The sequence below is a fragment of the Salvia hispanica genome, chromosome 4 (genome assembly GCF_023119035.1).
Source record: "Salvia hispanica cultivar TCC Black 2014 chromosome 4, UniMelb_Shisp_WGS_1.0, whole genome shotgun sequence".
Taxonomy (NCBI): Eukaryota; Viridiplantae; Streptophyta; class Magnoliopsida; order Lamiales; family Lamiaceae; genus Salvia; species Salvia hispanica.
This window is the reverse complement of record NC_062968.1, coordinates 6,341,546-6,412,738: the sequence shown is the minus strand read 5'-3', so window position 1 is coordinate 6,412,738 and position 71,193 is coordinate 6,341,546. Positions and strand designations below refer to the sequence as shown.

Sequence of the window (71,193 nt, the reverse complement as noted above, 5' to 3'; positions counted from 1 at the left end):
AGCGACAGACACCGAGTAGTAGGGGCTGTTCGGTGGCGATGGCAGGGTCGAGAGCGCAGCGGCGCTGTGACAGTGGCGGCGGTGGCGTGCTTAATGGGACGGCGATGGCGAAAGCCGAGCTAGAGCAACGGAGATGGATGAGAGACCGAGAGGCCGAGGGAATTGTCGGCGCTGGTAGAGCTGAGCGATGGAGATGGCTGGAGTCACGAGCTGCACCGCGGGTGGCGAACTGCAGCGTGAGTTGACGGAGAATGAACGAGAGGGTCGTGTAGTACTGCGCTGGAGACAGCGGTAGAGCTGATCGGATTTTAGGCCAGTGGAGAAGGAGGCGCGGTCAAACTGGTAGCGGCGAGTGACAGTGAGAATGTCCAATTCTTGTGAGAAGAGAGGAAGGAGAGTTCTGCTGATTTTCCAATCGTGTGTATTACTATTTCAGGGAGAACCGGGGAGGCGGTGTGGGGAGCTCGTCACTGTGAACGTGATGGTTGTGACAGAAATTGAAACGGGAGAGATGGAGAGAGACAGCGGGACTTGGCCTTGCTATTTGTCGTGGCAGTGAGGAGCTGAGACATCGAGCTCACTGTCTCTGACGGCAGATTGGAGAGAGAGAGAAAGAGAGAACACAACTTCTGAATTTGAGAGTTTACAATTTGGGATTTTCAAATGGGAAGGAATTTAAGAAGAGAGATGGGGTTGAAGTGTGTTTTTGCAGAAGAAAGAATCGAGAGTGTTAGCTCCTTTAATTTCATGTTAGGGTCCCCATTTTTTTTTAAGTAATTGGAGTTGTGTTGTTCGACTGAACTACATTAGTTGGGCTGGCAGAGACAGAGAATGGATAGTTTGGAATTTAATGAGATGAAGTGGCTTGGGAGTCGCGGCCATTTGAGGAAAGAAAAGTACTTATTCTGTGATAAGAGTTCAGAATTTCTAAGTAAGATCTTAGGGTAAGATTTTTACATGCATTGTCATAATTAAATTATTTTCTTGAGAGTCTAATTTTTAGCATACTATATTCTTTTAAAAGGGACTGATTTTTGCATGCTATTTGAGAACGGAATGGAAAGACAAGTCGAGGATTTTAAGCAAATGAGGTGGGCTTTCTTTTTAAATAAGGACTGTGTCCTAAGTATGTTTACTTTTAAATGGTGCAAAATATGTTTGTCATGCCATATTTTTGTGTTGATGTGGGATCTATCTGAAGTGGCTTTTGTCATGTATGGTTAATCGAATTCGGGTCTGACTAAGGAGTGAGTTCCTACTCAGGCTGGTGTACACCCAGTAGACCGTGCGCTATCTCTTTGAGTTGGCCGGTCTAGTGATTTGGAATGTGGCCACATTCCTTGTCATGTAGTTCAGATATGGTATGGTGATGTTGAGGATGTTGAGGTTGATGGTGGTGATGATGTTGGTGAAATGTTTTAGTGACTCGGGCCCTTTCAAAGTTAAAACTCCGAGGTCACTCGTTAATGGCATGATAAGAAAATTTTTTTATAAAAATGTTTTCGGCATGAGTCCACTGAGTGCATCAAGTACTCAGCCTTGCATGTGTTTTCCATATGTGCAGGTTGAGATGTGACGAGCGCGGTGGGTGTTGAGCATAAAAGTGAAGAAGATAACAAATAAAGATTTCGAATATATTATGTCTTCATACATAGTATAATTCTTCTCTCGAATGCTTCCGCTGAACGTGTTTCTTTTGAGTTAATTTATTGATGAGATATTGTATTCCTTTGAGTTGTTAGTTGTTGAGATAATACTCTGATTTTATTTGAGATATTCCATTTATTTTGAGCTATGGTCGAGTTTTGTTATTTCCCCCTTTCTTCCCCGCTTCTTTAATCCTCCCCTAGTCGCGATCACCCGTGTTTTCTATCCTTAGAAAATGCGGGCGTGACACTCTGTTTCTCACCTTCGCCTACCCATCAAATTGAGGGTGGTAAGCGGTTGAGAAGTGTAGAGTCATTCCACTAAGTTTCAATAATTCTTTCCAGAAATCCCTAAGAAAAATAGGATTGCGGTCTGACAACAATGTTTCTGGAAATTTGTAGTGCTTCACAACCATGTGCATAAACAGAGAAGCCACGCGTCTTGCATCAAATGAGGTCAAAAGGGCGGTGAAATGAGCATACATGGATAATCGGTCCACCACCACCATAACTTCCGTAAACCCATGTAAAGATGAAAATCCTGTGATGAAGTCCATGGACAACACGGTCCGGAATGGGTAGCGGCTGCAGTATGCCATACAGCTTATGGGTAGAATACTTTCTTAACTGGAAAGACCCCATGAAACGAGTAATATCCCGTCTCAAATGTGGCCATTGAAAAGAGACCGCCAACCATTGAAACGTCCGCTCCACCCCTGGGTAGCACGCGATAGGGAACTGTGGTGCTGGCGGATCAACTCATCCATCAGGCACGAGGATTCGCTGATGTATTTTAGCGCTTGATGTAGATTATTCCATCAGCCGCGGAAAGATGAGGTTTCACCGAGCCAGAACCCGCTGAACCGCGACCAAATCAAGGCAAGACGCAGCTTTGGCTCGAATCCAGTCGATCATGCGGGGATGCGGTCTTGCAAAAGCCACGAACAGGCAACCTGTCTCCTCGTCATCCGGATCCCAGTGTGAGAGGGAGTCAGCGGTCTGATTCGAGGTGCCCGTCTTGTACTCAATCCGAAACTTGCACCCTATTAATTTGTGGATGTTGAACTGCTGGTCCGACGTTTGAATAAATTGTAACAACAGATCTTTCTGGCTCTTCTGATTGCTATGGATAACTCAAGAGATACTGCCGTCATTTTTGAACTGTCTCCACAATAGCATACAAGTTTTGTGATGTGTCGACGCTACACGCCTGCGAGGACCCAGTTTCTTGCTAAGATAGGCCAATGGATGACCCTCCTAAATTAAAACTGTACCAACTCCAAAGTCTGAAGCGTCAGTCTCCATGTAAAACTCCATGTAAAACGTAGATCGAAATTCGGTAACTTCAATACCGAAGCTGAAGTCTTTGGGTCCTCACAGCTCTCTCCAGATAACTCTGTTCACACAAAGGCCTTCTTCTTGAGCAAATCATTTAATGGTGCTGCAATCATAGCGTAGCGCGTGATAAATTGCCTATAATAGCATGTCAAGCCCAGAAAATCACGCAACTTTTTCTGATCGTGGATCGTCGGCCATGCCACCGTCGTGCTAATTTTATCAAGGTCGGTGCTCAACTTGCCATTCGAGATAAAATGGCCCATGTAATCCATGGTTGAGCTATAGAAAATACACTTTTCCAATTTCACAAAGAAGTTATTCACGGCGAGGATATGCAAGACCGTCGCGGTATGGGATGCTTGTTCCTCCTATGACCGCTGTAGATAATTATATCGTCAAGGGATGCTTGTTCCTCCTATGACAGTTGTAGATAATTATATCGTCAAATAACACAATCACGAGATAGAAGGGTCTAAAATATGTTATTCATCGCTGCCTGGAAAGTCGATGGGGCATTTATTAACCCAAACGGCATGACAAGGAACTCAAAATGCCCGTCGTGTGTCCTAAAAGTTGTCTTTAAAATATCCGCCCGATGTATGTTGATTTCATGGTACCCAAACCGAAGATCAAGATTTGATAAAGTATCGAGCCGCACCCAGCTCATCAAACAGCTCGTCAGTTGCTGAGATGGGGAAATGGTCCGGAACCGGGCAAGGCTAATCATTTATCGGCTTTGGCCCAGACATCAAGTAGATATGGTGGTCAAATGGGACATCACCTCAAGATAATTCTCATAAAATCCGGGATCAAACCTGTGATGAACCGATGTCATGAATTCCCCTGATGACACCCTCGGGTTATTCGCGCAATAGTAGCGCAACCAAGATGCTGTTGCAGGATCAAAAACCAAGACCGAGTAGTGGAGTCTCTCTGCCTCCGTAGTGCCATAATTGTTGAATTAAAACTCCACCCTAAAGATCCAATCAACGAGATCAGTGCTATCAAATCGCAGTTGATCCATCGATAAACAAGAGCCCGTATCCCTCGCGCCCCGCGTTGGTTTCCTTGTCGGTTGAGCACGCTAGCAAGATTCTGGTGGCAACTTGTTGTGGGTCCCAACCTTCGGGATGTGAACCCCACAACTTTTGGGCGCACACTCTTCTTTCGTCCACACCTCTTCAAACTATCGATTTATATGTTCCTGCTCCAATTGGTTATGGACCACAACCTTCCCGATGTTGTTAATCGCTGCCAGCAGCGTACCCATGTGCTAGTCCAGCGCCTGGATGGCTGAATCCAGCGGCAGACCCTCGGTTGTAGGGTTGGTGACTTCGGTTACACGGTGAGTTCGGGTTGAAACCAACGAATGATACAAGGTGTCTTGTATCAGTTGAATAACTCGGAAGAGAACCTACAACAATTGAGTTTACTAATAGTTTGAAGATCGCGAGAGGCGATCAAAATTGATGAAAGTCGCTAGGGTTTAGGTTGAACAATCCCAAGCCGCCAAGTCTAAGAAAAATAATAATTCGTTGATTAGATTTCTTGAGTATTGAAGTAATAAACGAACTATATTTATAATTCTCCTAAACGGTTCGACCTCCTATGTCATCCAATAAATAACCATTAAAGAAAAGCCGAACTGGGCTTTATTAAAGCCTGACTCAAACAAACAAAAATAATATAATTAATAATGTTCCAAAAACAACATAAAATAAATACTCCCTCCATCCCATGATGCCAGTTTTCTATTTTGGTCTGTCCCTTATTAATTATTCAACTTCATTTTTACTATTTTGGAAAAATGGACACCATATTCCATTAACACATTTCCCCTCACATTATATTATAATAATACTAATTTGCAAATGTCTGGTCTTTGCGTCCTACGCCGTGTTCGAAGTGGGATCGGTTCGTCAGCCTCCGGCTGCAAGTCATCGCCCTCGTTATCCCCCCTCGGCTCTTCTCCACTACCACATCTCCCACTGGTGGTGCCTCGCCCATACTGTATCAGCTTGTGACTAGGTACAAACTCGCATGTAGTAGAACATTTCGCTCTCAATCCATTAATCGGTCATAACTACTCTCATGGAACTATTCAACGACCTAAGAATTTGACATAAGAGGGACTGGGAATGGAAATGGAACAATGAAACCAAAATGGTAGTTGAAAATTCATGGCAGCCAAAACCAAACCAAGAACATAAAATCAATATTTACGTAGTAGGAATAACTCGATCATTCACCCTAAAAGTGGTTACTGAATCATTACAAATAAAATAAGCACCAAAAACTCCATATGCATATAGAGCCTGATGACAATAGGTGGTGGATAATTTGCAATTGAAATTTTCTAACAATCAAAAGAAGTTCATAACAGAAATGAATGAATAACAATCGTAGGATGACAATTAAGTGGGCGTTCGGTTGGTGCAACTGAATCTATGAATAAAATTAATCTTTTAACATAATGGAATGACTATTTAATCCATGATATTATCTGGGATGGATAATCTCCCGATTATATATCGGGGCTTTACCCCTGCGACTAAATCAGTCGGGGAAGGATTAATATTTGGTTCCATTTTTGCCCCCATCCTCTCCTTCACTATCAACCACACGCAGATCCAGATCTCACCCACAACAAACAAATCGACGCGGAGGTTTGGCAGCAACATCGGTGCTACACCAGCAAATTCGCGATTTTCGTCGACGGAGACACTGAGGTGGTGGAATGGCTGAGGTCGTTGTTTAATCTTCAACCAAATCGGGGAGGGGGGAAACGTGATTGGGCTGAGTGAGGTTCTCCAATCAAATCAGGCAGTACGAAGACATGATGGAGTTGTATATGGTGAAGGATTTGGGGATGGGATAGGAGGTGCCAGGGTGGTGGTGCTTCCCAAATTGGAAGATGCCACCGTCATAATCCCCACAAAGGAAAACCAAATAGCTGTAAATTTGTTGAGAGAGGGAGAGAGCGCGCCTAAAATAGGGGATTTTACGGTGGTGGAGGCGGCGGTGCTTAGCCTCCTGCTTCAAGATCAGTAAGACTAAGATATTGCGTTTTCAATCTCCAAAATATTCTTTGCAACTATGAAGGGTATATTGGTAAATGTGTATTTAAGAATATTATGAATTAATTATATTTTTAATTATATAAAGATTGTCAGGCCAACCAAACACCTTTTCTTAATCTCATATTCAATCTGGACTTATCTCATACTCAATCTCAATACTATTTTATCTTGCCAACCGAACATGGCCTAAATGTCAACTGATCGACAAAAATCAGCTACATATTTGCCCACATACGTTTGGCTAACTCGACTCTTTTCTGGTACCAAGCGCAACTGAACCTCAGTTATGTCGTCGCCCACCCCATTCTGTTCACCTGTAGCACCGTTGACAGAACCATCAAGCTCGAGTTCCATGGGGTCGACTAGCATTTTACCTTTGATGATATTGTGCAACATGAAACATGTCATTATTAGTTGGCTTTGTGTTCCGATTGGGTAGAAACGCGCACTCCTCAAAATCCCCCCACCTCATCTTCAGAACAACAAAGGCACGTTCAACAACGTTCGGAGCCATGGTATGCCTCATACTCGTCCCATAAAAATAGGGACTTTGGGGACGGTACATGTTTTAATGTGAAATCGGTTAAGTATGAGAGAGATAGAAAGAAAATATGATTGGAGTATTGTTAATGAAAAATGGGACTCACCTTATAAGAGAGAAAAAGACTTGCCAAAAGTAAAAGGTGACTAATTTTGTGGAACACCCAAAAATGAAAAAGAAAGACTATTTTATAGGAATGGTGGAGTATTAAAAAAACTCTTTAGGATTCTTTGGTCTCTGGCTAGCGGGCCCCTTTCTTGAGATGGTAGCAAACCTTTAAGGTCATGTTTGGTTGGCAAGAAAGTAGAGCTAGCAAGGAAAATGATGTGTGGAATAATGAATCCTTGAAATATGCCCAACAACTTTACTTTCCTATATTTGGAAAAATATCAAGATTTTAAATTTTATATTTGCTTTAAATACTAAATTAAAAATATACTTTTTATTAATAAAATAATAATAATATTTTTTAAGATTTTCCTAATAAATTTTAATTAAAAATATAAATATAATTATTATACTCCATTTGTCTCGTAAATATAAAAACCTCTAAAATGACACGGGTTTTAATGCAAAATTGATAAAGTAAGAGAGATAGAAAGAAAATTGTGTTAGTGGAAAATGAGTCTTACCTCATTGTAGAGAAAGAAATTTCCTAAAATAGAAAGTTTCTATTTTTAGAGGACGGGCCAAAAAAAAGAGTAACTACTATTTTTAGGGTATGGAAGGAGTAGTATTATGCCCCATCCGCCCACGATTTACTCGGTGCGAGTTTTTAGAAATGAGAAGAAAAGTGGATTGATAAAGTTAGTGGAATGTTTGCCTCAATTTATATATTGGTTTTATAATAGAATGTGAGTGCACTGAGTTAGTGGGAAGTGAAGTCCATTTACCAAAAATGAAAACAATTGAATTATTTTAGGGATGGACCAAAATGGCAAATGTGAACATTATTGCATGGACAGAGGGAGTATTTAATTATGAATGATACGGATTATCCATCATAATAATAAATATAATAATATAATTATATATAAATCATAAATGATATAATAATAAATATAAATATTATTATAGTTATTTACTAGTATTATAATTGAATAAATTTTATAATTTTAAAATTGCACTAATACTTTGTTGATTAATCATTTATAAAACAACAATAATTATTATTATTATTATTATATGATTCATAATTTCAATAATTATACTATTGGTTTTTAATAAATTGTTAATTATTATTATGATAATAATAATTATAAATAATACTCACTCCGTCCAAAAAAAATAGACAAAATTGTAAATGGTACGGGTTTTAATGCATAATTGATAAAGTAAGAGAGACGGGAGGGAAAATGTGGTGGAAGCAGTGTTAGTAGATTGTGGGGATTCACATTTAGAATGATGTGTATGGTTAGTATTGGTTTTAAAATATCCATTTTAAAATTTGTGGACTGCCCAAAATGGTAAACCGTGTCTATTTTTTTTTAACGAAAGTATAATAATAACATAATTATTACTATTACTATTATAATTATCATTGTAATTATAGTTATTGAAATTAAGTATGATTCTTAATTTTTAATTATTTTTTATAAAATTTAATAATAATAATAATAGTTGTATAAAATTATACTTCATTCCATTAAATACATAAAATGTAAGTAATCCTAAAATTGGGAAATAGAATACCTAAGAAAAGTTAGGATTTAGAATCCTAGAAAGTTGTACCACTCTCCGTGTTTTTAGGATTCTAATTACTTTTTCAGTTTAATTGAAAATCAAAACAAACAAAGAAATTTTAAAATTAAGGAATTAAATTACTTTCTCACGAAGAATCCTGACAACCAAACATGACCTAATAGGTATTAGGAATTCGTTGCTGTTAGCATATCCATTTTCGCATAAGTAGTACTCCCTTCATCCTTGAAAATTTGTTATTTATTTCGATTTATATTCGTCCCTAAAAAATTTTCATCTTACACTTTTACCATTTTTGGTAGTGGACCTCACATTCTACTAAATCATTCTCGCTCACATATTATTATTAAACTAATATATAAAATATGATTCACATGTGACTCACTTTTTAATACATTTCTTAAAATTCATGTCGGGTGAAATGGTGACAAATTATCAGGGAATGAAGGAGTAAGAACCTGCATCGACCAAAGTACAATTAGGAGGTTTAGAAGCAATTATCACAATCCATTGCATTTAGCAAAACAATGTTGTCTAATAGAGCAATTATCTTTAGGAACTTTCAAGCAATTAGGTCAAGTTATAGCATTCCCCAGAACCGTGGAATCAGCTACCGAGCCCTCCCAACCAGGGAGAAGAATGTATTAAAATCTAAGAAACCTATCAAACACCGCTAGTGTGTTGGTTGCTATATGACATTTCCTAGCCCTATACCGAGGGGCATCAACAATGCTAACACATACGTTGATGTAGGTCTTATCCAACAGACTGAGGCATTCGTGTAAAGTGAGTCGTGACTCGTGACCATAAATTATATCAAATACATTGGCAATCATCTATACCATCAGAGGGAGTGAATACCTTGAACCACTTCTAACGTGGATTATCACAACGTTCGTCTACCGGAGAGGGCTCAATGAAGAGGGTAGTATGGAGATGATCACACCTCGGTTGACCTCATGCACTAGATTCATACTGCCAAAACTATAAAACCAAAATGGATAAGCTAAGTTGTCATGTCTTTACGTTAGATAATTGTTTAACGTTAGTTTAGTACGTATGAAACTGAATAACGTTTTAGTACTACCGTAACTAGAAAAATGTGGTCTAAAAGAAATGGTTACAGGTATTATGCAAGATATACTCAATTATATTCTATGTAAAAAATCATTGGATGAATCTAATGCATACTTGATAAGAACAGTTTCAAGTGGAAAATTTGAAGTTAATTACAAGAAATTAGAGACTGTGCATCGGCGATAAATGTTTCCGATCCGGGTCAGAATTAGGCTTAGTTGTGCGCCTTCTTAGAACCTCTTGAAAATTCATGTCGCTCGGATTTTGAGTATCCAATTAGAATCGTGAAAAATAAAAGCTAGAAGTGGAGCATTTTATTCCAGCACGTGATTTTATACAATACTCCCTCCGTTCCGCGGTAGTCATTTCATTTTCTGTCCTCGTTTTAGAAAAATGATAATAAATAGTTATAGTAGAGAAAAAGTAAAGTAAGTGAGAGAATAATGTAGATAAGACTCTTATCTACCTTATGATGTCACTGACTTTACTATCTCTTCAATTTAACTATTTATTATCATTTTTACAAAACGAGCGCAGAAAATGAAATGACTCAACTACCGCAGAACAGAAGTGGACAGAATAAAGTAAGAGAAAAAAAATTGAAAGAGTGATGTTTCTATTTTTTAGAAATGTGTCATTAGAGCGGGACATCTCAAAAAGGAAAATAGTTCACTTATAGTGAGACATAATAGGAATGTGATCAAAATGAAAACTCTAAACATTGCACAAACTCAAAACTATGATCTGGACCATTGAAAAATGTCAACAGATCACAAAAAAGCATCAACAGGGAAATGTCAACAAAGTGCTCATTCGGTTCCCAAGATAACTTTTATCTTCTCCATTCACATTTTCAACCAAATTTTAGCTAACAATTGTAGATTTGGGCCTGTTTCGGCCCATTTGAATGGACTCATTTTCACCTAATCTCATGACTAACCATCTCACCTCACCCCCTCCTACTAATTTGTCCATCTCCCTCTCCTCATTATTCTCCTCTCCACCCTACTCTACAACCATGCATAAGACTAATTTAATCCTAGCCAAGGTCTATTTTAGTGTATCTTACATCGCATCTCAAGACAATTTTGTTTCATGAACCGAAAAGTCATAAAATTTCAACGGTAGTCAATGATTGATGTTATATTGATATTGTGTTGATACTGTGTTGACATTAAAATCTTAAAATTTTACACTGTGTTGATATTGTATTGAAACATATGTTGAAGCTGTATTGAGAAGTTTTGAGTTTGTACAATATATAAGTTTGCATTTTATCACTTCCCAGATATAATAAGTATATATTTTAAGTAAACTTTCCCACGTCCAAATCGTTCAAAGGTAGATTTATGAAATAAAAAATTATAAGGAACAAGATGGGTGATGGTTTCAATAATAACTGTTATTTTTCCAGCATATATTTTCAAGCATATAGTAGCATCTTATCAAAATATGAAACGTTGCATCACATTGTCTTACAACAGAAAATATAATTAAATATTTCGAGAATCCCACTAATCTGTCCCTCTCAGATAAAAAAAACGATTTATTCAAAATGGCTGAATGTAACTGATAGAGGAAAAATATCTGCATTAAGTTGGAATTCAAGACCTACCAAAAACCATAGAAAGTCAGGCAAACATTGATAGAGAAAATGTTTGTGTGAGGATCATTAATCAAAACAGACCAATATATATGTTTTACGAATATTTCTAGTACTTCAAAAAATACAAGGCAGGCCATCGCAGATGTAGTGCTCAAGCTTTGATCAGTGCTACCATGCAATTTCACTATCATTATGTTCTAATAAGTGCTACCTTCTTTATTGTGCAGGTATCGCCTCCGACTCTGCACCTGTATGAGATAAATAATAGCAAGTAGCGTATCTCACATCAAGATTATCGCAGTCCAAGGAATTACAAACCGTCTAGGCCGAATAGATTAAGTGGCTCAGATGGAGGAGATTGAAGTGGCTGGTCGGGTTTACCTTGGTCAGGAAGGGGAGATTCGGATGGTTGATATGGTTCCTCGGTTTCACTTTCAAGAGGCTCGAGCTTTAGTGGCGTTTGTAATTGATCACGAGGAGGCAGCTCAAGTGGTTGGTACTTGGGTTTGTTTTTCTCCAGCATAAGGTAAGTGGTGTAATACCAAAACAGTAGTATTCTACTTTGAGCAACCACTGTCTCTCTAATCGTACTGCCTCCAAAGGAAAGTCGATCCAGGGCCTGCAGAAGAGAGTTTAAAACCGGGGAAGTTCAGGTTGAATTGGTAATGATGGAGAAAAACATAAGATGTCATTAACTGCATCTCACGACGGGTAGTATGCAAATCAAAGTGTGGTTAAACGGGGAACTTAGAGAAGTAGAACAAGCATCCAAGTTTAGGTAGAAAAACAAAATTAGAAGAAATCTAGAACCACAACATTATGCTAGAGAGTGAGGCAGACTAGGCAGCTCAGCACACCAAGCAAGAGAAAGCCAACCACAGAAGACACCACATGAATATATTCAGCTCATATCAAGCATTTTATTCATCAACAAAAGGCAAGAATACAATGTTAAACATAATGCTTTACTCACTTGATCACCAGTCTGAATGTCAAAAGAGTTCTGATGGTCAAACTGAAGCCCACTGAATTCGTTAATGCAAAGCCCTTGAAATGCCCTGAACATAAAATAACCATGCTTAAATATTAGTATCATCCTTCGGAAGGGCAGAGCTAAATTTACTAATGGGGCTACCATCTGATGAGGGAAACACGAGGAATCCAGCGGAAGATGATTGGCGTGTTCTCTGCATTGACATAGTAGCCTCCAAATACAATGAAAACAGTCATAAAAGATGGTCCTACTGCCAGAGCTGCTTCAGTGGTTGGAACCATAGCACCAACAGTTAGGCCCATCGCAGATGCAGCAAAGGATTCCATGGTTATTATTCCACAGAACTTCCCAAATCTAGAAAGCAACATTCCTTAGTACAAGGCTTGCACACAAAACAAATTGAAAATGCTTGCATTCTGAAATATTCTTAAGACCGGAACCTTGCTAGACTAAAGATAACCTCCCCTGATATGCATAGTGATGCTTATAACAATTTACAATGTGGGTACATAATATCCAAGGGTCCATCATGTTTGGCATTATTCTAGTTCCAGTAGTTTTAAGATAGAAGTGTTAAATCACTAAGTACTGAAATCCTAAGTTTTAAGACCATTATCCCAGAGATGAGTAACTACCAACTGAGCATTACCTCCGCTTTATCCGTATCAATAACTCACCTTGACATGGTTGGATGAAGACGAGTCATGGGGTACAAAACAGTACCAAAGAGCAATGGGAATGCTGCTCCAACAGGGACCTCAGCTAATAGTTTTGACAGTAAATATGGCCCTAATGAATAGGACCCTTTCGATCTTTCTCTATCAACAATTGCACGTTCCTTAGGAAATACACCTACTGTCTTTGTCAGTGCAGCCATTGCAGTGTTTATAGCTGCAACCTGAACAAGACAATCCAAGAAATAAAGGCATGACATGAGAAATCTGATATCATATATATTTGAAATTTACATCATAGATATTAAGTATGGACAAATATCTGTAGTAATTTACTCAGAAGTATATGAATCCTGATTGACAATCTATGTCAAATAAATATTCTAGAATTTGGATTGACATTCTACAACTGGTTTTATAAAAACATCAACTGAATATTTATGTTGTGCTAGCATAAACAATGCACAATATATGTAAGCACATTGCTAAACCCTGCCACGCATGACTTCTGTGAAATGACTAGCAAACTATGTAAACGAATATAATCATCAACCCCTTCTAAATATTAATCAAACTGGTGAAGAAACAAATATGCGGTTCAAATATCAAGACCTGGTCAGCATCCCCTGGTTTATATAAAACTTATTTTAGCCAAATAACTATAACATGATCAGCATTCAGTGCCCAATTTTGAACGACCATGATCCACCTGTGATATGGTACAAATATACGATGGACATACGTCAGATGTCAGGGTGAATCTCACAGTAATCAAAAAAATATGAAAAGTTGTTAGGTCAAAAGCAGTTGGCCTATCCATCATAAGTTAATATCGCCAACAAGAGTATTCAGTGCATGCATGCCTACTCGTGTGTGGACATTTAGAACAAGCGAGTGAGCGGGAGAGACAATTGACCTTTATTCAATTCGTCTGCAACATATGAGTAACATAACATTGGCAGTAAAGAAACCAAACTACTAAACTTACCTGAAGCAATCCCATTCTATCTTGTATTGATGTCTGTGACTTCCCCATCCTCCAAAAGACAGAACCAAATATGATAGCCGATGCTATTGACATCCTTGAACGAACTTTATTCGTGGGGCCATCACGAGACGCCTTGATATCCATAATAATTGACCAAACAGACAGGAGACTGATAAATATCTTCAAGTAAATTATGAATTTGATGCTTTACCAAAATGCTGCAAATAACAAATAAGAACTAGAACTAGGCGGATCTAATCTCCCGACTCCCATGATATCCGATTTTGGAAGGTGCCTGTCCACGGGACTAGGATGACCCTAGAACGGCATGGGTAATGATGAAATCAACAACATTCACGACTTTGATTAATTTCTCACTAGAAAATACAGATACATGGTATAAACATAGTCTGCAGATTCCTGTTTATTGGTGTATAGACTGAACAATCTTATCACATAAACATAGCCAAAACATGGAAATTGGTTTCTACACATTTTCTTATCAGGGAACTGATATGTCTTGTTCAAGTAAGCTTCTGCTTTGCCACCATGGCAACTCACACAAAATAAGGAATACAACTCCTCTTATGAAAGGATATATATAAACCCATTTTAAATAATATCCATGTTACTGAATAGAATGACAACATGTTTACCTGCATCCATGCACGTCTGAGGAGCAAACAGAATTGCCTCCACCAACCACCTTTACTTTTGGCAATAACTTTCTTCCTCAAGGTTGTGGTGTCCTTAAGATCAAGCCCGGAAAGTGAAGTTGAATACAGAGTTGATGGCATCTGCTCAGTAAATGACTCAATGAGACCGTCTATTCTTTTCTGAGAAGCGTCAACACTCTCAGGAGAACTATAGTCTACTGAAATGAGATCAGCCAAAAACTCAGCAGGATTGACATGTTCAGGGCAGATAAACCTGTCATTAATTTACGTTGTCAACTAAAAACTTCACAAGTGATTAGCTACTTGCTAAATCTATAAGCAAATAATATATTGAACTAGATGCAATTTCACATGAGACAAACTCGACAAATCTCATGTTAGATACTCCCTCAGTCCCACAAAAGATGTCACACTTGTGGGATGGCACGAGATTTTAGGAGGTTTTGTTTTGTGTATTAGGTGGAAAGAGAAAATATAATATTTATATTATTGTGAGAAAGAACTTTTTCTAAAAAATAGAAATGTGACATCTTTAGTGGGACAAGCTAAAATGGAAAGTGAGACATCTTTTATGGGACGGAGGGAGTACCATATAATTCTGACAAATAGCCAAATAGTGATGCTTCCATTTTATTTTACCAGGATATTCAAATTATTTAAGAAATAATTTTACTGTCAGTGTAATGGTACCATAATCTATTAGGCCTCTAACTTATGTCAGTGTGATGGTACCATAATCTATTAGGACTCATTCTCCTCATTAATGCATTCTATAAATAGTGAGATGAGAGGTTGGAAGTCACCACTAAATAATGGCGCCTCAGCATCATAATTTGGCCAAGTCTCATACATGAATCATGTTCACAAGTCCGGCCAAATCAAACAAAGCACCATCTCATTAATTTCCTAAAATAAAGTTATAAATTTACCTATATTTAGATAAAAGAATATTTTTTCGGAGTTAGAGAATTTATCTATTGCATCTTCTAGTACAGAATTAAATTCCGTAAGAATACTCAAATTGCATAGATTTTATTATAAAATAATCCTGCACTTGTAGTTTGTAGAGTTATGCAGTTCAGTAAAATAACACAGCCTGTAAATCAGGAAAGGATTAAGCTGAGAACTGATCAAATAGCCATTACAAGCTACTTTACCTTGTAAAGTCCAAAACACGCGATCAAGGGGTTAGAGCATAACTTATTATTTCATTAGTCTTTGGGCTGATATAAAACCGGGGGTGTTTTTCTTTAACAGGGAAGACATTTTATATATGAAGACAAGTTCGAGGATAAGATGAAACTAATATGACCTATGCAAATTCAAGAATCACACTTTACTGGAAGTAGATGATTCAAGTAATTATGCCCATGTGCATAGACCAGTCACCATTGTAAATATTGTTTTACATTTACACGCAAAGTGCTCTTAGAATGAGTTGAGATTTTTAATGAAAAAGTAGAACTTGAAAGAACAAAATAGATAAGGAATTCCATCAAAAAACTATTTTCTCACAGAAAGCTAGACAAACAAGTAGGCATCCAATCACTCGTGCTCTTAGGATAGGATATAATAGCAGCTTGACATATCATTTTAAGTGAAGAGAAACAGACAACCAACCCAAACTTTGAGAAGTAAGCCAGAGCTGCATCACGTGCAGGACCCGCATAGACAAGTGAACCTTCTGTGAGCAACACAATGTCATCAAATTTGGCATACACCGATCCTCTAGGCTGGTGTATAGAACAGATTACTGTATGACCATCCTGTGCAAGTTGACGTAGTGTTTCCATCACTTTCTCAGCCTGGAAGGCATCAAGTCCTGAAGAAATGATTTTTATTAACACATAGTTTTGCACATAGTGTTCATATCACTATACTTAAAGCAAGAAATAAAAAAATTGGTGGGGGAAAGAGAGCAAGAAAGATAAATAAAAGCAGAGATATACACAATACTGAACCCACTGAAACGAGAAACACAAAAGAATCAACCAACGAAGCATGACTGGTGATTCAGGAGATGAAATAAGCTCAACCATGATTATAAATATTAATTTTTTTACGGCTTTAAAAAATTAGGTTTTCTGCTCCTTCGGTTGAAATGAAAATTTTCATTTAACCAAACAAATTCTCCATGAAAACAGAAAATTTTTAAGTGAACAAATAACCATGCCTGTGGTAGGTTCATCAGCAAAAATTACAGACGGACTAGCAATTAGCTCGCATGCCAGTGACAATCTTTTCTTTTCCCCACCACTGATCCCACGGACTTTCGCATCCCCAACTCGTGAATCAGCACAACTGACCTTTTAGGAAAAGCACAAGGAATGCGTCAGAGGAGAATGATTAGTCCGTACTTGTATCCTACAAGGCTTTAGCCCTGAGAAACTATAACTACATATACATCAGTATATGTACTTATGTACTCATTAAGTCATTATGATGGTCTAAAAGTTAGATATTCGTGAATGGTTAAATTGCACATTTGCAGATGTTGTTGGTCATTGCATTGAAAAGGTTTTGAGCAAAAATAAAAATTGCAGGTATTCAATCAAAACCAACTACTGAAATGCTCAGCAAGTTCTTGTATCTAAAACACGGTTATTTAAAGTGTTGAATTGAAATTCTAATTAAAAAAAAACTGATGTATACAGTTAATATCTAGTGAAACAAAGACATGCTCACCAGGCCAGTTTTGAACAAGAGATCATTTACATATTGATCTCTTGCTTCCACTGAAGATATATCCTGCAGCTGCAGCTCAGCAGCAAGGGAGAGTGTTTCTCGCACAGTCAATTGTGAGAAAAAAAGATCCTCCTGCCTAATATATGCCAACCTGCAACAATACTCACCACTTCAAGTAACCAAAATGATTTCCATGTAGTCAAGGACAAGTTGGTGTTAAGAAAGACAATCGTACTTGTAATTTTTAGCTGAGTATGGTCGCCCATTAACCTCCAAAAGGCCAGATAAATGTAGCCTGGGCAATGCCACTAACTGACTGGCCAAAACATTAAGCAAGGTAGTCTTCCCAGATCCAGAAGGGCCCATTATTGCAAGTAATCTACCAGGCTTTGCCTCTCCGCTGACATTTTTCAGCAGAAACCGGACCTAGCAATCACTGATGTTTAGTTAACTAAATATAGTTATTTATCCAGTTAGTGTTGCATTGACCAGGGCTTAGCATAAGATTAAAATGTGAAGGCGGAACTATCTAAGAGATACCCGAAAGATGAAAATGATTTAATGTGACGTGAAATGTCAAGATAACGTGCACTTTAAACGCTAGGCATTGAAGTTCTCTCATGTTTCTTAGTATTACTCACCTTATTTCTATAAATGCAAGGGAAGTGTCCTACGTTTAATTTCCAATAAGATAAGAATGCAAGAGATTGCTCCTGTTTTCGCACATACGTACTGATACGGTTTTGACACATCAAGTTCTTCAGATTGGTAATTTTAGAATCATTATTACTCAACCAAACATTCATTCCTTCAAGAATGTAGCAGCTAAAATCACAAGTGCCAGTTTGTGCCAGTGTTATCCTATTTGTTCACTCATATAACTCCAAACCACCAGCGCTTGTTCCTTCACACAATCACATCACTCATCATAAAAATTAACCTCATGATATGCTTAATTTTATCTCACGCCTCTAATATATACTAAGAATCTAACTCAGCCACGAAGAGAACAGAAAAGGCACAAAGAACAATGCTCTGCATGTACGGATAGTGGTTCAATGGATACATAATAATAGTACAAAAATGCACATGTATATAAAACCATAACTCCACTCACTAATTTGGAGGATTTATCGGAGAGAGAGCAATTTATATTGCTCCATTTGATAGTGACCGGCGCAACTTTGAGTTCCGCTGCCGGAACCTGGCCTTCTTCCTCGTCGGGAAGTAACACCGGTCCCGGGCCAGAGAAGAGGCGCAGTAGCAGGGCCGCCGCTGCGGCCGCCAGCAGCTGCCCCACTCCACCACCTCCTTTCCCGCCAATTCCCAGCATGTCTCTCTAAATTCTTCGGCGTGCTATCTTCGGCTCTAATCCACTGACAGTCCTGAGCCAAGAGTTGAGCAATATGCATACGAATACGACGCCGTTTCCCCTTTAACTATACCCTTCAAAACAAAAAGAAAAAAAAAATACGACTGGCGTTTGTTTTGGGTAACGGTTTGGAGCCAAGTCTGCCATATCAACACGTGTCCCTTATAAAGATAAGATACGGATCCGAACCTCGGGTCCCCGATCCGACTAATTATATAGAGTATATATGTCCGTTTTTTTTCAATCCAACTTTTGCATTCTCGTTATTATTCATAATTTCATCATTTATGATTGCCAATTTATATGACACTCCACTTATTATCTTTTGTATATGTAGGTGAGTGATATTTAGCAATATGCGTATGATTCAATGTTCAGAAATGTTTAGAGCATTTGTATATTTTTCATAATATTATCATATAGTAGTATCATTTATAATTAGATACTTTATTCGTAACATCGCAAGTGATCAACTTACCATTTTAAGTTGTTCCACCGCAAGTGATTCATATCATTTTTTTTGCAAAAATCAATATTTTATCTCTTTATTTCTTTTATTTTTTCTCTATTGAATATTTTAAATCTTTTCTTATATCGACTTGATGATAATCTTATCAATTGTGTATTATTACAACACATGTCCAACCAAAAGCTCATACTATTATGGGACGGTGAGAATATTATATTAATATAACTAATTTTTATCTTTATGCGTTAGATTTATAAAATGTTAATTTTATCGTTAGCATCTCGATTAACCCATTATGCTAGTTCGAACCCGAACATTCAAGTTATGATTGAAAGTTTATAAACCAATGAAATCACAATCCAGTTAGCTTGCACCTAATTAACCCACGATCCGATTAAAATTGCCCCAAAAATTGATAAACTAGTCCAATTGACATCCCTAAGCATTATCATAATTTCACAGCCATGTCTAGAAGAAGTCTTCGTCGTGTTTACATATCAGAATAGTCATCTAGTTTGTTAAATAAATAGTCATAGACGTAATGCAATTGCTCTGAAATTACATGATTAATTCATTATTTCCTCCTCCCACCAACTCAAAAGTGACATAATACTTTCTTCCGTTTTCGTTTTCATTTTCACGTAAATTCTTGATTTGCTCCAATTTGGTTGAGGAGATTTGCATCCTTTCATGCAACTTTTGAATGCTTGATTAATAATCTCCTGTCCTAAAAGAACAACTCAACATAATCGTCGAGAAGATCCACCGACAAAGCTATAACCTATAATTAAAGAAACGCGTGTATTACACTCGAACATTGTGGGCGTGGGAAATATGTATACAACGAGACCAAAATTCCATTTCCAATCAATCCACTACTTTAATACGTGTATATAAAGTTTAAAACAAATAATTAAATCATCGAAATATCATCAAAATATCAAAAGGAAAAATAAAAAAGTAAATATAGAGCAGTTTTTCATTCTTCACCTCCAGCTCTAAATCTAGCACCTCTTGCATTAAAACCCTAATCCAAACAAAATTCCCACAATAGACTCCAAGACTCTGGGTAAAAAACCGAAAAATTGCCCCAATTTTGATCCGGCACACAGGTTTCTGATACTTTATTTAAAAATCATAGAATCCCCTTTGCAATTCTGAATCTTGTACTCATTTTAGCATTCTTTGTAGTTTATCCTGATTTGGAATTTGGTCTGTTTTAACAAATTTATTCGCTTTCCTCTCTTCAATTAAATTCCAATTTGAAATGGGAGCTGAAAAGAAATGGCTATACACCCTGTTTTTGGGGGCATTTATCACATTTCTGATATTCTCGTCGTTTATTTCGGGATTTGGTTCTTCCTATTACTATGCTTTCCCTCCAAGCAAGCAATTTTCTTCGACCGTCGATCACGGGCCGGGCCGCCCGCCGTCGTTCGCCTTCTACATTTCGGGCAAGCGCGGCGATGGGGATCGGTTGTACCGCCTGCTTCTGGCGGTGTACCACCCGAGGAATAGGTATTTGCTGCATATTTCGGCCGATGGGAGCGATGAAGAGAGGGTTAGGCTCGGGGAAATGGTGAAGTCCTTCCCGGCGGTTCGGGCCTTCGGGAACGTGGATGTGATCGGAAAGCCCGATCCGAACACCTACATGGGGTCCACCAATCTCGCGGCTATTTTGAGAGCGGTTGCGATTTTACTGAAGGTGGATGAAGGTTGGGATTGGTTTATCTCTCTCAGCGCCACGGATTATCCCCTAATTACGCAAGATGGTAGGTATTCTATTTTGTTGTTTTTGAATTCTCTTTTCTCTGTTAACTTTTAGATGGAATTGAATTGTTTGTGGCAGTTAGGGATTAGGATTTGAGCCTTTGTGCTATTGCTAAATGCCCAAGGATATAAGCATGTGAATTTGAAAGACTCAATCTTAGTGGAATTAACTTAATCACAATTATCAGTTGCGAGAAGATATCCTTTATTGGTTACTGTTGTTGATATAAATTGATTGCTATATCTGAATTGATTTTTGATGTTTTGGCTCAGGCCATCTCGTTGTGTTGATATTTCCTAATATAAATGGCATTTTTCTTTTATGAGCCATTTTTTACTATGAATGGCTGAAACTTTCTGAATTGCTTAGTTTCTATATCTGGAAATTGGCTCCAACTGTTAGATATCCAATTACATTTCCCTTCTTTAGTAGATCCTAAATTGCAGTTACTGCTGGATGACTATTATGTAATGAGAACATAAATTAAGCTTATTGTACGGTGATTTTTTTGTCAAAGCTGTATTACTTCTCACAGTAAGTTGCAAAGTCAACCTACTGGTTAGTTGAGATTGATCTCATGTCACTCCTATTTCTGGGACATGCTTCTCTTGACATGGAGCAGCCATGGCAACCTGTTTCTCATTTAGTGACTGGTCATTTGTTTGTGTAGCTTAACCCAAAGAGGGCTTCTCATTTTCACTTTACTGTTAGACTTTTAGTTGAAGATATGGTTTTCTGCCACAAACAAAGATATGGTATAACTGTCTGAAAAGTCTGTTAGCTTGTCAGTGGGGTTGCATATATTTTTCCATCTCTATCTATAGTATGAAAGCTGAATCCCATTTGAGCTACTTCAATACATGACAAAAGTTTCTTGGCAAAACTTCTGTTTTACTTTTAAAGAGAAGACTTTCAAGTCTTTCACTAATCATTATGCCATCTACACATACACAAACACATATGAAGCTTGCATCACTTATTGGATATAAAGGATGCAGAGATGATGACACATTTCTTAAATCTATGTGAACCGTTAAGCTTGGAAAAAAGCAACAGTTTCACTTAAGAAGAAATGTCCCACATTTTCTTTCAATGATAATAGTTAATTTCATGAACTTTTGTCTTACTTGTGTGGTTGTGTTTTTGATTCATCTTCTTTGCTACTTTGAATTTCAGACTTGTCTCATGTGTTCTCGTCAATTAGGAGGGATCTGAATTTCATAGATCACACTAGTGAACTGGGATGGAAAGAGTATGCAAATCCTTACCTCTTATTATCTTCAATTTTACCGGCAAATCTAAATGCCTTCACTTATATTTCTCTTGTCAATGACATTACAGAAGCCAAAGAATTCAGCCCATTGTAGTAGATCCAGGTATTTATTTAGCAAGGAAAACACAAATCTTTCATGCTACTCAAAAGCGATCATTGCCTGATGCTTTCACGGTTTTCACAGGTAAATTTGATTTGCTGTTATGGTACATTATATGGATTTCTTATGATCTAAACTAGTTGCCTAGTCCTAATGATTCCTTATTGTATTTCTAGGTTCCCCATGGGTCGTATTAAGTCGTCCCTTCCTTGAATTTTGTGCGTTTGGCTGGGATAATCTACCACGAACTCTTCTAATGTACTTCACCAACGTCGTTCTGTCCGAAGAAGTCTATTTCCACACTGTTATTTGTAATTCACCAGAGTTTAGTAACACAACCGTGAATGCTGACTTGAGATTTTTTATCTGGGATGACCCGCCAAAGATGGAGCCTCATGTCCTCAGCAGCTCAGATTATGAGGAGATGGTCAAAAGCGGAGCTGCTTTTGCAAGGCAGTTTGAGAAAGATTCAGTGGTGCTCGACATGATCGATAGGAACATCCTGAAACGGAATCCAAACCGTGCCACACCAGGCGCATGGTGTAGGGGTCGGAGGAGCTGGTGGATGGATCCATGCTCACAGTGGGGGGACGTGAACGCTGTGAAGCCGGGCCCTCAAGCGAACAAGTTTGGCAACTCCATTGACAAACTCCTTGATGGTTGGAATGAGAGGTCGGACATGTGCGTGAAATGAGAGTTTGTGGGGAAGAAGGTTTGAACATTGTTTTTGAGGTTGGGGAATGCATTCTTTGGTGGCTTATGTGAGGGGTTTGAAAGCTGGAAGGAGGCGTGGCAGCCATTGGTGTGGCGGAGGAAGAGAATTCTCTGTACAGACTCTCACTGAATAGTCTTCCAAGTATACCAAGAAAGCCCCTCTCAACCCGTGCACCCTTTTCGCGAAATGCAGCATCACTTTATTACTTGAGTTGCTTCATGTTTCGTTGTATCCTTGGAAATATGTTGTAAAAACTTGATCACCTTAATATAAATGGAGAACTCATTTCTTCACTTCATGTCTATATCTATATATGTATGTGATTGCTACGGCTTGAGATTTTTCTGAGCAACTGCCTTAAAACTTAAAAAGTGTTTTCATTTTGTCATCGAGTCATTTTGTCACCACTTCTCTCACTTCTAGCTGGACAATTGCTAATGAAAAATGGAGACAGGTGCCATCACCAATTTGAGATGTGTCGGTTCAAAAGTAAACTACTCGTATATACAAGCAAAAGAAATAAAAATTGGTATACTTTTTGAGTAGTACTAGAAGTTAGTAGATTTGATGGCATTCAATAGACACGAGTGCGAAATATTAGCGTCCTATTCAAAGATTCACATTTTACTCGCAAAATTTAAAGAGGGGAAACCGGACAGAAGCTGAGGAAATCCCATTTTGTTAGTTGATTGATTTCATAGGTTGTACACCTCTTTTTTGCCCTACACTAATTTAACTCTAAGATGAGGCTTTGCCAAAAAATCTTGATTCTTGAAACCAATATCTCATGTAATAAGCATTTGAATACACAACAAATGCAAATATCATAACATCTCAAGAATGGCTATTCAAGAAAATAGTAAGTAAAAGTGAAAATTGACATCTTTGTTAGCTCAGGTTTCTTGCTCCGGAAACTCCTCCCCCAACTCTTCCTCCTCGGCGTCAAGCTCCGGCAGCGCAATCACCCCACTGATCCCATGAATCACCAGCCTCCCACTCTCATACATATCCGGAAACGAAATCCGAACCCCATTAACCGTCAGCATCTCATCATCCTTCCCATCCTTGCTCACATTCAAAGCATACCCCTTCACATTCAAGATCGGCGCCGTGCTCCCATCCGACCCCTCGAGGTCGAGCCACCGCACCTTGCAAGGCGCCACGTGCCTCGCCAGCAGCGACGAGTACTCAAGAAAATCCCCGGAAAACTCCACCAGCTCCTGATCCGGCGGCGCGAACAGAGTCCAGTCATCCCCGCCGCGGTCGTCGAGGAAGCCGAGGAGCTGGAGCTCGAGGAAGGAGGCCATGATGGATCGGCCCCTGGCCTTGAGCACTCCAGCAGCGTCGCGGAATCGGGAGAGGGCCTCGAGCTTTGTGCAGCGGAGGAATTGAGGCCTCGGGTTGAAGCGAGCCGGGATGGAGAGGGGGAGGGTGAAATTGGGGTCGAAGAAGGAGTCGATGGCGTAGACGAGGAGGAAGCCGTCGTCAAGGAGGGGGAGGGAGGAGACGGGGACGTTGTTGATGGAGATCTTGTGGGATTGGATGGAGGTGACGATGAGGTGTTTGGAGGGGGAGAGGGAGGGGATTGGGGTGGAGAAGGGGAAGGAGAGGAGGGCGGAGGGGGAGAGGGAGACGGGGGAGAAGTGGAGGAGGAGGTGTGGGAGAGAGGGCTGGCCGTAGGAGGCGAAGGAGGTGTCGGGAGGGGAGAAGATGGTGAGGGGTGTGGCGGCGGAGGAGGAGAGGGGGAGGCGTTGGGTGATGGCTTGGAGGGTGAGTGACATGGCGATGTAGCCGGAGTTGGCCAGGGTCTCTGCCGCGTCGGACAGGGAAGAAGAAGTGGTGGACGGCGGCGGCGGCGGCGGAGGAAGGAGTGGGGACGGAGATGGTTGGGTGGCGGTGGAGAGGATGGAGAAGAGGAGGAGTGGAAGAAGGACTAGTTTTAGAGATGCCATGGTTCTGTGATGTTGCAATTAACTGCTTTCATATTTTGAGTATAACGCTCGATTTGGCGGGAGGGGACACGTGGGATGCTTCTATTGGGCTTCTATATAACTGAAAGTTGTTTGCATTTTCTTGATATTAGTGCTATTCATTTTATTTTTTGATGAGCGCAGTAGATAAAGTTGCGTAAATATTTATACATTAAATATTAGAGAGAAAATATATTTTTATAAAATAACATGGGAGAGAACTTTTGCAAAAAAAAGTATGATATTTTTTATAAGATAGGTTAAAAAAGTGTAACTTTTATATTGGGACGAAATAATATTCGAGGTCAAATATGTATTAGGGATGGGGAAAAATATTGAAATACTGAATTTTTGGTATATTGTGAATTTCAGTTTGGTAAGATATCTTACTGAAAAATTTCAATAAAATATATGGTATGATGGTTTCAGTAAGGTGTATCGTACCGACCCACCATGTGAATAATCTCTTTAGTGAATGGGCCCGACCTGAGAGCTATGGCTCAACATGTCCCATTTACAATTTAGATTGTGCTTGGTACGTGAAATAAACAATGGACAAGTTACAATGGAATTGGGTTTATTTTTTTAAAATTATAGTTAATTTCTGCAATCTGAAATAAATGGCCCATACTTACGTTGAGTCTAAGAATTATTTGAAGAGTGTACTTTTAAAAATGAGGCATTGGTTCTCTTTTAAAAATTAATTAATTGCTGTACCATATTCGAGCCCATTATCATTATTACATAAGCTTTAATGTTGGAATTAGTGTAGGTTTGATGCTTTAATAATTTATATAAAAAAATAAGGTCTTACTATCAAAATTATTCCTTAAACCAATTATGTGTGCAGATAAGAAGAGCCTTCATTTTTTCGAGAATGAGTTGTTCATGTATTTGTTCAATATTTGTGCTTTCAACAGTTAAGAAATATTTTGAGACAACCGTCATTATAGGAATACTACACATATCACACCTTATTTTAGCAAATTAGAAAAGCTCACCTTAAGGTTATGAATTATGATATATTCTTAATAAAATATTGATACATTCACACAACCATTATTCGCAATTATTTATAAATGCAAATATAATATATACATGCCATCTAAATTGAGCTAAAACCCATAATTTTCTATAACCAGAGTAAATATATGCTTATGCTTCAAAGGTTTAAAACCAAATTTTACTGATATATAAGACTGCGAAATTTGTAAATTTAAAGTGAATTTAGTCATTTAGTAGTAGTACTATTTGTTATTATGATCCTGGCCTTATTTAGATCTTGCTATCATAAAGTAACCGCCATTTTCAGGATTGTAGAGACAGGGAGATTATGTTGAGACTTGAGAGCATCCACAATAGTGGACTAGCGCCCGCCCTAGCCACCGGCTAGCGGCTCGGGCGTAGCGTTAGTCCACTATTCCGTTAGGCGAACGGGACGGACGAGCATCCGACGGACGAGAGGTCGGGCACGTACATCGAGTGTTAGCTGATCGGCTAACGCCCGAAATTCATTTTTTTTATTTCAACTCTATATATACAGCTCGTTGCACTTCATTTCATTCACACCACTTGTTTTAACGAGTATCTTTTCCTTTTCCTCCTCTCTCATTATCTGTAGAAAAAAATGGCTCTTGATGGTGATGATGATCCAATGCAACGAAAGGACGATGAGTTGTGGAACCGGACTTTTGCGGAGATAGATCGGTTGGTGCAATAGCACGTGCAACAACAGATGCAGCCGGCGGTCCCTCGCCCCATCCAACATCGACGTACAGTCGCCCGGGACCACTTCGGTGCCCACCAACGATTGTTTGACAACTACTTCGCTTAGGAGCCGCGTTTTGGAGATTCGTTTTTCCGTCGGCATTTTAGAATGTGCTGACCGCTCTTTCTGCATATCATGTCGATGTTAGAGGTTCGGTATATGTATTTCCATTTCAGAGAGGATGAGAGCGGTAGACCCGGTCTATCGCCGATTCAGAAGTCACCGCTGCAATTAGGCAGTTGGCCTATGGAGGCGCGACCGAAATGTTCGACGAGTACCTTCACATCGGAGAAACGACTCCCCGCGAGTGCCTGATGAATTTTTGTCGAGGTGTCATTGAAGAGCTGGTAGAAATGTTCTTGTGTGTATGTAATAATATTCAGACTTCTCAGATCGCAGAGAATCCGCTAGATCACGGGGTCTAGGAACTCAGAGAACCCTTGAAACCCTCGGTCGTTGGGCACACAATCTTTTCATGCTTTTCAAAACCCTCAACCCACTGTACTTAAACGAACTAGTATAAGGAAGCAGTGATCGAATCCCACAGAGATAGAGGCGTAAGTAAACATGCAGGAGAACTTGGACACTTGTTTTGGCTGCTGCCATGCATTTTGTGGGGTTGAGACTTAACTACTAGACTGGAGAATTGTAAATAATCTATTCTAACAGCTAGACCTAGGCAAATATAACGAAGACATGCATGAAAAAAAATAAGATGTAAACGAGACAACACTCCAGCGATAACATATTACTAGACCTAATAAACAACTTTTCCTAAAAATGCCTAGACAGAGGAAAGACAGATCGGGGGGACCATTTCCCAAAATAGAAAGGTACGAATGAAAAGCTGCAAAATAACTAACTAAAGGCTCAACTAACAACTAGCTTCATCTTCTCTAACGATCCTTGATCACAAAATGCAGAGAAAACAGAGTAAACTTATAACACGGAGCAGAGCAAGCTGAATTAAACCATTAAACTACGAGTAACTACTAAGATTAAGTAGATCTACTATTGCAAGACGAGGTAAATGAGAAAACAGAAACTAAACATCAAATCCATGCAGAAATGAACAGATCCAAACACTGGACGCTTCATCCGCTCCGGATCCAAACCATCCACAACATACCACAGCAATTTCCATCTCCGATCACACAGATTCAACCAGATTCAAACGATCAACTACGATCTCCACACAATTCAACTATAAAACTCTGATCAATCGCTAAAAGCATCCAAAGAAAATAGAAAAACAGTAATAACATGAAACGAAATTATAGCAACAACTTCCATAGCTAATCAAGTGCAGATTCAACAGAAATTTAACAAAATAAGGCCGAGCTTCGAACTGCGAAGTCTCAGGAAATTCAGATCGAAAACTTAAAACAGAAACTAAATTGTATCTTCACCTCGCGAGGAGACGGTGTTACACAAACTGATTCTCGAACCTTGAACCGTAAAAACCCCCAAACCGATCCCCCAGGTGTGTGTAGAGTGTGAGAAAACTGAGCTAAGAGCTAAATGGATGATGATGACCCCTTCATGTATGCCGCGTGCTCTTATTTACAAGGAGTTGAGCTTCTAGATCCTTCCTTTTATTTCCCATTCTGCCCTTTATCTAGGATGCTCCTCCGTCTGGTAAACTCTCTTCTTTTCTGCTCATTTTCTCTGTCAACCTCCTTCTTCAGGCGATCTTCTCCTTTCTTCCTGGATCTGGCATTTTCTCTACGCACTTGGCTTACAAAACCTTGTTAGACTTGGGAAATTACAGAATTTAACCCCATAACCAATGCAAGAATTTAGCCTTATCAGTCATCCACATATTCGGGGATGAACTTGCAAGGTCTGATGAACTTCGAACCTGTATCTTCGAAAGCCTACCGCTCACGACTGCCAAGGCCTGATGAACTTGCACGGTAGGGTGCACGGTTTTCCCAAAATGTTGGACTGTATAGATTGTATGCATTGGGAATGGAAGAATTGCCTCGCCGTTTGGAAAGGGATGTACACGACCGGATTCAAAGGCAAGAATCCCACAATGATACTCGAAGTCGTTGTTGACTACCGGCTATGGATTTGACATGCGTATTTTGGGGTTGCCGAGTTGAACAACGACATCAACGTCCTATAGTCGTCGCCCCTTTTCAATGAGCAGTGCCTTGGCGTGTGATACGGGAATATCTTCAAGAATATCCCTCATATCTTATTAATTATTTAGCTATCATATCTTTCTAGCATATTTATTTCTTTTTCAGTAAGTTAGGTTTATTTCTTGTTCATTAAGTTAAAATACTTCTATTATAAATAGGAGACATTGTTATTCTATTCAATAAATCAATATATCAGAATTATCTTATTTTATCATCTCTTTCATTCCTGCAATTTATTTTCTTGCTCAAAACCCTAGTTGAACGATATTTGGCTGCTCGACGGGATTCTCCCCGCGAACGAACCAATATCTTCATCGCGAACTCTCGCAGTTATCTCTGGATACGAGTCATCTCGTATCATCTGGTGCTCTCATCGGATCTCTTCCTCCGAATCGACATCAACATGGCATACAACTACCCCGAATCGCCAATTTGACTGACAGTTCTCCTTGCCACTGCCCATGCCGAGCCCCACATCGTGTTGGTACCCCCCAAGACAGGACGTGCAATTTGGATACTCCTATCCAGATCCGGCATTCTCGATTCCAGTGCTACCCTTTAGCGCGCCAAGGTCCTCTTTGGTGTCCGATCCGCACCCCGAGCCTGACCCACCTGATGGGCCCCCGTTGTACACCACTGCATAGCCGCCTTATCAGTCCTTCCAGCCACCATCGCCTCTGTACCAGCTTCCTTACAATGGTGTCGACCATATGGAGCCCCTTGGCATGCCGTGTGATCTGGTGACGCAGGATTTGGAACCGAACCTATCGGTGGCTACCTTGGCTTCACAGCTTGACCGCAGATGTCGAGCAATTGATGTCATGGATGGAGGTGAAGCGACCTCCACCAGCCCCAGCTGTTCTCCATCACGTTCCACCGCCTGAACCAGCCCCGCCTTATGAGCTGCCGTTGTTTGGGTCACGAGAAACACTACCGCTCAGACACTAGCACTACACGGATCAGGAGATGTCCATTCCCTCGCTGACGCCGCAACCGAATGATCCGTATTCCCACTTTCAGCTGTCAGAAGAGCTATATCCTCCGGTGTACAATGGAGAAGGATATTCGAGAAATTCCACCATTGCAGGCAGTAGGCTGCCACAACCGATCTCTCATCCATTGCAATTGATGGATTGCACGTCCTTGCCACAATTTGCTGGTTCAGTGACACTCGGGCAACGACGAACCTTCCACGCCGGATATCATCACGAACAACAACTATATTCCCATCAGACCTCTGATGCAGTTGCGTCTCCGCTGCACGAGCCTGACCGAAGGATGGGGATGTTTGCTAAGATGGAGTCTCATCTTGCCATCACCGATCGTCATGTGGACAGTCTCCGTCCGCCTGATTTTCCTGAGCCAGAACCACCGAACCCACCACATCGCTCACCCTCTTGTTGGAGACCGACGAGCCATTGCTGCTCAGTTGTACCGCTGCCCGTTGCAGCTGCTGCTCAGCGCAATCCTGATATCGTTGGAGATGAGGATGAATTGTTAGACGATGACCGGCCTCCACCAACCATGATGACTCTGTCGTGCAGCCCCAATATTAGGTATGATTCAATGGAATTAATTGTTGATGATGATAGTGATGAATCAGTAAAATCTTGTTCGAGTAATGCAATTGTTCGATTGCCTAACCGAGATCAAGTTGGGATTGATGAGGTTTTGTTAGACCATGAAGAGACGAATGGATTTCCAATAGCTTCATCAAGGGGTATGACTTTTCAGGAGCTTTGTTTTCGAGCTCGACGTGAAGCGCTAGAGTGCATTCCGGTGGAACTGGATATCTGTGGGACGTTCTACTGTTATGGTATTGTTTCTCCTTCGACTAGTCGAGTAAGTGCAAAACAACGGTCTTGTACGTTTGATCTAGGAGGTAGTACTTCACAACACTTTGCTCGTGATGGGAAGAAGATTGATTCATTTATTGAATTGAAAACAGAGGATCCAAATGTTGGGAGTGGTTTTCTTGTCACAAGTGGCATTATGATTACAAATGCACAAATGTGTCAGAGAAGGCCCTGGACGCCTTATGCTAGTGCCAATTTTTCATATTTATCCCTCTTAGAACCCACCTCTCTTAAGGGATGGGACTTGGATGTTATGTTAAGTGTACTTATTCAATAGATTTTGGTTACACACGATGATTTAGTGGTTTCCTAATCATTTATTGGTGGTCTCAGTAGGAATTTTTCTACTGATCTTCGGCACATTCCATTAGTTTTTTTGGCTAGCAAGTGTATTGGTGGGTATATTTTTCGGTGAATCATGGTTTACATATGCTACTTCCATTGAAAAAAGCATTGATGAGTAATTTGTAATCCACAGTGGTTTACTCGTAGTGATGGTAAAATTTGTCATAACTAAAGTGGACAAAGAGCTTATGCACTCTTTTGTGGCCATTGCGTTTGGTGCATTCTGCGTGGTGGTCAGGAGCACGAGCCATGCTCATGTTGCTGCAAATTTTATTTATGAATGGGACCATAGTCGGCAACTTTCAAAACTTCAAGCTCCTATATCTGGATTTCTTTTACATATTCATCGAAATTATGCAAGTGTCAATTTTTGCAACACGTTTCATGAGGTTGCTGCAGCGGGAGCTAACTTGGAGTACAATGGCTTGAAGGGAGAGACTGGTTACATGGTTCATGACCCTGGTTTGGCTATGGCTACAATGGAAATTGTTGAGCAACAATGGAGAACACTTGCAAATTCCCTTATTGTTGGGAAAAATGATTCAGAAAATCAAATGGTAGCAGCTTCAATATTTTTAACTCCAGATGACAAAGTGAAGGCTCCTCTTGTGGACTTTCTTGGGAAAGTTTCAGAGTTTGGTGTCTTAGCTGGGGACAATGATACGATCATAGAAGTCATGCGTCAAGGATTTCAACTATAGCTGGATTCAACCAGAAACCATCCTATCGAGATGATATCCGAAAGCTATGAAACTGCCACCATCGTCTTCATCTTGGAAAGAGCTTAGCGTGGGTATCTTGAACATCCCAATCGGAGTCCGAATTAGAGAGTTATGGCGGTTTTTAGAAGTCGCGCAGAAAAGGCCGGGACCTCCAGGAAGAACGCCCGACCGGGCATTTTTGCTGGTGAAAAATGCCCGGGGACAGTGCAAACACCCGGGCCGAGCGTTTTGACCTGTGTTAAATGCCCGGGCTGGGCAAATAAACCGAGACTTATATTTTGTGGGCCAATTTTCTATTTTTGGACCCTTAGTATAAATGCCTTTTGGTTGTCATTTCATTTGCTAGATTGTGATTGAATTAAAGTTATCTCCCTAGTGAGTTTTCCTCTTTGAGGAATGTATCCAATTCCTTCCTTGAAAGTTGCTTGTCTCAATTTCAAAGATTGATTCAAGTAGAGGTATGCATCAATGGGGTGTATCCATTGAGTAGTGGAGCCAAGGGGTGATAGAGCTATTGAAAGTTGCCTAGGGTTGTTTCCATTCTTTTGGTTAAGGTCCTATGGTCATAACTCTTTAATCTCTTCATTATACACATGCTTTCCATCCCTAATCTACCATCCATTCTTGTTTAGATTCAATTTTTGTCGAGGTGTCACCCATATATTCGGGGATGAACTTGCAAGGTCTGATGAACTTCGAAACTGTATCTTCAAAAGCCTACCGCTCACGACTGCCAAGGCCTGATGAACATGAACGGGAGGGTGCACGGTTTTCCCGAAATGTTGGGCCGTATAGATTGTATGCATTGGGAGTGGAAGAATTGCCTCGCCGTTTGGAAAGGGATGTACACGACCGGATTCAAAGGCAAGAATCCCACGATGATACTCGAAGCCGTTGCTGACTACCGGCTATGGATTTGACATGCGTATTTTGGGGTTGCCGAGTTGAACATCGACATCAACGTCCTACAGTCGTCGCCCTTGGCGTGTGATATGAGAATATCTTCAAGAATATCCCTCATATCTTATTAATTATTTAGCTATCATATCTTTCTAGCATATTTATTTCTTTTTTAGTAAGTTATTTCTTGTTCATTTAGTTAGAATATTCATATTATAAATAGGAGACATTGTTATTCTATTCAATCAATCAATATATCAGAATTATCTTATTTTATCGTCTCTTTCATTCCTGCAATTTATTTTCTTGCTCAAAACCCTAGTTGAACGATAATTGGCTGCTCGACGGGATTCTCCCCGCGAACAAACCAATATCTTCATCACGAACTCTCGCAGTTATCTCCCGATACGAGTCACCTCGTATTAGCATGGGTCCAGCCATTAGTTTCGTCACCAACGTCAACCAGCACGATATAGGCTACTATTTAGCTGATGGGATATACCCCAGGTGGCCCGTATTTGTGAAGACGATCAGAGGCCCAACAGATCCAAAAATTTTTTACTTTGCGCAACGAAAAGAGGCTGCACGCAAGGATGTGAAGCGGGCATTTGGTGTGCTCCAATTACGATGGGCTGCGGTGAAGAGTCCAACACGTCTATAGTATGCTGACTTCATTGTTGTATCATGTACGCATGTATCATCATGCATAACATGATAGTCAAAAATGAAGATGCAGAACCCACTGATTGGGCCAATGAAGATGGAACCAGACCAAGCCACGGTGTGGCCACCGCCCCTGTATGAATGGGGATACCCCGGGGCTACGCCGAAAGGATCAAAGTATTTGCTGATATGCGCCAGCAAGAAGCCCATATTCGACTCCAACATGATATAATTGAAGAGTTATGGGCACGTAGTTGGACGTTGATATCATTTGTATTTTGTTTGAATGGTTGTCTAATCGTTTTTTTGTAGTAGACCATTTTTTAAAAATTGCATTGTGTTTATTATTTTTATTTTGTTGAATTATGTTAGCACTTTCTCCGTTTTTGTCCAAATTTAATTTTGTATTTAATATATTTTCTCGGCTAGGGCATTGGCTAGACTATTGTTAGCCTAGTATTGCTAGGCTGTTGCTTACCTAAGGCAGTGGCTAGGCTGTGAAAAGGGCATGATAATGTGACAAAAGGAGTTTTTGGCTAGGCTATTGCTAGTTTAACCTTGTTGCGGATGCTCTAAGAGCATCCGCAACGAATGCCAATGTTATAAATACTACTAGTAGTATTATAAAACGAAAGCAACGAATGCCAGTGGACTTGTCAAACCGCTCTCTCTATTAAAACTACTCTGTCTCTCAAAACCTTTCTCTTAAAACTGTTCTATTCCACAGTTCTCCTTTTCCACAATGGATCGCATGCTCCTCCCGCTTCCACCTGAGATTCGCGATGCTAATCCGCTTCTCTATATGCCAAGTGTACTCATCCTCGCCACACCCCTTGGAGCTGATCAAGCTCAAGACCATCCTGTTTCACAGTTTCTCTATTTTCTGGAAATAGCGGGTTGCATGGTGAGGGGGGTATTTGGCAAAGATGAATATCTGCAGCAAATTCTTGGACGGATTGATGATGTCCACCAATTCTACGGAGGAAGAATACCTGGAACCGTCGAAGAGTATTTGGCATCGCAAATGCTTAGAAGTGGTTGCATTTTGGTAAAATTTCTAAAGAATGAACAAGAAACATTTGAGCTTATCTCTTCTTATCTTGGAAAATGTGGGCTTCAATCTGTTATAAAAGATTTTATATCGTTGTAAACCAAATTCCTTTGTGGCTTATAACTTTGTTTCGCCCTTCAAACTACCATGATATCTTGCAAAACCACTTCAGAATCTTTACATCTTCTCCTGACCTTCAGCTTCCACGGAATATGGAGGTAGACAACCTCTGTCTCCATTATTTAGATGTCCTTCATCATGTCCTCTTCTTGTCCCATGACCCAACTAAGCTACAAGAAACCGATAGATGGGACTTGGCCAACAACCCAAATCGGCCGGTAACCGAATTGGTTTACAAAGGCGTCACTTTTAGAGTGTCCACAATAGGTGAGCCGTGGCGGCCTCCCTATTGGGGAAGACAAGGATGGCTGGGGCGGGGTGGGGTGGACGTCCATGAGCCGAGCTCACGGCGCGGCAGCGACGATCTGTTCGTGGACGAGGGCGGCCGCCACGGCCCCTATTGCATGCCGGAGAAAGCCGCGGCAGTGCCCGACTCCAATTTTGTGGGTTTTTTTTAATTTTTAAAATTTTTATTTATAAAATATTTATTCCCAAATCAATTTTTTCATTACATTTCATTCAATTAATTTTTTTCCAATTAATTTGTTCCAATCCAATTAAAATATACCAACAATTGATAAAATAATGTGATTTGTGGTTGTGGACAAGTCTTCTATTGGGCTGGACAAGTTTATGTGGCTATGGACAAGTTTTTGTGGCTGATGGAAGAGTTTTTTTTTGCTGTGCCTTGGGCTTGTCCACATTATTGTGGACACACTTAGCCCCTCTACCGCTTCCCTTTTGGAAGTCAGTTTTTCATCATCAGAGTTAAAGCTTTTGAAAATGATGATAATTGTCTTCTCCAAAGTATAATATAAAATCTCATAGTTCATGAGATATTTCCCAACGCAAACACACAAAATGGTTTGATTTATATTAATTTTACGAAAGCTTTGGTTGTTTCAACTACTGACGTGAAATTATTGAGGGAGTCCAATATCTTGTTCTCAAATTTGTCTTCCGATTAGGAGATTTTGGATTCTTTCAAAACTGTCGACCTTTTTGGCATGTCTCAAGTAGGGCTGGGTCGATACGGTATATTATACAATATACCGAAAAGTTTGAATCGTTATCGTATAAAAAATATAGATATAAAAGAATTTCATATCGTTACCGTATCAAAAGTTTCGGTATACCGAAATTTCGGTATGGATAATATCTATATCGGTAACTTCGGTGTACCGCGGTATAAGAAAATCCATATCGTTATGGAATCGAAAACTTATGATACGGTATTGTATTGTACCAAAAATTTTGGTATACCGAAAATTTGATATTTTTTAGTAAGATGCGATCGATAAACTGTCTTTCGGTTTATTTATCAAGCCCTAGATTCAAGGATAGGCACTTTAGAAACACTTGGAAGATCCCAGGGCTCTTGTTTTGGCACTATTGTAGTTGGCATGAATGCCACCATTTGTAGGTCAAGCTTAGTCATTGGAGACCCGACAAATTATCGTCCAACTATCTCTATTTTCTTTGTGTTTTTTTTTTATTTCAATTAAGTCAACATTATAATATCTATATTGTTTCTAGAGATTGTGTTTAGAGCATCCACAATAGTGGACTAGCGCCAACCCTAGCCACCGGCTAGCGGCTCAGGAGTGGCGTTAGTCCACTATTGCGTTAGGCTAACACGACAGACGAGCGGGCGACGAACGAGAGGTTGGGTGCGGACCTCGGGCGTTAGCCGATCGCTCGCCACCTATTGTACAACGAGCGATCGGCTAACGCCCGTAATTAATTTTTTTTATTTCACTTCATTTCATTCCGTATCACTTTTTTTAACGAGTATCTTTTCATTCTCTTTCATTATCTATAGAAAAAATGGATCAAGACAGTGACTATCCCATAATTGGCGAATCACAAACGCTAACGTCGTTCCCCTAGGGGAAACGGCGGCGACATGGCCAGTGGATGGGGAACTCTAGCAACATGGGAGGCTGGGGCAACATGGAACGCTAGGGGGAATTCTGGCAATACTCTGCGTAATATAATTAGAATTTAGAGATGGTAAAATCTGGAGTATAGGATTTTGGGCTGGGTATATCTAGGGGTGTAAGTTTGGGTACCCGCGGGTACCCAAACCCAAAAATTCGGATACCCGAATACGAAATCTCAAAAATATCATACCCGATACTCGACCCGTATGTGAATTCGGGTACCCTAATACCCGATGCGGGTACCCGAACCCAACTAATCGGGTACCCATAAACCCGAAATTATTATGTTTAAAATTTATTCTTTTATATAAATTAAATTGTGATGAGAATAGAAATTATTAAAATAGACCTTAGACAAATAGACACTACTTAATTTTAAAATAATTTTTTTTTGGTATAAATTGAAACATAAAAGGGATTATAAAAGAGATTAAAATAACTTTTTAAGACATTAAATGAACATGTAAATAAAATGGAGAAAGCATAACTAATTAACTATATATTTCAAAAGATAATAAGTAAGAACATAAATAATGCAACATGAACCGAACACGAATGTAAAGAAGAGAGCAAACGGCAAAAAGAGAGCAGCAGCAGCGGCGTGAAGGAAACTTGAAAAAGTGAGGCATACGAAAAATTTATAAATCTACATGTGATTAAATAAAGTTACCCTAGATTTACCTTACGGAGCATAGGCCCTATACTAAATAAAAATATTTATCACAAATACATAATTAATCGGGTTTAATCGAGTACCCTAATACGGGTTTCGGGTACCCTAAACCCGAAAAATCCTAACATTAACTATCCAAACCCGTACCTGAACCCATTATTTCGGGTTTCGGGTACCCATAACCCGTCGGGTATTGGGACTGGATCGGGAATACCCAGTGGCGTATCCAGGATTTTGGATTCGGGGGTACGAAAAAATATCTGAACTTTTTTTTATTGTCTTAAATACAAATGTCTTGTATAGACGCGAATATAACGACTAAACAAGAAATTATATAGTTTAGAAATAATTTTTTTGGACATAAAATATTTGAGTAACGTTTTAATCACTTTTTATAAGATAATAGTACTAGTTTTTAAAAGTGAACCTTGTGAAAATAAATACTTTAAGAAAAATATCTATTATTATAGAAAATAAAATATATAGATATTTTATTAGTTATAAATGTTTCGTATAGATATGAATATAATTGCTACACCATTTTTAAAATAGTTTATAAGTAATTTTTTTATTAGTTGAGAATTAAATTAAGAAGTATATAAACTTATTATTTCTGTTGATTTAGCAAAAAAAAAAAGTAGACATCTATTCTTTCAATTTTTGAAAAAAACTAAACCAAAAAAATAAATCCATTATTTTTAAAGTAAAAGGCTATAGAACTTTTTTTAATTGTTAGAATAAAAGAAAAAAGAATTGAGAAAATAAAAAGTATAGAAATGAAAGAATGAAGAAAAAAACAAAAGGTTAGGCAACAGAGAAGATTTGAACAAGATTTGAACTCTGACCCTAAGCTTTGAAAATGGGAAGCACAACCATTTGGCCAAATGAGCCTTTCAATAAAAGTATCTCAATACATGGTATTAGTATTCTAATTTGGGGGTACAGTTGTACCCCCTTGTTCCAAGGTACCCGAAACCCGCCGATTAAATTTTCAGGCCTAGGTATATCATTGGGCCGCTTGCAGTAAGAAGCTAATTCTGCGAATGATACCTTTATGTTTCTGTCCCAAAATCTCGTTAAGTGATTTTTAAAATTAATTCAGACATTTGCTGTTTCTTGAAATCAGAAATACCGATATTAAGTGATGCAAGATTTGGTAATTGTCGATGCACAACAATGCGATATAAATTAAATGTGGGTATGAATTAAAATGGGAAATACTATATGCATATAATTTGTTTTGCATTAAAGCAGCACAAATTGTTTAAAAAGACAAATCTAATCTCTAGCAAATGTAAATATTCACAAGTCAGAACTCACAGCCACATATGTCAAATTAATTACTTGCACATCATAAGGGAATACAACCACAAGGTAAAATCTAAGGATTAGAATATGATTTTGTGTAACATTATGAAAACTGGCCTGATTTGTACTATAATTTTGTTTCGTGAAATGGACTAGCCACATGGGAAAATGTTAAATTGTTCATTCGTTGAAGTAGTCGTATAAATACATCTAATATAAACTATGTAACTAATTAAATGAAAGAACGAAACAAGTCAAAATTGAAAAACCATTTTATTAAATTGCCGTCCGACCCGGCCAATGCAGTAGTAGAGACCATGTCGGCTTTTACAAATATATTTAAGGAAAATCATTATATTATAGTCGATTAATTTTGAATAAAGCCGGGGGGGGGGTTAAAAGGACAAAACCTCTTAATATAACACCATACCACCATTTATATCTAATAATTTGTACACGTGGACGAATAATCAGCTGCTATGTGGCAATCATAAAAAATGTTCAAGAGTAAATTTTCTCGGCCGACAATATACAATACACTAGACAACAATATCCAATACACTAGACAACAATTTACAGCAATTTTTTCTCGGCTAGCAATATCCATAGTAATGGAGGCGTTTCTTTTCGGCACGGAGATTAAGAAAAATTGTGTTAGGTGAGTTAAGTAAAGGGAGAGTAATGTGGAAAATGAAAAAGGTAGAGAGATAAATAGAGAATAAAGTAAGAGAGAGTAAAGTAGGTGTGGAAAAATGTGTTGACTTTTACTAAAAAGGAAATGACTCTATTACTATGGAACGTACCAAAATGACAAAATGACTCTATTACTATGGAACGGAGGGAGTATTATTCGCCAAAACTTTTTCGCTGGTAGGAAATAACAAACTAAGGTAAAGTTCGTGACATTATTTGTCAATTTAAAAGTTAGTGAGAAAAACTCATTTTTTTGAAAATTTAATGATATTAGAGTCTAATATGTTGGAATCAAACATCACGTAAATCATACATGTCAGAATACGATTGATAAACATAAAGTGGAAGCGTACATGGATTCAGATTCATGATGTTGGTGATAATTCTGAAGTATGAAAATTAGTCTTTCAAGTGACAACGCTGTCTCACAGATTCTCTGTAATATGTAGAGTCTTGATATTATTTTTGATCAATAGGAATGAGAATCTATTTAACTATTTATAGGTTGCACTTGGGGACCATAGCCATGTATTTAGAGAACAAGTCCCTAACTTTATTATAATTTTAATTTCATCCATAACAAAATTAAAGTTATCCAAAGTAGTATCTGCACAATAGTCTTCATACTTTATTATCACGTACTCGTGTCAATCAATAAATAGCCATAAATATTATACAATCTTTCGACTATTATGTTGGACCATATTAAAATGTTCCAACATAATATCCCTTTTATTATTTGGATTCTAAACATAACTAATTAAAGACTTAAGCCTGTATTTGTTTTATAGTAGTGTAGGAGTGCTATTTATTTGGGGAAGAACTAGACGTCGCCAAACCGAACCGGCCCGGAACCGTCACCGGCGGTTCGGAACCGTGAACCGGAACCGCGGTGGCGGTTCGGAACCGGATAGGAGTCGGCGGTTTAGGCGGGCCGGTTCAGGTTCGCGAAAAATCAAGAACCGTAATCCGCGGTTCGTAACCGGCGGTTCCGGTAGCTTTTCAGTATTTAGGGTATAGGCATGCAGGCGTAGGCATGCCGACTAAGAGTATATATATATACTATCTATTTACATTTATAATTTATTGTTTTTTACTTCAACTTTTTTTATTTAAGTGTTTTGATTCTTATGTAATTTCAATTTTCAACATTTGTATTTGTAATATCGACATTCACATATCGTTCAAATTTGTATGATTGTATGATTGTTTCAATAAAATTCCAATTGTTCAAACTCCAATGTCGACTTCTACTCCATTTGTCATTTGTCATTCTTGTTTTATTTATTTATTCGATAGTACAAGACTACAACTACACCTACAACTCTACAATTAGTACTATACCGGAATAAAAAAAAAAAATTCGGCATTGAACCGGCGGTCCGAACCGGAACCGCCACGGAACCGGCCCGGAACCGTCTGGAAACCGCCGGTTTTGAATCGGCTTGGAACCGTGACTGAACCGGAACCGGAACCGCCTGACCCTAGGCGGGCCGGTTCAGGTTCCATATTTTTTTGAACCGGAACCGCCGGTTCCGAACCGGGAACCGGCGGTTCATGAACCGTGGTGACGTCTAGGAAGAACTATCGATTGGCTAATATGTTTGGAGAGAGATATATCATAAAAGATTGTTGTATTATTATAAAATATTAAAATCACTTGAGCAATTAACATGATTAATTAATTAATTAGTGATTATGTTGATGAGAGCATCCGCAGCGGTTGAAAAAAAGTCGTCCGTCCGTGCTGGCGGCATGGTGCTGCTCTTAGAACATGTACAACGGTATTACAGTATACAGTAAAAGTATGGTATACCGTAATACGGTATGGTATACCGCATTAATGGTATGATAATGGTATTGAAAATTATCATACCGAATTTTCGGTATACCAAACTTCGGTATACCGAAAATACGGTAAGGTATCGGTATAGAATTTTGTCATACCGCTACTTTCGATACGGTATGCGGTATGACACTCCCTGTACGGTATACCGTACCGATCCACCCCTAATTTTAACACAAATCTAAAAGATAAATATACATAAATCGTATATGTACATAATTCCCATAAACGTTAAATTCAAGTGAATTCTATAAGAATAACAAAGAAATGATATGAAAATTTATACAAATTTTAATGTAATTTTGAGTCTGATTCAAATAATTATATAATACTAATATTCAATAAAAATTTAATGTTTTCGTAGATATATAATTTAAAATTTTAATATGTGCCTAGATTGTGGCAATGATTAGTATGCCTGCTTATTCGGCCGGTTCCGGTTCTAATTGAACCGGTTGACCGGTTAACTGATTTTAAATTTTCATAAATCCTAGGACTGGAACCGGAACCGATCGGTTTCGGATTTGGAACCGGCCGGTTAAGAACCGGTGGATTCCGGTTCCGAACCGGAACCGATGTGTAATTCTAATCCGAATTAATTTACAACTTCAATACTAAAAAAATAATAATCCAACATCTAGAAATATAACAAATAATAACTAAAGTTCAAATAAATACAAGCCAACAATACAATAATATTCATATATGGATAAGAGTTATGTCAAGTGTAGTAGGTCAGACTAGTTTATGTTAGCAATTTTTTAATACAAAAATAGGAGTTCTAAACTTTAGCAATTTTAAAAAAAAATGAGTTTTAAAATTGAATTCCATTTTCCCTTTTTTGGCTAAACAAATATTCAATAGAATTTCCAATACTAATTAATCTTGTTGTAACTTTTTAGTTTATAACGGAACAGTTAATAAATTATTCATAAATAGGTTAAAATCGTATGTTAAACGAATTGTTACATAAATTTGTTATAAAGTTAAATTTCTATCATATGAAATGATATTGTATTTGTATAAGTTCTTTTGAAAATTAAAAACAAACTTATGATGTCTACTCATTGTAGTTAGTTCATCAAAAATAGATTGGGGAAATAATTGTAGATTCAAAGTATCACGGTTTAAACATTTTAAATACTTCAGAAAAGAGCTCACAAATCTAACACTGTTTAAATCTAAAAATCACTCAATGTTTCAAATTATTTTACTTTATTTCAAAATTAATTCAATTCAATTAAATTTATTAGTATATTAAATTATAAAAAAATAAAATTGAATAATAATCCGGTTCTCGGTTAAGAACCGATCGGTTCCGGTTCGAAATCGAAACCGGTTTTATTTAAAAAGTTGGAACCGGTACCGGAACCGAACCGATTTTTCCGGTTCCGGTTCCTCAATTAACCGGTCGGTTCCGGTTAACCGAGAACCGGAAGACCGTTTAAGCACCCCTAATGATTAGAATGTGTTAGAACAACATCGATGTCCATTCTTGTCAACGGATCACCGACCACGTCGTTTTATCTGCAGAGGGGCTTGAGTCAAGGAGATCCACTTTTGCCGTTTTTGTTTCTTCTGGTAGCAGAAGCCTTCAATAGATTGGTTATCAAAGGAAAAAACTCGGTGAGTTTGAAGGAATTTTAGTGGGGAGGAAACAAATTCCAATTACCCACCTCCAGTTTGCCGATGACACAATCCTTTTCACACCGGCCGACAAGAGAATTTTGGATAACTATAAGAAATTTCTTAAGTGCTTTGCTCTTCTGTCCGGGCTTAAGATAAACTACCAGAAGTCTACCCTCATTCCTTTGAACCGTGAAGATGGGTGGATTGAGCAAGTTCAAAGATCTCTTGGATGGTGTTTCAAAGCTTCTTATTACTTACCTTGGAATTCCTCTCGGTGCAGACCCACGCAAAGCTCAAACGTGGAAACCAGTCATCGATAAGGTGGAAAAGTGATTGTCACTTTGGAAGGCAAGAAGCCTATCAAAAGCTGGCAGATTGGTGCTTATCAAATCAGTTCTCAATAGCATCCCGATGTACTATCTCAGCTTGTTTCATATGCCCAAAAAGGTGGCCAATCGCATTATTCAACTGCAAAGAAGATTCTTTTGGGGTAAGAAAGAAGGAGAAAAAGGGGGCTGCCTCATTTCGTGGGAGACTATTCAAAAGCCGAGGAGCCAAGGAGGCTTGGGAGTAGACGATATCCTAATTAAGAATGCCTCTCTTCTTTTCAAATGGTGGTGGAGGTTTGCTGACAACCGAAGAACACTTTGGAAAGAGATTGTTGAATCTAATCATGATACCACACACCTTGAGGATTTTCTTAGAATGAATAACAAGAACCGATCATGTGTTTGGGGGCAGATCACCGACTTTAGAAGCTTTAGTAAGGAGGTACAAGAAGTGGCTTCGAAAGGCATTCGGATGAAGATCGACAATGGGGCTCACACGAGGTTTTGGCTTGATAATTGGGCAGGGTTGAATAGCCTTCGACTTAGCTTTCCCAGATTATTCATGTTGTCTACATAGAAACAAGATCTTGTTCGAGAACTGGGTATATGGGTGAATGGGGAGTGGAGATGGGCCTTCAATTGGAGGCGAAATCTTTTTGCGTGGGAAGAAGAATCTTTTAGAGACCTCATCAGCATCGTGAATCTTACAAAGCTGTATGAAAACGTAAATGACAGGAGGGTGTGGTCGAGTGACTTATCAAATTCCTTCTCGGTGTCTAACTTTGGTCTGCAGGTTACCAAGATCACGGAGGACGAGAGCTCACCACAAGCTCAAGGGAGGCTCACATGGAGAAATATTGCTCCTCCAAGAGCACAACTTCAAGTTTGGTTTCTCCTTCAAGGAAAAATCAACACTAAGGAGAGGCTTTTCAGATTGGGAGCAGCTAGAATTGAGGATGATCGATGCATTTTGTGCAAAGAAGAGACTTAAACTGTTGAACACCTGTTTTTTTGTTGCAAATCTTCGAGCAATCTCTGGTATCACAGCTACAAATGTTGGGATTTATCTTTTTGTTTTCTCAAAGATCCAAAGACATGTCTGCTTTTTTGGGTGGGTACTCCGTTCAAAAGATTTGATAAGCGTTTGTGGACCGCCATGTTTTATGTTGTCGCGTGGAAAATTTGGAATATTAGAAACAAAATGGCATTCCAAGATTTTAAACCTAACTGGGAGTTCGAGAAGAAGCGACTCTTTTGGCGCCTTGGAACTCGGGCAAAAGGATGGTGCCCGGATTTTCCCTTTGCACCGAGGTTGTTAGAGGATGACTTGAAGGCTGTCAGAGGCTGGGCAGGAGCTCCACGAAGGGGTAGGTTGTGCTGAATTTTTATGTTTCTGGGCTCTTGTTGTTTTTTCCTTCTTTTGTGGCTTTGTTATGGGTTTTGGCTCGGTGAGAGGACGGGTGGTTTGATGCTTTTTGGGGCTGCTTTGTTTGGTAGTTTTTGCTTGTTTTGGATCTCTTTTTTTGGGAGGTAGGGGGTTTCGCTTTTGTTGGTGGTCTCGCCATTGGGCTTGCCTCTTTGTAGCTCGCCGTATTGTGGCTCGAGCATTAGCTATTTATAAAAAAAATTAGTATGTAATGTATTTTAAATTAATGAGTAATTATATATTGATTTTTAATGTAAAATATTTAAAAATTTAACTATGACAGGAGGGTGTGGTCGAGTGACTTATCAAATTCCTTCTCGGTGTCTAACTTTGGTCTGCAGGTTACCAAGATCACGGAGGACGAGAGCTCACCACAAGCTCAAGGGAGGCTCACATGGAGAAATATTGCTCCTCCAAGAGCACAACTTCAAGTTTGGTTTCTCCTTCAAGGAAAAATCAACACTAAGGAGAGGCTTTTCAGATTGGGAGCAGCTAGAATTGAGGATGATCGATGCATTTTGTGCAAAGAAGAGACTTAAACTGTTGAACACCTGTTTTTTTGTTGCAAATCTTCGAGCAATCTCTGGTATCACAGCTACAAATGTTGGGATTTATCTTTTTGTTTTCTCAAAGATCCAAAGACATGTCTGCTTTTTTGGGTGGGTACTCCGTTCAAAAGATTTGATAAGCGTTTGTGGACCGCCATGTTTTATGTTGTCGCGTGGAAAATTTGGAATATTAGAAACAAAATGGCATTCCAAGATTTTAAACCTAACTGGGAGTTCGAGAAGAAGCGACTCTTTTGGCGCCTTGGAACTCGGGCAAAAGGATGGTGCCCGGATTTTCCCTTTGCACCGAGGTTGTTAGAGGATGACTTGAAGGCTGTCAGAGGCTGGGCAGGAGCTCCACGAAGGGGTAGGTTGTGCTGAATTTTTATGTTTCTGGGCTCTTGTTGTTTTTTCCTTCTTTTGTGGCTTTGTTATGGGTTTTGGCTCGGTGAGAGGACGGGTGGTTTGATGCTTTTTGGGGCTGCTTTGTTTGGTAGTTTTTGCTTGTTTTGGATCTCTTTTTTTGGGAGGTAGGGGGTTTCGCTTTTGTTGGTGGTCTCGCCATTGGGCTTGCCTCTTTGTAGCTCGCCGTATTGTGGCTCGAGCATTAGCTATTTATAAAAAAAATTAGTATGTAATGTATTTTAAATTAATGAGTAATTATATATTGATTTTTAATGTAAAATATTTAAAAATTTAACTATGCATGTACAATCTAGGTATATATCCGACATTTTATGGGACATGGGATTGTAGTACATGATTTTGTGATAGTTTTATGGCAATAAATCCTTAATACAAAATTCTAAGTATGAAGTAATTAAAGAGATACAGATGCAGTTTGATTTTCTGATAATTTTATGGCAACAAATCATTAATAAAAAATTATAGGTATGAAGAAATTAAAGAAATACAGATACAGTTGGAACCGAAGGTAACTTCTTGATAAGTTCTTCCCTCCAAAAAATTAGGTTGAGATTTCTCAATTCCACATGATATAACACTAGTTTTAAAAATAATTTTTTTGTACACTTTTAAAAGTTTTCATACACATATGACTTCCGAACTCATCTGCCAATTGTGTTATTGACCAACGCCAATTTCGTTGTGATTTGAGAAATCATACACCTTTTGTTGACTCTAAGCAATTTCATTTTCTCCTGCTATGTTGGCAAATTGAAATTAAAAAATAGTAATATTAGTACTATCTTACATCGATGTACAATGAAAACTGAAATTAGTATATAAGTCTCATGGGCCCTCCTCTTATCACTAATTGATTTTAGGATGAAACCTATGAATTTCTATCATGGTATCAGAGCGGGTCGCCCACTGTGGGTCAAATTTAACTGACCCAGTAGTATATCTAGGCCGAAACCGAAAAAAATGACTGACCCAGCAGTATATCAGGGCTTAAAATTTGGGCCAGTGGTCCAACCGATCGGAAAAAAAAATTGGGCCAATCGTCCAACCGATTAGAAAAAGTCCAACCCCTCCAAGGTTCACTTTGAAGGGTTTGAGGGAGGGTGTTGGCAATTGAAACTAAAAAATAGTAATATTAGAACTATCCCATATCGGTGTACAAAGAGAATTGAAATCAGTATATTAGTCCCATGGGCCGTCCTCCTATCACCAATTGGTTTTAGGATGGAACCCATGGATTTCTATCATGCTAAATATTCACATATTTAAAAAAATTAATTAGTTGTCACTTTTAAAGCATAATATTATGAGAACTGACCTCTAATATCATGGAACTTTCAAAAAGTTGGGTTTTTTCCACCAATTTTCAAATTGACAAATAATATCACAAACTGAATTTGTTATTTTCCACTAGTTAATAAATTTTGGCTATATTAATTGATTTAAAAACAATTTTGGAGGGTGTGCTTTAAGAAAAACTATTCAGAGATTGAAAAATTTAAAGCTCTTGAAGTTGTTGAGCAATTACGAAAAAAAATCCGCATCTTGATATTCCCTCCGTTCCATAGTAATGGAGGCGATTCTTTTCGGCACGGAGATTAAGAAAAATTGTGTTAGGTGAGTTAAGTAAAGGGAGAGTAAAGTGGAAAATGAAAAAGGTAGAGAGATAAAGAGAGAATAAAGTAAGAGAGAGTAAAGTAGGTGTGGAAAAATGTGTTGACTTTTACTAAAAAAGGGAAATGACTCTATTACTATGGAACGTACCAAAATGACAAAATGACTCTATTACTATGGAACGGAGGGAGTATTATTCGCCAAAACTTTTTCGCTGGTAGGAAATAACAAAATAAGGTAAAGTTCGTGACATTATTTGCCATTTTAAAAGTTAGTGAGAAAAACTCAATTTTTTTAAAATTTAATGATATTAGAGTCTAATATGTTGGAATCAAATTAATGATTCACATAAATCATCACGTAAATCATACATGTCAGAATACGATTGATAAACATAAAGCGGAAGCGTACATGGATTCGGATTCATGATGTTGTTGATAATTCTGAAGTATGAAAATTAGTCTTTCAAGTGACAACGCTGTCTCACAGATTCTCTGTAATATGTAGAGTCTTGATATTACGTCTGATCAATAGGAATGAGAATCTATTGACCTATTTATAGGTTGCACTTGGGGACCATAGCCATGTATTTAGAGAGCAAGTTCCTAACTTTATTATAACTTTAATTTCATCCATAACAAAATTAAAGTTATCCAAAGTAGTATCTGCACAATAGGTCCTCATACTTTCATAGATAATTGTTTGACCCTATAAATTATAAACCTTAGTAGATCACGTACTCGTGTCAATCAATAAATAGCCATAAATATTATACAATCTTTCGACTATTATGTTGGACCATAATAAAATGTTCCAACATAATATCCCTTTTATTATTTGGATTCTAAACATAACTAAGAGCATCCACAATGGATGCCCGATCGCGCACCCGATCGGCCGAGATCGAGCTCGGGCGTGGTCGGGCATCCATTGCAGCCCTCGGTCACGCCCGAGCGCGACCGAAAGTTCGGTCGTGACCGATCCCGAGCCCGATCGATCGGGCGTGAGCTCGGGCGCCCATTGCAAAGGCGCGCCCGAGCCCGATCTAGAAAAAAAATTATAAAAAAATCAATTTTTAATTATAAAAACCGATTTTTAATCCTAAAAAATTATTTTTTAGAATTAGTGAGCAAGTTTTACATTTCTTGAGTAAACCTTTTATAGATAGGTTTTCAACTCTAACTTTCATTGTGACTTCGATGTGGGACAAATGGTAGTTTTATAGATAGGTTTTCAACTCCAAATTTCTTTGTGATTTCGATGTGGGACAATTAGTTTTACACTTAAAAGAGAGTTTTTTTTTGCTTTATGTAAAAATTTGTTTGATTTCATTACATAATCTAGGTTAAGCCTAATGGTAAATGTATCTTGTTAAATTAAAGAGTTTGTGTGTTCAAGCCCCAAACTCAACATATTTTTTTTATTATACTTTTCTCATTTTATTTGATTAATGTAAGTGTTTTATTTAAATTTATTGTGTTCTATAATAGTGTATTAATTTTTGCTATTTTTTATTTGATTAAAATTAAATATGAAATTTACAAAAAAAAAATTTAAAATTAAGTAATGCATGATTTTCATTTAATTTAGTATTTAATTTTTTTTATTTATAATATGTGAAAATATAAAAAAAAATATTAAACTTGAAATGAGAAATGGATAAGAGATAGGGCATCCACTAGGGCTCCACCATTGTAGAAAGATAGGGCATGCTGATATGGCAACCACTAGGGCTCTCACTAGGGCTTCCACTAGGGCATCCATTGTGGATGCTCTAATGAAAGACTTAAGCATGTATCTGTTTTATAGTAGTACTGTAGTAGTGTAGTAGTGCTATTTATTTGGGGAAGAACTATCGATTGGCTAATGTGTTTGGAGAGAGATATACCATAAAAGATTGTTGTATTATTTTAAAATATTAAAATCACTTGAGCAATTAACATGATTAATAAATTAATTAGTGATTATGTTGATGAGAGCATCCGCAGCGGTTGAAAAAAAGTCGTCCGTTCGTCCGTGCTAGTGGCAAGGACGAGCTCGTCCGCCGGTGCAAGTCGTCCGTCCGTGCTAGCGGCACAACGCTGCTCTTAGCTAAGAGCACGTCCGTGCCGCTGAGCACCCTTACGTGGCGTTGTCTGATTGGCCAACGGCTTAGCCGTTGGCATATTCAAATTTTTATTTTTTTTTATAAAAATTTGAAATTAGTTTAATAAAACATTTTTAAATAAAAAAATATTTTCCCACTTTCCAAAAAATTATATCCGTTTTCTACCCACTTTTAATTTATTTTAAAAAATTTTCCCCCCAAAATTCACATTTTCATCTATAAATACCTCCACTTCAACACAAAAAAAAATCACATTTTAATTATGTATTTTTTATATTCTAGGATTTTGATTATGTAATTTTTATTTTTTAGGATTTTAATTATGTAATTTTTATTCTTTAGGATTTTAATTATGTAATTTTTATTTTTTAATGTATTTTTATAATGTAGAAATGGTTTTAGCAATTGGAGTATTTAAATTGAATAATAGAATGGTGGGACTAGTGCTGGGGAAAAATACCGAAAAAATGATATATCGCTCGTATCGTATTGAAAAATATCGAAAAATTATCGAATTTTCGGTATATCGTAATTTTCGATACGATACGGTATCGTATCGTATCGCGATATATAGTTTTATATCGAATATACGATTCATATCGATATTTTCGATATATCGTTTTATATCGAATATACAATATATATCGTATATATCGACACATATTGAAATTCAATACATATTGAAGTTTAAAATTATAAATATATATAAATCCATTTAATTCATTCATATATTTAGAAAATATATATGAAACCCTAATAAGAACACTATTTATATTATTGTGTTGAAGTTTTATTATTTTTTGTGTTATTTTTTAGTTTTGAAATTATATTTTTCGATATACAGGTATTCGATACGATAACGATATTTCGATATATCGTATCGATCTTACGATATATCAAAATATTGATACAATAACGATATTATCCATATCGAAAGTTTGATATATCGAAACTTTCGATACGATAACGATTCTTTCATATCGATATTTTCGAAACGAAACACGATACAATGTTTTCGATACGATATATCGTATCGACCCACCCCTAGGTGGGACCCTTGAGCTTGTCCTTGCGGAAGAGCACGAATATAGGTGTTGTGCTCTTAGCTAAGGACAAGGAGTAAAAGTGGGTTCGGGCCCACCTCCATGCTCTTATTTAAGAGCACGGATGGGGATGCTCGGATAGCTAATGTTATTCAGTGATTGATTCATCACTAGCTAGTTTGTAATCGATGTTTCAATTTGCAATGGCATTCTTGAATAAATATGATCTCCCTTTAGAGCTTACTTTAATTATAAGCAAAAAAGTAATAATGAAATGGGCTTTATGAGAATAGGTGAAAGAATTATAAACAAGGCGTGAGAGATTACTCTCAGAGTCTCAGTTGCTTCAAAGAAATAGGTTCACCGTTCACCCTTTTTCTAATAAAACATTATATGAGCATATCTCATAAGTTGACAATCTAATTATAGATTGTTACAGTTAATTCATTATATATTCTTTGTATAGATACAAATTATAAAGAAACCTACAATTGCTCTGTCAATATTATAACATAAGTACTAAACAAAGTACCAATGTTTGTATGTGATTCAGTTGCAAACAAATACTATATACAACTGGAACATTAGAAACACTATTTGTAATTTCCAAATTTGAAGGAGAGACTTATGTAAATTGGTGGATTTTATCGAATAAGTACTCTTGTTTCATTATAGTTGTAACGTAATTGAGAACTACTATTATATTGTAAGAATGATGACCATGTCATGTGTCAAGGTGGAATTAATTGACTTAGTGGAAAAAACGAAAGAATCAAAACCAATAATTGGGTTGGATAAATAAATTAATATGGTTTTTTTAATAATTAGAACAACAAAGGCTATCTTAGCAACCAATATATGCACATTCACAATATTCTTCTTCCAACTGTATTATTTTGTTTGTTTCCCAATTACACGTTTCTCATTTTCTTTACTCGTTTGCTGGAATCTTGCCTTTTCTTTCTCCATATCTTACATTCAAATTTATTTATTTTATTTTCATTTTTCCTTCCCCTTTTCATTTACTCGATGTTGTAGATGTGGTGTATACGATGTTGTGAGGGTGATGGCTTTCTGATTAATCATAATTATAAATTAATTACTTTTAATTACGTATTTAAGTATTTTATTATAAATTAATAGTAATATTCTAAAATTAGAACAATTAATTAATCCAGAATTGTGCATTCTCTATGCATATTTATCTTTTCTCATAATACTAGCATGATCTTTTTTCCACGAAAATACACCTATGTTTGACATGTACATAAACAACGCGTAATAAAATTCACCAAGTACTACTATATAATTCGAATGGATTCATTAATTATGGTTCGATATTTCTTTATATTTATGTGGCAAACTAAAGGGATAACATAAGGGTTTTTTATTCTTACTCCCTCCGTCCGCGAATAAGAGTCCCAGTTAAGTTGGGTGCGGATTTTAAGAAAAGTTTGAATGTAATAATTTAAGCGTGTGATAATGGAATGTGGGGCCCATTTATATTATTATTTGCAATCAAAGTGGATTAAAATTAATTGCAGCTTCTAAATTAAGGAAAAAGTCGGGTCATTTTTTATATTCCCAAGATAAAATGTCTAACCGGGACTCCTAATGGCGGACGGATGAAAATGGCCAACCGGGACTCCTATTCACGGACGGAGGGAGTATCTTTTATAGAACAGTAATCAATAACGATATCAATTAATTCAACTTGGAACATTTAGTTAAGTGAATTGCATTTTATTATTAAATTGAAATTATAAAATTTTGTAAAGATTATATTAAATAATTATCTTTCGTTAGTAAATTTGTGTTATGCAAAAGTTAGTTATAGAAATCTACAAATTTATAATAAACTAGTGTTTTAAGGTGTTTTGTTGTATAAATAGAGAAGAGATATATACTAATTATCCTTATGCAATCCAATCATTAAGAACTATTACAAATTTAATTATTGTTTTGACTACGATATATGCCATAATCATGATAATAATTACCAATATATTAGAAACAATAATGCATGTTTTGAAATATATAATCATCTTACCATTTTTATAAGCTCATTCGCTTTTAATTCCCGAATGTTTTTAAAAATAAAAATTAATGAATAATAGTTTCAAACTAAAATTACAATATTGTTAAAACTATAATATAAAAAAATATCAGAAAAGAAAGATTCTTTTTATAACAAGTTAATTAATCTGTATGAAAAGACAAGACCAAGTCGCATTAAAGCCAACATACAACACACGTCTGAAATGATTGCATGACATTCGGAGAAACACAATTTTCTCAACATGAGACAAGTTGAATAGATTTTCGTAGGATGTAATTTTTAATAAAATTCATATTTTAATTAAATAACTGGGATTTATTTGAAAGAAGAAAAAGCAAAAAAGTATAAGAAACGAAAAAGAGTAAAAGGGAATAGCATAAGGTTTGGGGTGAACGTAAAGTCTATCAATTGAAAATGAGAGGTACGCTCTATCTACTTTAGATAATAAATTCAATTACTATGATTTATATCCTTTTTTACTTATTGAAACTTTTATAAAAGTCGATTTTAATATTTAGACAAAACGAGAATGATTCCATCTTATTCTTTCTCTTTATTAATAGTTAGTGAAGAACATTTTATATTTATAAAGATGAAATTGCAATGAATTAACCCACCATAAACCAAATCAAATTTAGTTCAGAACCAGTCTTAACCAAATTTGGTAGTAGTGCATTACATTTTAAATTAAATAGAGAATAAGCGATTATATTAATCTAAATTAAAACCCACGTCTAAAATATATTCTTAGACCTATTCATGAATTCGGCAGAAAACTGAGAACATGTTTTGTAGAATTAGTAAACTTGTAAGTTGTAATCATCGTATAAAGATTTTGTCTATTTATATATACAGATAAGTATTTTATTTAGATAGCATCAATCATACATCAAATATCAATAATGTATCAAAAATATTAAATTCAATTAAAGAATTGGTTTCTTGGTTCCCAAAAAGAAAAGAAAAAGTTTGCCAACTGTTACAAGCTATTAAAGTTTACTAATATTAAACATAATTGAGTTGAATTGCTAAAATGAGAAGCACATTTTGGTTGTAAGCAACGACTCCCTTTTCTCTTCCCCCTCACAATGCCCGGCAGAGAGACCTTGCCGGCGGAATGCGGCACCACCGCCGCCCCGCTGCGCCTAGTCCGTGACCTTGCCCGGATATCTAGCGCCGGCTTCTCTGGTTTCTTCAAGAAAGACTGCTCCGACTTGGCCCGAAGAGTCTCACTCTTGGCTCATTTGGTCGAAGAAATTAGGGATTCCGCCGAAATTCGGGAAATTGGGGAAGGGGGATCTTCCTCCTGCTACTCCTTCCTCACTGATCTGACAATGGCGCTTCAGGCTGCTAAGAGGCTTGTTTTCGCCGCTAACAACTTCGACAATTCGAAGGTTTCTTCTGTAAGTGTGCTGGGAAATGATTTTTCCTTGATTTTTGGTTATATTCTGCTGTGTGTTGTGTTGTTGCATGAATCGCGCGTGCTGCATTTTTTGGAGATTGATTAAGATGAGTTTAGGTTGAAAATGGGATTAAGTTGCTAGTGATCTGGATTTACGGCAAATTGATTTGCGTCTGATCTGATTGTTCATGGAGTTGCTAATTCAATCATTAGATAAGGCAGAAACCGAAGCTGTTTTCCTACTGCATATAGCTAATTAGCCTGGTTTTTAGGAGTGGAGATCAATTTTTGTTGTATGCCTTACTGATTTGAATTCTCTCTTTGCCTGTGTTGTGGGATATCATTAGTCCGAGGTGAGAAAATTTAAGCTGTGTGGTAAAATCATGTATTGAAATTGACAGATCAACCCACTCCCCTCTCAAAAAAATTAGTAAATAAATAAAAACTTTTTAGAGAATTAGGTAGCTATACCATCACATGTAATGTACACCAAACAGAGCGTGTATAGCCGGAGATGAACTGTAGTTTTCAGGTGTTGCTTATGAGGTGGACATACAGACATATATGTCTGGGAATGGTACATCTTCCTGACTATAATAGGTTATACATTTCTTATTTGTTCTGTACAAGTCTGGTTATCTCCAGATTTTTGCAGATCCATTTGGCATATCTCTGGTCATAAGTCAATGTTAGTGCATCAGATTGATTAATAACGGTTAAACTTTATAAAAACTATTAGCAGAAAGTAGTACATCAGATTCCCTTGAAGATATTTCTGTTTGTTACCCAATTATTACCATGCAATGATCTTCTCTAAGTGTTGTGTTCCTCTGATAAAGTTTGCACTTTTCATTTGGTTCCAGGATGGGGCAACGAAGAAAATTTACTTCCAATTTCAGTGTGTGACATGGAAATTGGACAAAGCATTGATCGATTTACCTTATGATGATTTTAACATATCAGAAGAAGTGCAAGAACAGGTGAGTGTTAACTTTGAGCAACTTTATATTTCCGCTGGACTGGGTCAACATCTGACATAATCCTCTATCCCAGGTCGAATTAGTTAGGTCACAGTTGAGACGGGCGAGTGAAAGATACGGTGGGCCTCTTACATCAACCATACTGTATAGGGCACTGTCTCAGCCACTGGATAAAGAGATCGATCCATTTCAATCTGGCAGCAGGTCAATTGGTAGTTTACATGTGGAGAATACTGGGATCATTGATCATGAAGTAGGGCAAAAAGTGGAAGGCCTCTTGGAAGGAAGCAGTTTAGAAAACCATGCTACAGATATTGATGTCCAAAATGTACAAAGTTTGAGAGATTCGTCTGCATCACATGAGATCGGTGCCCCCAAGGATTCGGATTCTGTGAGGATTGAAAGCTCAACGTGCAGCAGAAGTGTCAACGAGAACAAGAAGCTTGAATCTCCTGTTATTCCAGTTGATTATTTGTGCCCTATATCCCTTGAACTTATGAAGGATCCGGTGATTGTTGCCACGGGGCAGGTAAGATTTATACCAACTGCCTTTCAATCTGTTCCCGTAGTGATTCTGATGAAATGAATTCTGAATCTCTGATCCGGTCATCTTTTATAATTTTCAGACCTATGAGAGATCATACATACAGAGGTGGATAGACGGTGGCAACACAACATGCCCAAAAACTCAGCAGAATCTCCGGCATCTAACTCTCACTCCAAATTATGTGTTGAGAAGTCTAATATCACAGTGGTGTCTGAAACACGGTGTGGAGCAGACGACACCACTGATGAATGGCAGGATAAAAAAGAGTGACGGGTCATTCCGTGATGTTACAGAGGACATAGCAGCCGTCAAGGCTCTTGTTCGTAAGCTCTCTGGAAGGTCCACCGAGGAATGTAGGGCTGCAGTGGCGGAAATACGGTCTTTATCCAAGAGAAGTACAGACAATAGAATCTTGCTTGCTGAAGCCGGAGCGATTCCAATTCTTGTCAAGCTATTAACAAGTGAGGATGCTCAGATTCAAGACAATGCAGTGACTTCTATTCTGAATCTCTCTATTTATGAGAACAACAAGGGGTTCATAATGCTTGCGAACGCAATCCCATCTATTGTTCAAGTCCTGAGAGCTGGAAGCATGGAGGCTAAAGAGAACGCGGCAGCCACCCTCTTCAGTCTGTCCCTGGCTGACGAAAACAAAATAATAATTGGTGCGTCGGGGGCCGTACCAGCTTTGGTTGATTTGCTTCAGGATGGAAGCCCAAGAGGGAAGAAAGATGCTGCAACTGCATTATTCAATCTGTGTATATACCATGGAAACAAGGGGCGTGCTGTTAGGGCCGGTATCATCACTGCGCTAGTGAAAATGCTGACAGATTCCAGCAGCTGTATGGTTGATGAAGCTCTGACAATTCTCTCAGTCCTCGCCAGCCACCAAGAGGCTAAGGCAGTCATCGTCAAAGCTAGCACGATACCTGTGTTGATAGACCTTCTGCGGACAGGTCTGCCTCGTAACAAGGAGAACGCATCCGCCATCTTACTCTCACTCTGCAAGCGAGATCACGAGAACCTTGCCTGTCTGAGTAGGCTTGGCGCGGTGATACCCCTATCAGAGCTCGCCAAGACGGGCACGGAGAGGGCAAAGAGGAAGGCTAACTCGTTGTTGGAGACCCTTCGCAAGTCACAACAGGTCTAACAGGTTTGCGACGTATACCCTCGGAGACTTATTTTATGTTCTTACCGTGGATTAATTTGATCTGACAGCCAACCCTTAGGATGTGCATCGAAATGAAAGAGACGGCTTACGCATGAGAAACTAAAGATATTTCTCATGCCTTCTTCCATTTTATTTATATAACTTGATTTTTGCACTTTCCCAATTGTACCGTGTTTATTTTTGTAATTCATGACTGAGAACAAAGCTGATCATTGATTTTATAATTGCTGAGATCAACAGCTGATCAAGTCTCTAAGGAGATGATATGTTTCTGAACATTCATGTAATAAAGGCGTTCAAATAATTGTTTGTATGCAAGGTTTTATTGCAGCATATTACTCCCTCTGTCTGTGTCCACTTTTGCCATTTTGAGTTGTCTCTTAATAAGTGTTCACTTTCACATTTACCATAAATGATAAGTGTCGGTCTCACGTTTTATTAATTCATTTCACTCACATTTTACTATAAAACTATTACTCATAAAAGTAGGAGCTCATATTCTACTAACATTCAATCCACTTTTCTTTATGGTCGTTTTTAATTTCGTACAAATTATAACTCTCAGGTTGCATCATTATGATATTACGTATGAATAACTTATTTTGAATGTGTTAATTCCCCTTGTCGTTTTTATTACATATTATACTCCCTCTGTCTGCGAATAAGAGTCTCGTTTTTTCCATTTTAGTCCGTCCACAAATAGGAGTCACGGTTCATAATTACTATAAACGGTGAAGAGGTCCCTCCACTAGCATATCATTTAAAACTAATATATACAAGTGAGACTCATATTCCACTAACTTTCTTCCATTCACTTTTCTTAAAACTCATGCCGAAAAGAAATGAGACTCATATTCGCGGACGGAAGGAGTAACTCCCATATTGCATCATTATGTCTTGGGTATTGCATTTTACTCATACGGGTTTTGCATACTCCCTCGGATCCCAAAGAATATGCACTTTAGGTTCGGCACGGTTTTACTGTAAAATTGGTAAAGTAAGAGAGAAGTAGAGAGAAAAAGTAATTAAAATATTGTCAGGGGAGAATGAGTCTCACCTCATTATGAGAGAATAGACTTTCCAAAATTAGAAAGTGCATATTTTTTGTGGGAAGGAATAAAAAGGAAAGAGTGCATATGCTTTTGAGACGAAGGGAGTATTACGTCTGAAATCAAATTTGAGTACATTGACATAATTCCCTCAAGCAATCAATTTCTTGAACATTACTCTCTTTGTCCCATAAAAATATGCACTCTTTCCTTTTTAGTCCGTCCCATAGGAATATGTATTTTCAAATTTTGGAAGTCTTTTCTCTCTAATGAGGTGGGACCTATCCTCCACTAACAATACTTTAATTAATTTTTTTCTCTACCGACACTCTTACTTTACCAATTTTACGTTAAAACATGTGTTGAACCCGAAGTGCATATCTAATTATTTAATATTTCTTCTAGCTAATTGTATTATGTCTCGGCCATTCCAGATTCTTCACCTAAGTCGGTGGAAATTTATTCTCAATATTCCCCCTTGACACCGACTTCCTTCATCGTACATTTAGTTGCTCTTGTAGCCTCTGGAGTTTCAAATCACTGAGCTCTTCGGCTTGATACAATTCTTTAGTTGAGTCGGCTTCTCTAAATTCTTCTTCTTCTTCGGCAATTGCTTTCTTTCGTTTTGTGCTTGATCTTTGAGCTTGTGATTTCTGCGACTCTTCTTTGGGCTCTAAAATCTTTTTTAGTTGCTTCAGCCTTGTCGCTACCTGATCCGCTTCAACCTTTGATATTTCTTTTTCTTCACCTTCTGCATGACCTTCTTGGAACTTTGACACACACTTTCTCCAGGCATTGCAGCTTTGCCTCGTTCTTCTTGGTGAAAGCAATTTTCAAAATCTTCCACGCCTCTTTTGGTGTCTTAGCTGACCTGATTCGCTGCATCTGCTCATCTTTTACTGCAACCATCCGCACAAACATTTCCTTTCCGCATTTCATCTCCCACTCTTTTCGTGCCTTCGCCTCGACAGTCAGTGGTGTGGTGCTATCTCCTCAACAATATCTCATAAGTCCTGAACTATGAGATAATATCGCGTACGGATACTCCAATTTCCATAATTGTTGCTATTAGCTTCTCGATGCTATTGACAACTACAGAAAAATCCGTCATCTGGTGTTCTTCAACTGTCAACTCCGGCAGATTAACGGCTCCAACAACAGTCCTTGATTGGTAATTCCAGTAGAGTAACAACATACTCTCAACCTGCGAATGATCACCACAAAATACTACAACTACGACAACAACCACCACGACTCAACGTGGCTCTGATACCACTTGTTGGGTATCAGTGGTACTCCAAGATCGATTACAGAAGGAATTTTATTATACACGACAACGGTGTACGGAACACCAATACACGACAGAGTGGTGTACACAACATATCCTAAGATGAACTCCGAAGAGGGATCACCATTGTTAATGCTCTTAGGGGCCGTTTGGTAGCTATGTTTCGCCTAGATAAGAGATTAATCTGGGTTTATTTGTGTGTTTGGTAGTTATGTTACCAAATATAGTAGCCCGTGTTTTATTTCCGGCCCACACAAAGTCCACTGAAAATCTTATGTTTTAGTCATATTTGTAACTACCCAAAATCCTATGTTATTTATCATGGAAGCCTAATTAAGTTAGCAAAATACAATTTTACCCATCAAAATTTCTAACCCATCAATTTTACTTAGTTGTTGTATTGAAAGACGTCATTTTGCTATTAAATCATATTATGAATTTTGTTGATGTCAATTTGTTGTTCTAATTATATTACTTTATTATTTTATTTACATTATATTATATTATAATATTCTCATTATATTACTTTATGTTCTCATTATATTACTTTACATTAAATCGTATTATATTCTCAGGGCTTGATTGGTAGCCCTTAAAAAATATGAAAAAGTCGAAAAAGGTACTGTTCATCATCCTTCTACAATGTTTGGTAGCTCATTCCATTATCGGCCGGCCCGGTAGAAAATGGTCGGGTTTCCAGGGAAGTGAGATAATTTTCTGAGTTTGAGTGAAAACACTATCACGGGAATTTTGTGATATAAAGTTTCCTCCTTTTGTGAGAAATCTTGAAAACAAGATTTCTCCCGAAATTGCCCTCCCAATTCTCCAACTGCAATCACAGCTTCGCCGCACATCCACCCCAAAAACACCCAATGCTACTGTCGATCTGAACATTCTGATTTTTGTGATAAATCTTGTTTCCGAATTCGCCTTCCCATTTCTCTAACTGCAACACAGTTCCGCAGCGCATCCACTCCAAAAACACCCAATGGTACCGTCGATCTGAACATTCTGATATAGGTACGTCGGTGGCTTTGACGCCTAAAATTATCCTCCAGATTTGATGTTCAATAATGTGTTTTGTTTGTTGTTGCATTTTTTATTAATTTTATTTGTTTATTTGTGTTGTGAAAGTTTAAGGAATTGGTCTGATTGTTCATCCACTGCGATGCGCTTCGAGCCCTACCTCAAGAGCGCCTGCAAGGGTTTCATCATGGAGCTCCGCCCTACCGTCATCGCCGACGACAATCCGAACAAGGACATCAATTTTGCCTTCTACAACCTCCCCTTGGTGAAGAAGCTCAGGGAATTGGCCACCGCCAAGATCGTCAAGCACGTGGCCGTCAGCGTCGTCGTCACATGCACCAGTGAGATCCGACCCGAGCTCCTCCAGGGCACTTTCAAGTGCTTGGAATGAGGAAGCGTTATTAAGAAGGTCGAGCAACAGTTCAAGTATACCGAGGTTTGTTTCGCACTCTGTCACTGGAATTGAACGGATGTATTTGCCTATATCTTGTTGTTTAATTGAGAATTTTATGAATTGAAACCATAAATTTAAGTATTTGATCTCTGTTTATATTGTTGCTTTTGTGCCTATGGTTTGTCTTGATTTCTCTAGCAGCTTTAACTCCATTTGCAACACAATGAATCATTTTGTAACTTTGGGAGATTGTGTGAATGATTAGATTGTGGCTCTGCAGTGTTGATAATGCATTTTTTTGGATTTGTTCTGCGATATGTCTAAGAATTTCTCAGGTAGTAACTATGGTTGTGTTCATTCTGGACTTATATCTTTCGGTTGTTGAGTCTAAAGTGTGTATTGATAATTTGAGCTGTTATTTGTCAAGTTCCGTACCCTTTTTTGTTGTTGTTTGTTCAAAGTGTTTGCTTGGAGCTGTGTTCTGTTCGTTTTTGTGGAAAAAATTAATATTGCAGTGATGATATTGTTGTTTTGCCATGAACTTTCATTGTTTTCAAATTATGTAGGATGGTTAACGAAAGTCAGCGAAAGAGGTCGGAGTCAGAGACAATTGTTATTATAATCGAGGTCATCGTCCGGACTCATATGAACGAGACGTTCTCAGATTTGAAAAACAAAAACTGAATACTCGACGGGCTGCCCTAGTATGTGAGTTTTTTCTTCGCATGTGTAGACATCGCAGCTGTATTGGATGGAGAAGATGTATTTTGTGGAATTGTGGTTGAATGAGGGTACCAAGAAGGTGTTTATATGCATGGAGAATGAGAGAAGGATGGCGCCAAAGTTAAAGAAAGTAGCCGCCATTTTACTTCCCTGTAGAATCAACATGTAGAGCTGCCCCATACTCAAGGATATTATTGACATTTCCCTTATTATCCACATGAGTGTAACTCTTAACCAATTTCTACCAAACATTTGATAGTGTGGTTTCTCAATTTGGAAAAAATGTACCAAACGCTGTTATACCATGGAAAACATTATCCGTAAAAGTAAGAAAAACTCTGTATACGTGAAACCTTGAAAACCCTTTTTTGCTACCAATCACACCCTCATTATATTACTTTATTTACATTATATTATATTATATTATATTATACTTATAATTACGTAATACTTGAAGGTAATTGCTTTTGTTTTAAATATAAATATACGATGTCGTTCAATCCACAAACGCTTTAAACTTCAAAAAAATTGAACATATAAAATTTGGCACTTGATAAAATATTTTCATATAGAATTTGTCCAAAATAATAATTGATTATTCATAAAATTTGTCCAAAATTATTAATGCTCACAAAAATATAATACCAAAATAAATTTAAGTTTTTTGATATAAAGATGCTAATTTTTGTAAGGAGTTTAGCTTGAAAAGACGCTAATTTTAAACAAACCGATTTTATAGGAATTATTAGGGCAAAATGATGATAGTTTAGTAATTAACTTAAACTAATGAGGATAATTTTGACAATCATAATTTTAATCATTACTTGTGACTTATTGTACCAAACACTACAATAAGATAACTCACAATTATCTTAATCTACCAAACACCCAATATATGTAAATTAACTAATCAAAACTATGATTACTATCATAATGGTATATATTATGTCTAGTCGAAACATGACATAGCTACCAAACGAGCCCTAATAGGCTAATGGTATTATGTCTTGGCTATTCCAGATTCTTCAACTAAGTCGTTGGAGATTTATTCTCAATAATAGGCTCTGAGATTGGCTTGCTAACCTGACTGGAGAAAATGGAGATAGGTCCTAAGATGAACTCCGGAGAGGGATCACCATTACTAATACTCTCAGAGCATGTTCCCCTTTCTGGTTATAATCAGAATTTAATTCAATTTTTGGGTTTACTGGGTGTTCAAGGTTCTTGGTTTATTTGTGGGCAGCCCTAGAATTAAACCTGAGCCTGCACTGTTCATTATAGCAATAACCATAATTGAATTCTCAAACTTTTTGTGGTATTTGAATTTGCATCGATTTGTACACCAAGAAATGAAGACTAATTTCCCATTTCACCCATGGAAATTTCCTTTCCCGCCCAACATTGTAGCTGTTACCATCATGGGTACTTTATTAAAACCAATTATCATAAGTCAAATTCATTACTCCCTCCGACCGCTTTAGCAGTTCTATTGACTTTTCTGCTCTCTTTTTGTAAAACTGATAAAAAATAGTTAAAATGGAGAAATGATAAAATAAAAAAGACAATAATGTAGATAAAACTCTTCTCTATATTATTCTCTTTTAATTTATCATTTCTCTTTATTAACTATTTTTTATTATTTTTACAAAAAAGGGCAGAAAATCAATGGGACTGCTAAAGCGGGATGAAGGGAATATTTTAAATTGCAAACCAAGACCCACCCACACGCATTTTTTGCTCGCTGAACAACGAAATCAACTTTTCTAATTTTGGGCCAAACAATGCCAAATCCCATCAAGATTCAAAACTTAACAACCCACGTGAAGCAAAAGTGAACATGTCCTAAATTTAAATTTAACAAAATATTCAACTATCAGTGGGAGTCATGGGACAGATGCCAATTGTTATGGTAGGAGGTTATATAATCTAAATTTTATATGAAATAATCATTTTTCCTATATTTTCTTTTTTAGATAAGGGCTTTTACACTTCATTTTACACAAAATACTAACAAAATGATAATATTATATAACTAAAATAATAATTAAAAAATAATTTGAGAAGGGCTTAAGCCCCTCATTAAGCACATGTGTGGCTGCCCATAGATGCAGCCTATAAAAAAGTATAGCTCCAACTCACCGGTTAACGTCCTGTCATATATACTCCTTTATCGTTGCTTCGTCCCTTAAAAATAGACCATATTTGCTATTTTGGGATGTCATTTAAAAATATACCAATTTTATTTAACGAAACTTTTCTCACTCTAATGGGGTGGGTCCATTCTCTACTAACAATACTCCAATAACTTTTTCTTTCTATCTTTCTTTTCCTTTACCAATTATGCATTAAAATCTGTGTCATTTCAATTGTTGTCATTTTTTAAGAACGGAGAGAATATTTAGTAACTCCGGCGTTTAGAAACTTGAATCTCTTTAACCAATAACTTATATGGATGCATATTGTATTTATGTACATGCAATATTAGGCAAAGATAAGGTATCCAAATTTCAAACAACTCAATCAAGAAAGTTATATTGATATTAGACGATCCCGTGTGAGGAGATAACCGCAGTGTCTTATTTTGTCATCCAACAAAAATAGTACTCCATCCCTCCAGTACTAATTTGTTCGCGCGTGAATAATTAACTTATTTATTTTTTATTATAGTATTTGGTAATTGATTGCACATTCTGTAGACTCTATCTCACTAACTATTTCATACATTTTCTATAACATTTTTTAAAATTTGAATTGAGTCAAACCGAGCTAATTAATGGAGGAAGAAGGAAATGCTTCCTTTAACCACACTTTTTATATACTACTACTGCCACAACCCAATCAAACCTATCGCACTACAAACCATGGGCAACACTTTTGGAGGCAAAAAAAGAAGCGTCAAAATAATGAACATCAGCGGCGAAACGTTCAAGCTCAAGACTCCGGTCCAGGCCGGTTCAGTCCTCCAGAACCACCCGGGCCACATGCTGCTCGCCTCGGAGGCAGTCGCGCATTTCGGCGCCCGCGCCAAGCCGCTTGAACCGCACCACGAGCTCAAGCCGAGGCGCCTCTACTTCCTGATCGAGCAGCCGAAGCTTCCAGAAGGCCGCGGCGCCGGTATGATGCGAAGGGTGCGGTCGGGGGTCCACATGACAGCCAAGGACCGCCTCGAGAGCTTGATGCTGTCGCGGAGATCGGCCTCCGATATATCCGCCGTGAGATCGGCCGGAGTTAAGGTGAGGCTGCGGTTGCCGAAGGCGGAGGTGGAGAAGCTCATAGCTGAGAGTAAGGATGGAGCTGACGTGGCGGAGAAAATTGTTGGTCTCTTCATGAGCGGCGCCGACGTGCATTGTGGTGGTGGCGATCGTGGATTGGCCAGACAAGGCACCAACAAATCGCATCAGGTTTGTTTTTAATATTTTAATTGAATTTTAAAAACATAATTATTCCGTATTTTGTGGCATGTTCGTAGGTTTTGGTGTTTGATTTCATGTATTATTACCCACATGCCAATGTATTGTTTATAACTATAGTTTGTTATTTCAACAATGATTAGTTCATTTAAAAATAATGTGCACGGTCTTTCACGATCAGAGTTTCAAAATTCTATTTTCGCTTACTATAAGACCATCTTCAACCATACTCCATAAATAAATTTTGGTATGGAAATCTTTTTTAACCATACACCAAATAAACTTAAACTCATTTTTGGTTTTTTTTTGAAACAATACTAAATATGGTGTTACTGCAAAAATTTTGTTAGACAAAAACTCAAAAATAATGTAAATTTTGAATTTTGTGTAAATGGTTAGAGTAAAATTACTTTTTGGTGTGACATACTGACATATACTCAAAAATGGGTTTTGAGTTTAGTATAAATGGTTGGAGATGGTCTAATGCCGGATAGAGTTTGACAATTATTATGTCACACTATATTTTTAGAAAGGTCACATCTTTTGTTTAATTAAATATGGGGGTTGCTTTTTTGTTCCTAGTTTCAAACTTATTTGTATTTTTCTTATATTATTTTATAGATTCTGGTATGATTAAAATTAATAGATAGTAATTAATTTATTTGTATTTTTATTAAATTTTGTTCACATTTATTTTTTCATGGTTAATTTATGCAAATATTGTTAATTTAAGATTATAAAATAATGATGTTTATGATTTAAAAATAAAAATATTTAACCTCACAAATGTGTAAATTTATCATATTTTAAAGCTATGTTTTTTGTTTAAGAAATTATTCTTTAATTATTTTGACATCGACATTGTCGTCATATTCATCGTGTTGGAGTTTTTTTAGATATAATATGTGCCCCCACTATCAAATTCTTGGCTCCGCCACCGATGTCTATACAAATTTTTCTTTATATTCATAAAAAGTCAACACAAATTTGTGTTGACATACTCATATCATTGTGAACATTTTTATTATAATGTGTTATTTAGCTAACAAGTAGCACAAGATAGTTAGTATTTGATCATGTCTCATACGGTATATACTTATAACTTATAATCACACATGCGGTTATCATTGTAGCGCAAGTATAATAATATACATTCATGATATGAACTAATATTTCCTCCAAAAATATGTCAACTATGAGTAGGTGTACCTACACAAATACATCTAACTAAAATGTTGAACTTGAGTAGAACTGATCATAATCTCACAGTCTTCGTCTTCCAGTTGCGAAAATCACTCACCAAACTAATGTACTGTTGTTAATTTCCTATAATATTATTGTTTTAATCTTCAATTACTCCATGTTAATTAGATGATGCTTTTTGATGTGTATATACAAAATGCAGAAGCGCGTTGGATTTTCAGTAATCGAGGAAGGAGAAATCCAGCCTGCTGTGGCTTCTTAGATTATAATTTCGATAACCGATAATAAGAGCAAAATAGAGTTCTTTCTCTCCCAATTCTCAGTGATGTATATGTTTATTCCGGTGGAATGGTTGATTAGAGCTTAGAGACTTAGATTAGTTAACTACAAACATTGTAAGTGCAATTTTTGTATGAAGTAATTGCACTTTCGTGACCCTGTAATTGTCTTCTATTCCCTATATTATTCAAGAAAGAATACAATTTTTTTTAAAAAAGTTTGAATATATTCAACTCATTAGTTTTCTCTTTATCGTCGGACTTGTGACTAAAAGTCTAAATGAGTAGGTCGCTAACTTTCTCTTTGTCATCAGAATTGCGATTAAATATTAAGTTAAAATGAGTAGGTCCGTTGATCTCTACATAAATAACATGGTAAGTTAATAAAAATAATGTGGAATATCAAAATTTTAAAAATTAAAAAAGTTTAGGTTATAAATGGTTATACATGCAATTACAACCATCTCCTTAACAGATTAAATTCTTTTTTTTTTATTTAATTATAAACTTAACTGATTTTCACTATTTCCACTATTCTAAAAATTGAACTAAAACTATAATTTACCATTGAACTCAAAAATTTATTCAAATGGTCTCATTAAAAATGAAATATTTTTCTTTTTGGATTTTTACATTAAAAATGAAACGTTTCTAAAAGATGAAAACCATACTCTTTCTACTTTTTCACATGCCGAAAACCAAATATTTTATATTTAATGGGACGGAGGAAGTATATGATACAATTAAAAGTTGATATATTAAAAAAAATAGAAGTATGAGTAATATTACTGGATTGGAAAATTAAATCCACATATAGGAAAATTCTTTTGTTCTGTCATTCCAAAAGTAAAGCGCTAGCCATACAGCTACTCTCTTCCACTACTACTATATGTATGTTTTCCTAGACCCAAAGCAATAGAAATGGAATGTTATCTATTCATCTCCTTCTAAAGAAACGAAACCTCATCTTCTCTGCGTTTCTTCGGGGTAGCGCCGACAGTTAAGGACAAATACTTTGCAGTCAAAATCCACTAATCATTTCCCACACCAACTGCAAGAAAATTAAATGGGTGCAAAATAATTGCAACTTTGATCAAATACCACTTTTTCTAAAGTAAAAAGGCGGATTCCAAAACATTTGGGGCAACAATCGACGATCAATGATTTTTAAAGGGTCATTATCGAATATAGTCCTTCCGTTCTGAGGTAGTTGAAACATTTTCTTTAGTCACGAGATTTAAGAAATTGATATGGTAAAAGTTAAAATGAAGAGAGTAAAATAAGAGAAGAGATTGCATTTTTGCTAAAAAAAATAACTCAACTATCTTAATTGACAATCCAAAAACGAATACAATCAACTAACTTGCGACGGAGGTTACGGAATAAGTATATAATAAAATACAGGAGCCCAACATTGTGTGTGAGTTTTGTTTGTGGTTAAGCACAAGAGCGAGGGTTGGTGGATATATCATATTGATTACTCCTTCCGTCTAAAAAAATAAAACAATTTGTGTATGACACGGATTTTAATATAGAATTGGTAAAGTAAGAGAGAAGGAGAAAAAGTAAGTGAGAAATAGTGTCAATAATGTGTAAGGTTATTATTTGTTGAATTTTTTTTTTTTTTTTAAAGATGATCGTCAATGGTTCCTCATCTACCCCTGAAATGAGTTTGAATTATGACAAGCAAACTTAACCCCCACCACAGCTGGGTACAGACCCATAAGCTCGGCAGGCCCACACAAGCAAACTTAACCCCCCCACAGCTGGGTACAGGCCCATAAGCTAGTCAGGTCCACATAGGAAATTAATCCCAAATTGGGCTTCCTAGGGGTCGAACTCGTGACCTCTAGATTGCGCTTCCTAGGAGTTGAACTCGTGACCTCTAGGATATGGTGCCATATCCAAACACCCTTTACTGCTAGGCCAAAGGGCTTGGATTATTTATTTGTTGAAAACTTTCCATAAATGAATGTGCTCTATTTTTTGTGGAAGGCCAAAAATGATAATTGTATTCTATTTTTTATGAAAGGCCAAAAATAATAATTATGTTCTATTTTTTATGGACGAAGGGATATATGGTAACTAATATCTTTCATGATAACTAAATAACTCAATATGGACCACACAGTTATAATCTAGTGGTTAGAAATAGTCTCTTTTTTTCAATATTTAAATATGAACAGGGTATTTTGACCTTTGAATATAATCTATATGAAATTCACTTTTTTCTCTCCTAAAATGATTCAAAATTTTAAATTTAATATTCTCTTCGTTCCATAAAAGATGTCATATTTGTGGGACGGTATGAGATTTTAGAAGGTTTTATTTTGTGAGTTAAGTGGAAAAAAAATACTCCCTCTGTCCCATTAGAAATGAAACGTTTGTTTTTTCACACATGTTTTGAAAAAATAATAATAAATACTTAAAGTGGAGAAAAAATAAAGTAAAAAAGATAATAATATTAAGGGAACTCTCCTCTACATTATTCTCTCTCTTACTTTATTTTTTCACCACTTTAGTTATTTATTTTAATTTTTTCAAAACAAGTGCGCAAAAGTAAACGTTGCATTTTTAATGGGACGGAGGGAGTATAATATTTTTATTATTTTGAGATGGAACTTTTCCTGAAAATGAAAATGTGACATCTTTAGTGAGACAAATTAAAAAGGAAAGTGAGACATCTTTTATGGGACGAACGGAGTATAACTTTTTTAAATTAAAGAAAATTTTGTAGAGATTCCAACGAAATCCTAATTACATGTATTATATCAAAAACTGAAAAATATTGATATTATAATGCTTATAAATGATGTGGTGTTGTTCATGTTTGTTGTTATTGTCTTATTGAAAAATCTATATTTTTGGTGTATAAAATGATATGTAACGTTTATAAAACGATATGGGGTTGTTGATGTTTGTTGTTATTGTCTTCTTGGAAAAATAATATTTTTGGTGCATAAAATGATATTTTTTATGCATAAAGATATAATGTTTATGAAATGATTTTTTTCAGCCTTGTAATATCATTTTTTCAACCTTTGCTATAATATAATGCAATTAGGATTTCATTAAAATCCTTGTTAAATTATCTTTACAATGCTATTTTTTGAAAAAAAAATTTAATTGAGAGTTAATGTGATTAAAAGTTTTAAAATATTTTAGAGGAGAGAACGTGATTATGCAATGCTGTACACGTGAATTACCCACTCGTTTAACATTGACTAGAATATCCTTATAAAATTTTTAAAATGATGTAATTTTCTAACTAAAAATGATACTCTCTCCGTCTCATTTTAGGAGTCTCGATTGAGTCGGGTACATGTTTTAAGAAAAAAGTGTTTGAGTGTGTAATAAATAAATATTATAGTGGTGTTGGGACCCGCTTTTAATTGAGTGTCCAATAAATAAATGTTATAGTGGACATTGGGATCCACTTTTAACACTTTTTTATTAGTTGTAGTGGATGTTGAAACCCACTTTTAACACTTTGTAGGCATTTTTTATTAATTTATCTCAACCGCGACTCCTAAAGTGGGACGGAGGGAGTAGTTTTCTAAAAAATTGAATATGGACAACTGTTAACGTCTTTTCCCTTAACGGCGATTGGTGGCTGCCGCTCAGCGATCGAAATTGCTCCGGTGCCTTGGTACAGGGTCGGCGGATATAATAGTTTCAAGTTGTGCGCGGGTTCTTCCCCTCGGGCAACGCGATAACTACGCGGCTGATAGAATACTCCGGCGCCCAATTAGGATCGGCGGAGGGAATCCAAATTAGGATTGGAAAACACACGTTATATTTGAGAGAAATAATAATTCATTAATTGATTGAATGAATGAATACAAGATCTCCTATTTATAATACTTAGAATACTACTATCCTAACTTATTGAGCAAGAAACAAATATCTAAACAAATATGGAAAAAATATGTTAAAAATAATATGATATCCTATGATATAGAGGATCATATCAACTATCTATTTATTTTTTTTATTATATGGTCTAGATTGAGTTATATGGTTATCACTCTGACATTAGAATGCATCCCTATCATGATATATGAATTTTAAGTAATAACAGAAAAATATGATAACCTAATTACTTCCGAGGACAAAAATATATACTCCATTTCTCCTAATTGTATAACCTGGTTGTATTTTTCATAAATATATCAAACAAATTACTGATAAACAAATGAAACAATATATACAATAAATTTCTATTATGTATTATATTTATTTTGATAATGAATCAACGCTAAATAACTAAATAATGAGCTAAATATGAAAAACAATAAATAATTTCAAATAGGGTCATATTCTAATGCTTATAGCACCCTAATCTAAAATCAAGACTAAATCTCCACCCTTAGATTTTAAAATGAGTGGATGAGATTAAATCTTACGAATCTCAATAAATAGTATTCTATCCGTCCCAAGGAAGATGACCCCTTCCTTGGACGGCACAGATTTTATGTAGCTTTATTTTTTGTGTGTTGAGTGTAGAGGGTAAAATAAGAGAGAATAAAGTAGAGATTAAAGGTGTTTCCATTTTTAGTAATGAGTCATCTTGAGTGGGACAAACTAAAAAGAAAAGTGTGTCATCTTCAATGGGACAGAGGGAGTAGACAAAATATCAACAAAATGGTAATATCGTCATTATGTTATCATATGATAATTTTCGTGAATGTTTTTTTATATCAACATAGTGTATTACAAATATCAACAATATGACATAAGAATATCAACACTAGTACAAGAAAATATCAACACATATTTATTGAGATTTTTACATGGTTTTATTGAGATTTTTTGATGTATTTGTTGATAAAAATCTGGTTATCAACATTTACGAAAACTAAAATAAAAAATATCAAATTTCATCATCCGAACGTCGTCGGAACATATGCAATTGAGATCTCTTTGGAATCCTTATAAAATTATCTTTAATTTGATATATTTTTTGTGAAAAAATAATTTAAATCGAAAGAGTTACATAAATTTAAAGTTTTAAGATGATTTTAATGAGAGGGATTTGACATTAATACCCTCTAATTTTATTTATTAATTTTCTTAATTAAAAATATAATTCACGTGGCATTATTTCAATCACTAAATCTTCTAATTTAATGGCTAAAATTTAGTCTTAGTTTGAGATTGCTAATTAGTTAGCAATGGATCACTTCCCATTTAAAATATACTTATATAGGGATGTACTAGTATAACAACTAATTTTAAAGTTACAACGTACATCCAATCTGGTGCTGCCATGTGGCACAAAAAATTCAATATTGTAAACACTGTAATGCAATATATATTTGTAGAAGCTATAAATGAATTTCGCCAGATTGCATTTTTGTTATATGCAAATTGCATTTTTTATTGTTGAGTTTTGCATTTTAGATATTGACTGTTTAAATTGCATTTTTGTTATATGCGGATTGCATTTTTATATGTGAAAATGCAAAACTTAACAATAAAAAATGCAATTTATGTGAAAATGCAAAACTCAATACTATAAAATGCAATTTATATACAACTAAAATGCAATATGCGAAAATGCATATACAACTAGATTGCATTTTTGTGTTTAAAATATTACATGTTTTGTGCCACATGGCAGCACCATATTGGATGTACGTTGTGACTCTGAATAAGGGGCACCCTAGTGCTCCCCTACTTATATATACAGCAAATCATTAAGGCTATATATGGAATAATTAAAATAAATTTAAGTTGTATGTTAAAAATTCTCGCCTTCGTAAAAAAGTGTGTTTTGCCAAAATTTTCTAAAATACTTGTTGCCATGCTGATTCAAAACTTGGAACT

At 37.0% G+C, this 71,193-nt stretch overlaps 6 protein-coding genes across 8 annotated transcripts; 4 read left to right on the top strand and 2 right to left on the bottom strand.

Annotated features, from left to right (window-relative positions):
* Positions 1-10,995: 10,995 nt before the first annotated feature.
* LOC125222149 (ABC transporter G family member 7-like) lies at positions 10,996-18,438 on the bottom strand. 3 transcript variants are annotated; one of them, XM_048124627.1, is made up of 12 exons: positions 18,125-18,435; positions 17,243-17,433; positions 17,008-17,158; positions 16,496-16,628; positions 15,943-16,144; positions 14,302-14,575; positions 13,646-13,777; positions 12,661-12,881; positions 12,125-12,337; positions 11,963-12,047; positions 11,371-11,608; positions 10,996-11,237 (listed from the first exon to the last, which is right to left on the bottom strand). In XM_048124627.1, the coding sequence occupies exons 1-12, from the start codon at positions 18,338-18,340 to the stop codon at positions 11,206-11,208; spliced, it is 2,088 nt and encodes a 695-aa protein (XP_047980584.1). In that variant the 5' UTR covers positions 18,341-18,435; the 3' UTR covers positions 10,996-11,205. The 3 variants fall into 3 exon arrangements, with proteins under 3 accessions (XP_047980584.1, XP_047980583.1, XP_047980585.1); XM_048124626.1 differs by having other exon boundaries at positions 10,996-11,608; positions 18,125-18,438; XM_048124628.1 differs by having other exon boundaries at positions 10,996-11,608; positions 17,243-17,443; positions 18,125-18,250.
* A 1,362-nt stretch (positions 18,439-19,800) lies between these two features.
* On the top strand, positions 19,801-23,005 carry LOC125224156 (beta-glucuronosyltransferase GlcAT14A-like). The gene is made up of 4 exons (XM_048127513.1): positions 19,801-20,620; positions 21,796-21,871; positions 21,961-22,076; positions 22,169-23,005. The coding sequence occupies exons 1-4, from the start codon at positions 20,116-20,118 to the stop codon at positions 22,684-22,686; spliced, it is 1,215 nt and encodes a 404-aa protein (XP_047983470.1). The 5' UTR covers positions 19,801-20,115; the 3' UTR covers positions 22,687-23,005.
* Positions 23,006-23,600: 595 nt separating this feature from the next.
* LOC125220260 (putative fasciclin-like arabinogalactan protein 20) lies at positions 23,601-24,659 on the bottom strand. Its single transcript, XM_048122419.1, has one exon. The coding sequence runs from the start codon at positions 24,657-24,659 to the stop codon at positions 23,601-23,603; it is 1,059 nt and encodes a 352-aa protein (XP_047978376.1).
* A 17,880-nt stretch (positions 24,660-42,539) lies between these two features.
* LOC125220259 lies at positions 42,540-43,664 on the top strand. The gene is made up of 3 exons (XM_048122418.1): positions 42,540-42,673; positions 42,770-43,115; positions 43,251-43,664. The coding sequence occupies exons 1-3, from the start codon at positions 42,540-42,542 to the stop codon at positions 43,662-43,664; spliced, it is 894 nt and encodes a 297-aa protein (XP_047978375.1).
* A 9,267-nt stretch (positions 43,665-52,931) lies between these two features.
* LOC125217895 (U-box domain-containing protein 11-like) lies at positions 52,932-56,326 on the top strand. The gene is made up of 4 exons (XM_048119466.1): positions 52,932-53,296; positions 54,159-54,275; positions 54,349-54,804; positions 54,902-56,326. Exons 1-4 carry the CDS (start codon positions 52,982-52,984, stop codon positions 55,970-55,972), a joined length of 1,959 nt encoding a protein of 652 aa, XP_047975423.1. The 5' UTR covers positions 52,932-52,981; the 3' UTR covers positions 55,973-56,326.
* A 6,940-nt stretch (positions 56,327-63,266) lies between these two features.
* LOC125224570 (uncharacterized protein At1g66480-like) lies at positions 63,267-65,576 on the top strand. Its single transcript, XM_048127988.1, has 2 exons — positions 63,267-63,874; positions 65,289-65,576. Exons 1-2 carry the CDS (start codon positions 63,335-63,337, stop codon positions 65,346-65,348), a joined length of 600 nt encoding a protein of 199 aa, XP_047983945.1. The 5' UTR covers positions 63,267-63,334; the 3' UTR covers positions 65,349-65,576.
* The last annotated feature ends 5,617 nt before the right edge of the window (positions 65,577-71,193 follow it).

Coding starts and splice junctions, on each gene's coding strand:
- LOC125220260 (XM_048122419.1), bottom strand. CDS start 24,659: ATGGCATCTCTAAAACTAGTCCTTCTTCCACTCCTCCTCTTCTCCATC.
- LOC125222149 (XM_048124626.1), bottom strand. CDS start 18,340: ATGCTGGGAATTGGCGGGAAAGGAGGTGGTGGAGTGGGGCAGCTGCTG. Junction 13,778..14,301: donor TCAGACGTGCATGGATGCAG/GTAAACATGTTG, acceptor ATGGATATCAAG/GCGTCTCGTGATGGCCCCAC. Junction 11,609..11,962: donor ACATTCAGACTGGTGATCAA/GTGAGTAAAGCA, acceptor TCTCTTCTGCAG/GCCCTGGATCGACTTTCCTT.
- LOC125224570 (XM_048127988.1), top strand. CDS start 63,335: ATGGGCAACACTTTTGGAGGCAAAAAAAGAAGCGTCAAAATAATGAAC. Junction 63,875..65,288: donor GCACCAACAAATCGCATCAG/GTTTGTTTTTAA, acceptor TACAAAATGCAG/AAGCGCGTTGGATTTTCAGT.
- LOC125217895 (XM_048119466.1), top strand. CDS start 52,982: ATGCCCGGCAGAGAGACCTTGCCGGCGGAATGCGGCACCACCGCCGCC. Junction 53,297..54,158: donor ACAATTCGAAGGTTTCTTCT/GTAAGTGTGCTG, acceptor ATTTGGTTCCAG/GATGGGGCAACGAAGAAAAT. Junction 54,276..54,348: donor CAGAAGAAGTGCAAGAACAG/GTGAGTGTTAAC, acceptor CCTCTATCCCAG/GTCGAATTAGTTAGGTCACA.
- LOC125220259 (XM_048122418.1), top strand. CDS start 42,540: ATGGGTGGATTGAGCAAGTTCAAAGATCTCTTGGATGGTGTTTCAAAG. Junction 42,674..42,769: donor GTCATCGATAAGGTGGAAAA/GTGATTGTCACT, acceptor GTACTATCTCAG/CTTGTTTCATATGCCCAAAA. Junction 43,116..43,250: donor TTAGAAGCTTTAGTAAGGAG/GTACAAGAAGTG, acceptor TTGTCTACATAG/AAACAAGATCTTGTTCGAGA.
- LOC125224156 (XM_048127513.1), top strand. CDS start 20,116: ATGGGAGCTGAAAAGAAATGGCTATACACCCTGTTTTTGGGGGCATTT. Junction 20,621..21,795: donor TCCCCTAATTACGCAAGATG/GTAGGTATTCTA, acceptor TTTGAATTTCAG/ACTTGTCTCATGTGTTCTCG. Junction 22,077..22,168: donor TGCTTTCACGGTTTTCACAG/GTAAATTTGATT, acceptor TTGTATTTCTAG/GTTCCCCATGGGTCGTATTA.